The 72,089-nt window shown below is 39.2% G+C and overlaps 1 protein-coding gene across 1 annotated transcript; it reads left to right on the forward strand.

Annotated features, from left to right (window-relative positions):
* The first annotated feature begins 33,728 nt into the window (after positions 1-33,728).
* Positions 33,729-39,046, forward strand: LOC109218062. Its single transcript, XM_019382382.1, has 4 exons — positions 33,729-34,446; positions 36,091-36,240; positions 36,338-37,024; positions 37,625-39,046. Exons 1-4 carry the CDS (start codon positions 34,114-34,116, stop codon positions 38,741-38,743), a joined length of 2,289 nt encoding a protein of 762 aa, XP_019237927.1. The 5' UTR covers positions 33,729-34,113; the 3' UTR covers positions 38,744-39,046.
* Positions 39,047-72,089: the final 33,043 nt, after the last annotated feature.

A 72,089-nucleotide genomic window follows, 5' to 3' on the forward strand; every position in this document is an offset into this window, starting at 1 on the left:
TAAATTAAAAAAGCTAACACAAATATTACACACACAAATGAAATACGAAAATATAACACGTAAAGTAAACACAAAAATTAAGCACTAAAATGATACGCAAAAATTATATATTAAAATTAGGAGATGGAACGAGTGCACCGTGATTAAATATTGAAACTTGAAGAAATTGCCCGAAATATTGCTCCAAATACTTGACGAATTAATTTGAAGCTTGAAAGTTGCTCCAAAAAATTTGCCCAAATACTTGAAAGTTGAAAGATATCACTTGATAGTAACAATATTGAGAGAATAATATAGAATATTAGAATGTAAGAGATTTGAGAGAGAAGCTTGATTTTTTGTGGGAAAAAATGAAGAAGAATGGGGGGTATTTATAGTAGAAAATAGGGCCAAAGTGACAAATATTAAAGTTAGGGGTTATATTAAAAGTTTGGGGGGAGAGGGGGGGGGGTTGGGGTGTTTTGGGGGGTGTGGGGGCCTTTTGGACCGTTGGCAACGGCCATTTTAGCAATTTAAGCCGTTGGCCAACGGCTAGTTTTTAAATAAAAAAAAACCAGGCGGGACGGGACGGGACGGGACTAAACGGGACGAAACGGGACGGGACAAACGGGACGAAACGGGCGTCCCGTCCCGTCCCGTGTCCCGCGTAACATTGGCCCATCCCGTTGAATTTTTAGCGGGACGGGATGGGACGGGACGGGACCGGGACGGGTCGCGGGACGGGACGGGCCGTCCCGTCCCGTTGGACAGCCATATTTCAGTTTAACCAAAAGAAAAAAGGGAGCAAGGAAGAGGACAAGAGGTCGAATGAATTAATTAATTTAGTTACAGAATAGTTGAGAACGTAAAAGAGATAAACTGACTAGTTTAATTTTTATAACTTTTTAGATGCCTTGACTATTTATTTCAATCGTATAAATCTTTATTTTCAGGTCAAATTCAAAAAAAAAAAATTAACTAAAACTTTATTATTTTTAGCCAAATAAACAAATTTAGCATGAATAATGTAGTTCTATCCAATTTTTAATATAAATTGTATTCGAAAAAAATTATCTAAAAAAGTAACATACTTATAAAGGTAAAAATATATTTTATTTTTTCAAAAAAATGCCACATACACAGAAAAATCGACGTGACAGGCGAGTGCACCCACACTTTTTGCCACATCAACATCCAGGGGGGTAATGGCTCTCAAAAATTCAAGTTGAGGGGGGTAATTAAGACCACGAATAGTTTAAGGTTGTAACTAATAATCCGTGTCAAGTTTAGGGGGTGGTAAGGTATTTTGCCTTTTATCTTTTAATGTATTATTTCAAGCTTGGACTTGACATTCTTGAATGGTCCAATAAGTTTTATAGCCCATAAATGTAGTAACTCAAATAAATTTCAAATCAATACTAATGCTAACAAAATAAATTCAATTCAACACTAGAAATGACAAGAGTGTTGGATATCTATTTTTAGTTTTGTATTGGTTTATAATAAAAATGCATAACTTAGTTTATCTTTTATCTTTTTCTTTAGTGTAAACAGTCATGTAATTAATAGAACTTATTAGATTTACTTATTTTAACATGACTTATATAGTACTTTTAGATTATGTTCATTTTTATTATGGCTTATTAATTAGAAATATTTATTTTATGCGATTTTATTAACTTTGTTATTGAATGTTTTAGTATAATGCTATGACTCATCTCATATTATTGTGTTATTTTCTTGAAAAATATATTATATAATTGTATCGTACAAGGATTAAAGAAATATTTGAAGCACAAATTAGAAATTTTGTGCTATAAAGACTTTACCGGAGAAACCCCGAAAACCTGAAAAAAACAAACAAAAAAAACGAGATTGAAAATCCTGACTTTGTTAGTTTGATTTGGTTTATAGATTTAAAAACCCGACTCTATTTGTTTAGTTTGATAATTATAAAATTCGAACTGACCCAACCTATGTACCCCTAGTTGAAGCTGACAAGAAGGATACTATTCTTTCATTTTTGCCTGTCTAATTCGAGGATAATAACTTTTCATTCCAACTATCCAACTCTTTTCTCTCCGCTCCACATCTTTTCCTCTTACTACCACCAAACATAGTGGAGGAAAATAAAGAAGAAAAGAACATTAGGTAGACAGACTTAAATTAAGGACATATATAGTTTACCAAATAGTAACGTGTCATACTGTTTACCTCGAAAATACGAGTAACAATTAAATTTAATTTGTGTTTTTAAAGATATGTGATTTAGTTCAATACCAATTAATAATCAAGAAATATAAAGTATAGATGAGAGAAATGAATGAATCGAACCAGCGTTACCAAACAGTATCAGCCTTGAGCTTAGTGACCTCGAGATGAACCAAGAACAATCAAGTAAGACCAGTAAAGAGAAAAGACAAGTCTGATGAACAATGAGCCAGAAAAATAAGATAGTATATTCTTTGCCAATGAATGGATGATCTTTACAAATAATTGGGGTCCCCTTTATATAATAGGGAAACCCTAAATAAGGTACATTTCCATTTACAGTAAGGAATCTTATTGGGACAACTGTCTAACCGCCTATGGAATCGTACAATTCTATTCCGGGATTTGCGCCATGATTTTGGGGACGTGGCAGGAATCTCGCTCATTCTGTTAGAGATCCATAACGACATTATTTCGGGGTCGAGCATACTCGACTTCGGTATTCATCGTACTTCGATCCTCGGGCATTGCATCCTATCTTCGAGCTCGAGTCTGGTCCATCGGGCTCAAACTCAACCTTGCCTGAACTCAGTCTTAAGACGACCCCTCGAGCCTATAGATCGAAGGCATATGATTTTGACCGTATACAGATAGTCCCCGCGTTTCTTAGAGTAGGTCGATAAGAAACGATTTGATCTTCGATGCTCCGACGCCTTGATCCTGATGTCAATCTCGTGATGTCAGCGACTGAAGTAACTAAAAGGTCGCTTTCGTGCAGTTCCAAAGTCATTAATTGGGGTCGGCTGACGGTCGACTATTTGGCTTCCCCAATATGCTTAAGCGACTTCTATAAATAGGCTAACTTCATAATTTTGCAAACTTTACTTCTCAAAATCTCATTAGCTCCTTCAACTTCTCTGAGTTCACCATTCTCTCAATTTGTTCTTACTTCATCATCACCTTTTTCTCTTCTCTTGAATTTCCAAACCATAATGGCTAAAACATCTAAATCTGTTCCCCAAAAAGAGAAAGCCTCTTCATCATCGCAGCCGGCCAGAAGTAAAACGGTGGTGCCACCTCGTATCGAGGAGTGTATTCCCCCGCCGTGTGAAATAACATCCGATTTCAAAATCAAAAAACCTGCATCGACACCAGGCCGATGTGAGCCCATGTCCCGATACATCTGTTTGATAACCAAAGATGAGCTCGAGCAGGTGAAAAAGGACTGCAACTGGGAGAACAAAGATGTAGTGATCCCTTCCCCTGAAGAGAACATCACTAGTCATAAAGCAGGGTACTTAAGCGTGTATACCTACCCATTCATGTTGGGCCATGCCGATCCAGCTCTGGGTCCCATTGATCCAGTTATTCTTGATTTTTGCCAACAATACCAAGTGACGTTTGGCCAGATCTACCCTTCATTCTGGAGAATCGTCAATCTGATCAGATACTTCTCGAGCTAGATAGAGGGGATGCCTTTTACCCTCGACCATTTGATTAGGTTGTACAGCCCTCGCCTTTATCGAGGTAGCCTGATAAAGCTGCAACGCCGATCCTCAAAATCTCTCTTCTCTAGCATCGATGAAGACAAAAATCGATGATGGATGAGCCGGTTTGTCCGAGTCAGCACCTCCGACCTGATTCTTGCTGTGAGGATGCCGTTCCCCGAGGAATGGAACATGAAACGTAGGTACATGCTTATCGATAGTGACTTTATTCCCTGCTTTCCCTTCCCTTTCTCGACCTCATCTTTTTCTTGGTCTAACCCCTTTCCGATAGTGTAGCTGTTGCTTGGTTCCCTGGTGCGGTCCCAGACCTCGAAGGTTGGGTCCGGAAACTGGCCTCTACTTCTTCGTACGCGGAGCGCAGCTGGCGTGACCTGGCCAAAAGTCGATGGGAGGCTAAAAACCATGTGAGTTCTCTTTTTTGCTTATTTGTGTTTCTCAAAGAAATACTTACTTTGTCTTTATGCAGGCCTCGGAGGCGCTGTTGCTATACGACCATCCCCGCCCGGTGAAGAAGAGATCCCAAAGCCTTCCAAAGAAAAGAAAAGAAAGAGGGGGTCGCCTGCAAATTCCCCGAAGCCAAAGAAAAGCAAGGCTCGAAAGCCTAAGGCCGATATTGTGGCCCTATCTCCAGAAACGGCCCAACGCCTTTGGGACGAGGATGAAGAGGGGGAAGATGACGACTGCATGTTGGTGGTTCGAAAAAGAGGAAGCACTGACGCTTCGAAGTCTGCCGAACCGATGGTGGTTGATGCGGTTCACTCTAGGATCGAAGAAATCTCCGAGGGGAGTTCGAGCAAAGTCCCCTAGCCATCGGGCAGCAAAAGAGCACCTCGTCTTGGAGGTCATTTGGAGGGTGAGGCCGAGGGGCCCGGTCCCGACGCCCTTCAAAGAGAAGGGAATGCCCAGAGTGGATCACTTAGGGTAATTAACGTAGATGAATCGCCGCCTGGTCCTGAGTTCTCCGAGGGGCAATTCGAGATGCTCGAAACTTGAGAACTCCAGATATGGGGACGAGCCACGAAGGGCACGATATCTTTCGAGAGTGCCTTGCAGGGATCGACGATGGTCCCGACCCAGATGCTTCTTTTATTTTTGATGAGGCCCGGCGGCTCTTCAAACAAGTAAGTTTCTGCCCTTAAGATCATGCTTGTGTTTTATGCTTGTTGTTCTGAGTGTAACTTTTCCTTTTTGTGAAGGCTGTGACGCTCCATCGAGAAGCGTTTTCCAAGTCTCGAGCTGAGCTTGCTCGATGTGAGGCTGAGCTCAAGAAGCTCTCAGAAGAGAGGGACGACCTTAAGATCCTCTATGTCAAAAAGGAGGGGGAGATCAGCGATCTTTGAGCCGAACTTGTAAAGGCTCGTCAAGAACAGACCGAGCTTATCGAAAAGGTAATATACCTTTGAAGTTTTGTTATGCACTTGCCCGATCGGTCGGCTAACACTTCAACTTTTTAGGCTCAACAAAAGGGCGAGCTGGTGGAGCAGCTCTGAGAGGAGCTCAAGATGAAGGAGGCCGAGACAATGCCAAGCTCGGATCCTTTCACATTCGTGGCACCATTCGTAAAAAGGGTCCATACCCTCGATGATATACCCGACCTTAGCAGGAGTTCTTTCTTCACTTCGGGTACGAGGGTCGGCGTAAAATCGACCACGAAGTCAGCTAGGATTTGAGACTTGATGGCCGTTCGGGGTTGATATTCGATATGGTACCCGCTAAGTTCGACGGCCTATTTGGCCAGCCGGCCCGATAACTAGGGCTTATGCAAAACATTTCGAAGGGGGTAAGTGGTTAATACATATATGGGATGATAATGAAAATATGGCTTTAGCTTCCTAGATGTGCTTATCAATGCAAGTGCTAATTTTTCTAAATGAGGGTATCTAGTTTCAGCATCTCCTAGAGTTCGGCTTACATAATAAATAGGGAATTGCATACCTTGTTCTTCTCAAACTAGTACACCACTTACCGCTATTTCGGATACAGCCAAATATAAGTAAAGCTTTTCGTCTACCTTCGGGATGTGAAGCAAAGGTGGGCTCGATAAATATCGCTTCAATTATTCTAAGGCTTGCTGGCATTCCGGGGTCCATGCAAAATCCTTTTTCTTTTTGAGCAAAGAAAAGAACCTAGGATCTCGTGGACGACCGTGGCATCGATCATACAATCAATTTTGGGCAGTGGAAAAGAATCTTTCGGACATGCTTTGTTTAAATCCTTATAATCTACGCACATCCTAAGTTTATTTCCTTTTTTAGGCACTACAACTACGTTGTCTAACCATTCGGGGTATTTTACCTCTCGAATGGACCCTATTTTAAGAAGTTTGGTTACCTTGTCCTTTATGAACGCATGTTTCACCTCGGACTGGAGCCTCCTTGTTTGCTTTACCGGTTTGAACCTGAAATTGATGCTTAGCCGGTGGAATCCCTGTCATATCTAAATGGGACCAGGCAAAGCAATCCATATTTTCAATAAGAAATTGAATGAGTTTTTTCCTGAGCTCGGGGGTTAATCCCGTTCCCAGGTATACCTTTCTCTCGGGCATGTATTCGATCAGTATGACCTGCTCCAGTTCCTCGACAGTTGATTTGGTTGCATTGGACTCTTCGGGAACGACGAAGGTTTGAGAAGTAAGGAAATCCTCTTCTTCGTCTTCAATTACCTGTTGCTCCGGTTTCGTCGAGGCTGGGGGCGATGATTGCTATTTAGCCACCTGCTTACCTTTGGTGCTCGACTTCTCCGAGGTCGAAGGCTCTGGTATCGGCACCACTTCATCGACTGCAAACATTTCCTTTGCAGCATGTTGCTCTCCGTAGACCGTCTTCACACCATCCTCCATTGGGAACTTCATCATCTGATGGAGAGTTGAAGGTACCGCCCTCATGTTGTGTATCCATGGTCTCCCAAGGAGCGCATTATACCTCATGTCGCCTTCGATGACATGGAATTTTGTATCTTGTATGGTCCCGGCTACGTTTACTGGTAGGATTATCCCCCCATTTGTTGTTTCGCTTGCCATGTTGAAGCCATTTAGGACCCGGGATGCAGGTACAATCTGATCCCGTAGGCCGAGCTCTTCTACGACCCTCGATCTGATTATGTTCGCTGAGCTACCTGGATCCACTAGAACACGTTTAACTTGAATTTTATTTAAAAGAAAAGAAATTACCAGGGCGTCATTGTGCGGCTGAGATATGCCTTCTGCTTCCTCGTCATAGAATGAAAGGACGTCCTCGGGCACATAGCTCCGAGTCCGCTTTTCTCTGGTGATCGACCCCGTAGTGCACTTGAATACGGGTCCTTGTGAGACATCGACACCACCAATGATCATATGGATTACATGTTGTGGTTCTTCTTGCTTATTTTTTCTTGCATCTCTTTCCCTGAAGTGGTTTTTAGCCCGATCACTGAGAAATTCTCGAAGGTGACCCTCGTTAAACAGCCGAGCTACCTCCTCCCTTATTTGCCTACAGTCTTCGGTTCTATGGCCATGTGTGCCATGATACTTACACATTAAGTTTGGATTCCTTTGAGAAGGATCGGTTTGTATGGGTCTGGGCCACTTGGTGTCTTTGATTCTTCCAATAGCTGACACGATCCCTGATGCGTCTACACTGAAATTATACTCTGACAATCGAGGTGCCTCCGCGGGGTCGGTGTGTTTATAGAACCCGCTCTTACTCATGAGTCCCCGAGAGCTTTGACCTAGATCGTTTCTCCGATCATTCCGAGGAGCGTTACGGCCCGAACCATTGTTTCTCCGATCGACATACGGCTGATACCGTTCTTTGTTTAACCTCGATTCCCTGTTTGTATCCCTCGGGGGCTTAGCTGCCGACCTGTTAGGATGAACTGAACCCGAGGGGGATCCTAACTGGTCGCCCTTGATCCTAATCTTCGATTGGTAACGGTTATGTACGTCCGACCACGTCACAGCTGGATACTCGATCAGATTTTGCTTTAATTGTCGAGACGCAATCGAACTCCTTTCATTCAAACCTTGCATAAAAGCTTGTACTGCCCAGTCATCCGAGACCGGTGGCAATTCCATTCGCTCTATTTGAAACCTAGACACGAACTCCCTCAACATCTCGTCGTTCCTTTGTTTTATCTTGAAGACGTCTGATTTCCTCGTTGCCACCTTTATGGCCCCGGCGTGTGCTTTCACGAAGGCGTCTGCTAACATAGCAAACGAATCAATAGAGTTAGGAGGCAAGTTATGATACTAAATCATGGCTCCTTTCGACAATGTTTACCCAAACTTTTTTAACAATACTGATTCGATCTCATCGTCATTCAAGTTATTTCCTTTGATCCCGCAAGTGTATGAAGTAATATGCTCGTTAGGGTCAGTTGTCCCGTTATATTTGGGTATATCGGGCATGCAAAACTTCTTAGGAATGGGCATCGGAGCCTCGCTCTAAAGGAACGATTTTTGTATAAACTTTTTGGCGTCTAAACCCTTCAAGACTGGAGGTGCCCCCGGTATCTGGTCAACACGGGAGTTATAAGTTTCCACATTTTTGTCGTTGTATTCAACCTGCTTTTCCCCGGATTCGATCCTCTTGGTGAGCTCTTCGAGCATTCTCATAATGGTGGGATCAGTCCCGAGCCATTTTCGTTCGACCTCTCTAGCGCCGGTTCAGCACGTCGAGTGTTTTCGAGTTCAGCTATGCTCGGAGTTTTATTCTGACTCTAAAGTTGAGCGATACCTGGTGTTCCTTGGCCCCCAGTTCGGGCTTCCATGCGTACACTTCCTCCGGGTTCTGCGCCTAAATCTGCATTTAAAGCAATGTGCGAACTAACATTAACTGGTTCCATATTTGGCACTTCCCCAGGGGTTTATCGATGGTACACGACCTCTACATTGTTGTTTTCCCCATGAAATCCAAGATCTTCGTTGTCATGAATAGGTGCATTTTACGAGTTTGACATGTTTAATCCTGAGAATCAGAAAATCTTGACAAGAAAAGGTGTAACAATAACGTGTGTAATGAGAATCAATAATGAAATAATCACTTTTATCTTTAGCCCATGGTGGACGCCAAACTGTTTACCTCGAAAATACGAGTAACAATTAGATTTGATTTGTGGTTTTAAAGATATGTGATTTAGTTCAATACCAATTAATAATCAAGTAGTATAAAGTATAGATGAGAGAAATAAATGAATCAAACCAGTGTAACCAAACAGTATCGGCCTCGAGCTTAGTGACCTCGAGATGAACCAAGAACAATAAAGTAAGAACAGTAAAGAGAAAAGACAAGTCTGATGAACAATGAGCCAGAAAAATAAGATAGTATATTCTTTGCCAATGAATGGATGAACTTTACAAATGATTGGAGTCCCCTTTATATAATAGGGGAACCCTAAATAAGGTACATTTTCATTTACAGTAAGGAATCTTATTGGGACAGCTGTCTAACCGCCTAATATGGAATCGTACAATTCTGTTCCGGGATTTGCGCCATGATTTTGGGGACGTGGCAGGAATCTCGCTCATTCTGTTAGAGATCCATAACGGCATTATTTCGGGATCGAGCATACTCGGCTTCGGTATTTATCGTACTTCGATCCTCAGGCATTGCATCCTATCTTCAAGCTCAAGTCTGGTCCATCGGCTCGAACTCGACCTTGCCTAAACTCGATCTTAAGACGACCCCTCGAGCTTATAGATCGAAGGCATATGATTTTGATCGTATACACATACCATCAAAACTAAAAAAGTTTATTACTTAATTTTGACTGGTTAAATTACCAAATGTATATTGTTGTCATTTATGCTAGATAAATAAAGAACTCTGTCTTCTATCTAAAAACTTTAGTAAGAATGTCTTAAATACTTTCATGTTCTTCTTTCAGTCGATCTAACATGTGTATTTTTAAATAGTATGGCAATCTCATTAATAAACACTGCTCCCCCATTCCAAATTAGATAATATAGTTTGACTTGACATAAAGTTTAAAACGAAAAAGACGACTTTTAAAATATGTGGTCTTAAAACCTTAAGAGGCAAAAATTTTGTAGGGTCATGTCATTTGTGTAACTTTAAAATCTTTTCATCAAGGATAAAGAGGGTAAAATAAAAAATTTAAATTGAATTGTTTCCAAAGATAGAAATATATTATTCTTGTAAGCAAAGTGTGTCATTTAAATTGAAACGAAGAAAATATGTGGCTGACTAAGAAATGCTTGCCACGTGTCGTCTTATCCTGATATATCACATGTCATGTGCATATTTACCAACACACTTTTTTTTCGCTTTCTCCAACCTCCCCATAACCCCCCCACCCCCCCCCCCCCCAAAAATACAAAAAAAGAGTAAGGTGGGTTGGTGAAGAGTGGGGGTGCGGCAAATAAGAAAAGGAATTTGGTATTTAGTCAATTTTGTGATAAAAATTCCGGTTCCAAGGCCCACCAGCTCCTACTACAGTTTGTCATTTTCTAAACCCCTATATTTGATTTGGTTTTGGCATACATCTTTGTTTTATCTTGGTTTGGTGTTCTTTTCAATGTTTTTATTAAAATTTCTTTTAAAAAAAATCAATACTATAATACGAAATTAAGAAGAAAACGAGCGAGAGGAAAAGGAGACGATTAAGAAGTATACAAATTGGTAGGTAGGATCATTGTTATCTTATGATCAACCAAACAACACTATAGGTTATACACAACTAATTATGATTCTTGGACTAATCTTTAATCTTATGCTGATTGTTCATAGCGAGTAGGTAATTAGCTTATCTTTTCTTGAAAGTGAGTGGTCAAGGAACTATAACCCGTGACTTTGGCACAGTTCAAATATTTTTAATGAATTAAAAATTAAATGCATAATGGAATTATTTTTTTGATTTTTGACCAGTCACCCGGTATCCGACATCCAAATTACTCTATGCATGACATGTGTTTTGTATGTAAATATCTCTTACTTAATCATAGTTAATTCATATGTATTTTTACGTCATTAAGTCACTTATTCATTCATGATGAGTTGATATGATTTAGTAAAAATATTCAGTATGGATAATTTTTTATCGAAATCATACCCTTTGAGGTAGGGGTAAAATCTGTATACACATTATATTTTTTAATCCTCACTCGTGGAATTATAATGGATTTATTGTTGTTGTTCGTCAATCATACCCCTTGAGGTAAAAAAAATGGCGAATAACATTCCAAAGGTTTGGCCAATTTTATGCTCTTAGCCAAAAAAAATGTTCTGAGGCAAAGAGAATTAGACCTAAGAGTAAGTGTTCACTAAATTACAAAGAAAAAGGAAAAAACTGCAATTTCTGTCAACACTGGCGCAACATATAATGGAAACATATGGTAATGGCCAGCTGTTCATGACTTGGTATTTCATGATAACAGAGTAGCACAAAAATATTAAACAAATGAGATGCATTTCAATTTATGTATTATGAACAAAATCATTAATTTTCTAATCTGTTTGGCCTAAGATTCCATTAGAACCCAATGCAGAAACATGGATAGCGACATGCACACGGGTTCTTATTATACTAACCAATTGACTATTCATGTAGTTTGGTTGGTTCTGTATTCTTTTCTTTTATTTAATTTTATATATAATATGTAATTAATATAAAATTTATGAAATCTGTCCACAGTTGGTTGATTTGGGACTACGCCACTTCGCGGAACTTGCTTAGGCTACAATTATTGTAATAAATTTTTATACAGAAAACAGTAGAATGAGTAAATTTTTAGAAACACCAGAATTTCTGTAAGAGGTAATGAAATTTGGCAGGATGTATCTTCGTCAACATCACAGCCACCATTATTGAAATGAAACTTTCCAAAATTTAAGAATTTGGAAAGATATCTCGGAAAGAGAGTGACATCAAGGCTATAAATTTAATTAAAAATTCAAAGTTTATTTAAGAGAATAACAATTTTTAGAGCTATATTAAACGACAAAGCCGCTTTATTGATGATTTTAACAATTTGCTTCATCATTTGTTGCTTCCTTTTGTCTCTATTTTCCCAGCATCGACCTTGTAACATTGGATTTCCCCAACTGTGCAGGCAAAACTTGAATGTTTTGAAGCCGCAAAAAAAGAAGAAAAAAAAACTAGAAATTGATTTTCTTATGTTATTTATTTCCTTCTAGGTAGAATCTTATATTTGTTTTTCTTCTTTGTATATAGTACTATTTAGTATCCTAATTAGTTGATTCTTTGTATAGGACTGTTATTTTGTTTCCTTGTAGGTTCTTTTTTCCGAGTTTAGGCTAAAGTATGTGTATATATATAGACCTCCAAATTGGACTGCAAATACACCAAATCAAAATATTATTGAATACTATTATTTGACATAGTATCAAAGCAGTTCCAATTAATTCTGCAGAACTAAGCATCAAATTTCACATATTGAAGCATATACCTGAAGTTAGCAGTCACATATTTTCTTACATTTCAAACAAAATGCCAGATTCTTCTTCGATTTTTCCAAATTCACCACAAAATATTATTATCCAGCAAGATAATTCTGCTTTCCCTATAATTGTAATATTGAAAGAAACAAATTACCCGCTATGGTCCCAATTCATAAAGATACGTATTAGCGCTCGTAATAAGGCTAGATATCTTACTGCACAAGCGAAAAAACCCACAAATGAAGACACTAATCTTGCCACATTTACTTACCGAAAATTAAAAAGTATAAGTTGGCTCATTGATTCAATGAGTCCATCGCTTATACAAAGTTTTATTCGTTTTGCAACGATCCGATAGGTCGTGTTGAATTCTAGCTTTTTGTTGCGTGATTTGAGACACTGAATAGCTTCATTGATGATTTATGAGTTGTGTGCATGGTTCGTTTTGATTTTCGAAAGTTCAAATGTGTTTTGATAAAAAAAATTGAATTTAGAGCTTTGATATTGTTGGAGTTGACGACGGTCAACGTTCTTGGTAAACGACCTCGGATAGGTATTTTGACGATTCCTGTAGGTTTATAATAATTTTAAACTTGTACGTATATTTGGTTTAGGTCCCGGGTGACCCGAGGCCGTTTCAATGTTTATAGTTGAAAATTGAAAATTTGAGTTCATGAACATTGAAATTGTTGAGTTTTGATGCTTGATTGTAGATGTTGTTTTGATCTTTTTAGATTGCGAGCAAGTTTATATAATGTTTATATACTCGTATAGATGTTTGAAATGGGGCCTGAGGGGCTCGGGAGTATTTTAGATAGTTTCAAAAGTTTTAAGAGAGCTTTGCTATTGTTGGTGCTGCAGATATCACACCTGCGATAGTCAGGTGTGCAGGTGCGAGCTCGCTTCTGCGGAAGTTTTGCTCGCATCTGCGAGACTTAGGGATCTCAGGCATTTATGCTTCTGTGGAGAGTTGAGCGCAGGTACGGGACCGCATCTGCAGACGTTGGCTCGCGTCTGCGAGGGGATCAACTAAGGGGAAGGTCGCATCTGCGTTGCTTGGGCCACATATGCGATGGCCGCTTTTGTGGAGACGCGTCGCTTCTGCAATATTTTCACCTACTCCTGTCCGCATTTGCAAACTTCTTAGTCGCTTCTGCGGTACTTTTATGGCACCTGCGACATCTATAGCTGGTAAAGGAATAAGAGTTCGTGTTTTAGCTCACTTTCTTTCATTTTTGTAATCTAGACTTCGTATAAAGACATCTTTTGAAGAGATTTTCACCCTAACTTCTAAGATTAGTAACTTTTACTTAGTTTTGATTTAATTCCATGATTTTCATAGATTTTCACTCTTAAATTTAAGATTTCATAAAGTAGAATAGGGGTTTTGGGTAGCAACTTAAGATTTGAGTCTTAAAAATCAGACCTCGCTTTGAGGTGTGATCTCGAAATTAATCATATATTTGGACTCGGGGATGAATGTGTAATCGATATTTGGTCTTGATTTCAGATTTCGACCAATTGGGCCCGAGTTGACTTTTTCAAATATGTTAAAGATAAAACCTTTTAGTATTAGGAGGGTTTCTTAAGCTTTGATTTGTTTGAGCATTATTGACTAGATTCGAGTTGTTTGGAGACTTGTTCTAAAGGAAAAATTATTTTGAATTGTTGCTTTATTCAGAACGAGGTAAGTATCGTGGTTAACCTAGACTTGAGAGAATTAGAATGTAACTGAGTCTATTTTTATGTGCCTTATGTGTTGGGGGCAGGGTACATGCAGCCTAACGAGTGTATATGTATTGCCATGGGTTAAAGCATGCAGGTAGAACTAGTTTATTTTATGCCTTTACTTATTAAATGCTTTTACTTGTTACATGCCTTTATATAAAGAACCGGCCAATTGTTTTGAGTATTGTCACTTCCGTTCGGTGGTTTGAGATCTTGAGTAGCTTCATATGATGTATTACAAGTTGCGTGTATGGTTGGTTTTAATGTTTGAGAGGTTCAAGATTGATTTAGAAGAGAAATTTTTATTTTTGGAGGCTTAAAGTTGAGGAGTTGACCAATGTTGACTTTTGAGCGAACGACCTAAGATTCGTGTTTTTATGATTCTAATAGGTTTGTATGGTAATTTTGGACTTAGGCGTATGCACGAATTTGGATTTGGAGGTTCCTAGGTTGATTTGAATCTTTTTAGCGAAAGTTGGTAATTTGAATTTTGAAGGTTTAGAAATTTTATAAGTTTGACCTGAAGTTAACTTTGTTGATATCGAATTTGGATCTTTATTTCGGAAGTTGGAATATGTTCATTTTGTCATTTGGAAGTTGTGTGCAAAGATTGGTCATTCTGAGTTGATTTGGTAGGATTCTGACGCGTTCGACGAAGTTAGAGGGTTTGTAACTTAAGAGAATGATCTCGATCTTCGATTCTTAGTTTTGATATTTTTATTCATGTTTTGAGACTTTGGACAAGTTATAATAAGGTATTTGTACTTGTTTGTATAATTTGACGGGGTCCCGAGGGGCTCGGGTTTGTTTTGGGTCATTAGTTGAGAGACTAGCTAAGTTAAGAATTTGGAGTTTGACCATGGCGAAAATCGGGTCAAGACCATCTCTTTTCGGTATTTTAAGAGTGCGATCAGGTTCGTGGCGTGTTTTATGATTGAAATACATATATCATTTGGGTCCGGGGGGTTCCAGATGAGTTTCGAGGTAGTTTTGGATCATTTCGGTAGAGTTTGGGATTGTTGGTGCTAATACTTCGCAATTGCGAACTCCGCATTTGTGGACTTCTAGTCACAATTGCAAACATGTGGACGTAATTTCGAACTCTACAACTGTGAATTTATGGTCGCAAATGCGATATCTGCAACTGAGTTAAGAGTTGAAATTTCGGAATTTTACCTCATTTTTTCATATTTTGAACCCTAGACTTCGCGAGAAATGATTTTTCAGGGGGATTTTCGTGTAAGGCAAGTGGGTAAGTGATTTTCACCAATTTGTGATTATATTTCAAGAATCTACATGGATTTCTACATAAAAAAAATGGAATTTTAATGTGAAATTTGAAGTTTTTGACTACACTTTAAGAAAGTGTATTTTGAAGATTTGAGTACCGATTTGGACTCGGTTTTGGAATCTAATCATATATTTGAAATCAACAAATTATGGGTCATTGAATTTTGGTATTGGTTCCGGGTTTCGAGCGCACGATCCCGGAGTTGACTTTTGGGGGATTCTTCGAAGATCGAGGCTTTATTCATTGTGACTAATTCCTTTGTAATTGGTTGACTACCTTGATTGACGTTTGGTTAGAGTTGAGCTGGTTAGAGTCGTTTTCTCAAGGAGATACGATTTTGGAACTTTGGACTAACCCGAATGAGGTAAGTGCCTTGCGTAGCGTTGATATTGATATTAATTGTTACATGCGGAGGTAATATATATATGAGGTGACAATCATATATACACGTGCCAGGGGTATTCATGCTCGGGGTAGACTCTAGCTCACTCTATGCCATATTTGGTTCTGTGCTTTATCTTATTCCATGTATTATATAACTAATCGACTTCGTGAGTACAATACACCATGCTAGAGGAATGTTGAAGCTATTGGTACCTTATGTCAAACATGATTAAATCTTGAGACTTATGCTATATTTGCCTCGGAGATAGATACACGTAGGTTATGAGCACACAACCAGACTCGTTCTTGTAATGTGCCTTGATCGGGACGTGTGCTCTCTGTGATACATATGCGGTCTTTTGTATGACTACTTGACTTGGTTGCTATAACTGATTTAGTCATAGTCGTGCTTTACCCACATTTTTATTGTTATCATTTCCTGGTGCGCTTTGTTTATGGGTTATGAGAATATGCCTTTTGATGATAAAGTGTCATCTTGCATTATTGTGATAATTGTGGTGCGGGTTGATTGTTGATACGCATGTGGCGACATAAGGGAGACATTTCATTTATGATGTGCATGCGGCGAGATAAGGTGGCTTTTGCGCATGCGGCGACATAAGGGAGGTATTTCATCGCGATGTGCATGCGGCGAAACGAGGGTGGCATTGTGGGGATGTTATGTGATGGTCTGGGGAGGGGGGGGGGCGGGCAATTTTCATTGCGTATGTTTATGTGGTGGTATGATGGTGACATCCTTGAATATGCATGTGATTTCCTTATGTGTGTCATGCATTTTTACATGTTTTATTGCGTTCATTTAACATGCTAAGCTATGCCACTGCTATTACTTGATGGTTTGGTTGCCAAGGCGGCTTTACCTATGCGGAGTTGTTATCTCATATTTTGTCGAGTTGTTGGTAGCATATCAGATTGAAGAGATGATGAAATTTTCCTCATGCATTAATATATTTGATTCTTGAAAAGACCTCTTGAACGTATTATTTGGCAATTGATACATAATCGGATTTATATTGTGTCACAAGATCTTTGCCGTATGGGTGTGACTTATGTTGTGACAAGTGGTCTGTGTCGTGCGAGGGTCATTGACAATGTGGCAAGGTGTCATATGTGTGCATTTCTGTTTGATGACTTGTTGTTGAAGCTGAGCCTTTACTTGTATTAAATTATTATCACCTGTTTTGATGAGATTATAGTTATTATTTTTCTGCTATACTTCATGTTGCCAATCTTTGATATATTGCATAGGTTATTTGACTAGTGAGTATCTTTTGACATAAAAACCTCGTCATTACGTACTTCTCTGAGATTAGTCAAGATACTTGCTAAGTACATGAGGTCGCTTGTACTCATACTACACTTCTACACCATGCAAATTCTGGAGCTGAGTAGCTGCGAAGAGGGAGCTTTGTATTGGAGACGTACCCGCATGCGGGATTCATGCTACCTTTTGTTCATGGTAGCTTAAGATTTCATTTCTGTTATGTAACTTTCAAACAGATGTTGTATTTATTCATTTTACAATCTTTGTAAATCTAAATCATAGTAGCTTATGACATGTACTACCATTCATCTGGATCGTTATTATGAATTTTTATGAAATTTTATTAATATATTGATGACTTCTCATTGTAGTAGTATCCTCTACTATTTGGCTTACTTAGCAGGTTGGTTTAAGGGCCATCACGATTTGGTGGGATTTGGGTCGTGACAAGTTGGTATCAGAGCTCTAGGTTCATAGGTTTTACGAGTCATGATCAAGTGTCTAGTAGAGCCTTGCGGATCGGTATAATAACGTCCATACTTATCTTCGAGAGGCTACTAGGCATTTAGGAAACTTCCTATCTTTCTTTCCTTGTAGTGCGGCCTTGTTTCAGCTTGAAGCCTGTATATTTGATTTCTTCCTACTCAGTCGTATGTGATGTTGTGCACTCGGTAACAACTAATCGCCGAAGACTTGTGATGCTGCAGAGGGACTACATGGGTCTATCGATGCTTGATCATCGTCTTGACGTGTTGTCTATGTGTAGATGTGGATTTCTTAGTAGATCTTTCAATTGTTCATTTGTGGGATGAAGCCGATTCTTGTATCTGGTTGATGAGTACGGACTCGGAAGTATTAATTGGTTGCCTAGTTATTGTGATCGTGGCAGTGTCATGGGAAGATGTCAATTCGAGGCTAGAAGGCGGGTTATCTCCTGCAAGAATATTTGAGGTTGTATGATTCGTATGAGGCTTCTATTAAGCGAAATGCATATACTACCATTTCGGAGGGCCTGAGGAAGTTTGTGCGACTGTCACAAGGACGAGTATACACTTGGCAGAGTCCTTTAAGTTTTTTATGACTAGAGTCACTTGAGTTTATGAAATATTTAACTGACTAACAGTGCGAGATCGGGGAAACAACGAAGGAAGGTGCTATGGGTTACAGATGATGTGTTCTATGCCTTCGAGCCAAGTAGGGAGTCTGCTAGTGACGATCAGATTGCATGGTCATGTGTTATATCAGTCTCTGGACTAAGCAACACTTATGGATTAGCTATGACTTGAAAATGATGACTTCGAGCGAGGGATCGGTTGGATGTATGATTTACTACACCTTATGGGTATACAGAGGTCTTGGGATGATTCAGGTTGTGATACTCGTTTTGGAAGTAGTGTGTAAGGAAAAGGAATCACTTGGATGCTTCTTCTGGATATTTATGTGCTGGTGGAGCACGGGTTATTCGGTGAATATTGGCTACATATTAGGGATTAGAGCAAGGTGAATGACCTTCGAGAGGTTCCAACGGGCTCAAGACTTATATGTGGTATTTAGGGATTTTTGGATTTATATATGAATAAGACTTGGGATTCCATTGGATGGTGCCGAGACTTGCGGTGTTTATGAGTGATATGTCAGTCATTTGAGGGGTGGAGTTGGGATCGGATATGGAAGTTCATATATTCTTGATGTTTAGAGACTAGATGTTCTCAGAGGCAGGCTATTCCTTGGATGTGGATTGTGAAGATTTTTTAAGAGCTAGACGACTAATTGTTTATGTTACTATAGACTTGTGAAAGGTTATTTACCTATTCTATGATGATCGAAATTGTTTTGGGGCTCTGTTATTAGGCATATTGGGAATGTGTACTCTATATCGGATTAGGTTTGTTTACTCGGCACAACATTTGTTGGGGTGAGTCATCGCCTAGAGTTGATCTTATTCATGTCCTGATATGTCTCATGTGTTACTCTCTTATGCTACGATGGGCTGTGAGACTACTTGACTATTGGCACACTTGATGTGGTTTTAATCAGGCCTTGTGGCGAGATTCAAGCGAGATGGCTCTTGGGGTGGTTGCTTATTGCGCCTTGGTTATGGTTTCCTGTTTGTGGTATATTGTGCTATGCGCTTCTCCATGGTTATGGTCATGTACTTCGCGGGTTTGCTGTTGATATGCATGTGGTTGTTGGTGGTGACCATTAAGGCTCGATCGATATTCCATGTTGATCAGTATGTTTGGATCAGGGTACGTGCTGAAGCGGGGTCATGGTAGGATGAGATTCTTTGTGGTTATTTCGTGTGTTTTGCTTCTCCCTTTTGGGGTGGATTCATAGTATGGTGTCGTTGGGGTTGTACCTGTTGGACTTGCCGGATAGTTCTCTCATTTGGTTCTTCTTCCATCTTTGGTAATATTCAAGTTGTTGCTTGTTGGGTAAGGTGATGGTAGGCTATAGTATTTTGTTTTAGTCGCTTATTGCACACTAATTTACTATACTTTAGTTGAGTTTGAGCTTTAACCGCCAGTGTTTTGCACTAATTGTGTGTTTTATGCTTTTTAGAAGTGATTCTGATCTATGTAGATATTATGGAATGAATTCAAGCTATTCTGGAGCTTTGAAGTCTGAGTAAAAGCCCAAGGATTAAGTTGGGATCATGTTCGAGGATAAATGGATGATAGTGCACTTTAAGAATGAAACGAAGAATCGAACAGGCATACTGCGCATTGTCCAGTAAAACGCACATAACTTTTTGCTCAAAAAGTCTTTTGGGCTCCACAATATATTGTTGTAAAGATATTTAAAAAGGGCTAGTTCTTACATGGTTTACATTTTCCCAAGTTCCTAACAGAACGCCACCCAGGTGCGCGATCGCACACTGGTCGCGCACTGGAGGCAGAACAGGGTAAAAAATGCGTGACCAAGTGCGCGAGCACACTCCCAGGTGCGCAGCCGCACTCGTCCAGTTCCGAAAAAGTTTCCTATTTCGCGTAGGAGAAGGTGTTTTCGTTTGGGCCCGACCCTACTTGGTATATATACATGTAAAAACGGTATTTTTAGGACTTTTGACATATCTTAGACCTAAGGAAGCCAATGAGGAGGTGGAGAAGCAAAAGCTCAAGGATTTCATCATTCAATCCTCACTCGAGACAAGGGTTTAGATTGTTTTATGTTTTCCTTTAACTTAAACATTGTTATGATGAATTACTCCATATCCATGTAGTAGTTATCTTTAGGGTTTGATGGATTTGGTGTCTTGATACTTTTTTGTGGATAATTAACTCTAGTTTTTATGTATTGACTCATTTTGGATATTTTAATCGTTGCATCTATATTCACTAGGTCATGTAATCGAGAGAGGCATAACTTGTGATAATTTTGCATTATAGTTTGTTGGTTGAATTCATTAATTCTTCTTAGTAATCGAAAGAGGCTAGTTGAGTTGTTGATTAGACTAAGTTAGGAGGATAATCGAAAGAGGTTCTCATAAAGACAAATCCACTACGAATTCGTGCATATCTTCACATGCTTAAAATTGGTTCATCTTGTGATGTTGAGACTTAATCGAGAGAGGAGTTTCTACTAATCAATTAAACTAATAAATAAGTGAATTCGAGAGACTCGCTTGAACATTAGAAGTAAATTATCTAGAGTTAAATCCCAAACATTTGTCTTGCACCTATCCTATCAACCCTTATTTTCTCCCAATTAATAATCTTCTTTGCTCGTTACTTGCATCAATTGTCATCAGCCAATAGTTTATATTCTTAGTTAATTTTAGTATTAAACACAAAACTCCAAATTGTTGATCACCTTGGATAGCAATCGAGCTGCAAACTACGATAATATTGTTTAACTCCAATCCCTATGGATACAATATTATAACTTACTATATTTGACTAGTGAGCATATTTTTGTGTGATGTTCTGAGCTCGTCAAATTTGGCGCCGTTACCGGAAATTGGCAAGCAATAGTGTTTGAAATAGTTTGTAGTGCTAATTCAAGAATTTTTCTTTTTCTTTTTCTCTTTTTATGTTTTTGGTGTTCTTTGACCGTGCGCAGGATACATGTTAGATTGGTGAATGACTCGATCTTCTGGGAAAGAAGTGCAACCATACGAACTAGAAATCGAGAAACAACTGCGACAATTGAGGAAGGAAAGAAATATCCCTGAGAATATCAAGAAGGTTGTGCAATCCTCAACCAAATAAATTATGGCTGGAGATGATAATATTGTTGATTTGGCTGCGAAAGAGGAATCCCAGATAAGAGAAAAAGCTGCTCGGGATGCTAAGGAAGCAGCTATTAGAGATGCAAAAATTGCATATGAAGAAGAGAGGGCTCGAAGGATGGCTCAGAATCAGCCCTCAGTTCCAGACCAGTTCGAAAACATAACTCCCGGCCAAGGGAGACCACTTGGAGATTATGCTAGACCGGTCTACAACCAAGGTTTATTAAGTGTGAGACCCCCTCCTGTTGCAGCCAACAATTTTGAATTAAAGCAAGGGTTGCTCCAAACTCTCCAAAACAGTTGTGTCTTTAGAGGAAAGATGAACGAATATCCAAACAATCATTTGATGGGCTTCGAGGAGATTACGATCATCTTTCAATATAATGATGTGTCACAAGATGTAGTTTATCTAAGGGCATTCCCCTACACTCTTAAAGATGAGGCAAAACACTGGCTTAGAAGCTTGCCCAGGGATCAATTAGAACATGGGAGGAGATGACCAGAAAATTTCTTGCTAAATATTTCTCCTAAGCTAAACGGGCAAGTATAGAAGAGAAATCCATAACTTCTGCCAGAACGAGAATGAAACTGTGTTTGAAGCATGGGAGAGGTTTAAAGAGATTGTCAGAAAGTGTCAACACAGCGGAATTGAACTCTGGATGCAACTTCAGAACTTTTGGGATGGTTTGACACCAGCCTCATACAGAACATTGATTAATGCAGCTGGAGGCCCGTTGATGAAGAAAACTCCAGAGGAGATAGTCACTATTCTAGATGAGTTATCTGAAGATGCAAATCAGTGGCCCTCGGAGATCGCTGAAAGAAGAAGATCAACTGGTTTTCACTAAGTTGATACTAATACATCTGTGCAGGTACATCTTGATGCAATGGTCAAGGAAATAAGGAAGCTGACCTTAGCCTCGATACATAATGATCCTCATGCAACCTGTGATATATGTGGAAGAGGACACCCTACTCATGAGTGTCAAGCCTCAATTGAGGAAGTTAATGTTGTGGGTAATTATAACTTCAATGAAATGGGTCGGAAGCACCCTGACTTTTTATGGAGTTCATTTGCTGGTACATCAAATGCATGGCAACAAAATAACTCCAGATTTCAAGGAGCTCCCAATTTTGTGAATCAGCCGAGGCTGCAGTTTCAGCCTCATTAATAAAATCAGTCTGGGTTAGAAGACCTGATGAAGTCGTTCATTGTCAAGACAGATGAGAGATTAGATTCTCATGGCGCAACTATCAAAGAACTTAGGATAGGATTGCGTAACTTGGAGAGACAAGTAGGACAAATTGCAATTAGATTATTTGAGAGAATCCCAGGTACTCTGCCAGCTGATACTGAAAAGAATACCAAAGAAATGGTAAATATTGTGACCTTGAGAAGCGGACAAGTGTTGAAATATCCCACTCCAATTCAAAAAGAAGTTGCGCCTGAAAAAAGAAAGTGGGAAGGAGCTAAAAATTGAAGATGATAAAAACACTACGAAGAAGAAAGGCAAGAAGGGAGCTGAGAAAAAGAAGAAGGAGGAAACTTCGAGAAGAAAAATGAAGAGAGCAACCACATGCCTGCTCTACCTTTTCCCTAAGAGCTCTATAGAGAAATGTTGGACAAGCAGTTTGAGAGATTTCTAGATATGCTGAGACAAGTTAATGTAAATCTGCCATTCACAGAAGTTCTCTCACAGATTCCAGCTTATGCCAAGTTATTGAAGGAGATTCTTACAAAGTAGAGGAAGATAGAGGAAACATCAGTGGTCAAGCTAACAGAGCACTGTTGTGCAATATTGCGAAATAAACTCCCACAAAAGTTTGGAGATCCAGGGAGTTTTACCATACCTTGCTCTTTGGGCACACTTAATTTTGATAAATATTTATGTGATTTTGGTGCCTCAATTAATCTAATAGTGTCTATTTATAGGAAACTAGAGAAGGAGATTGGAGAGATAAGGTCGGTGCCAATATCTTTGTAGCTGGTAGACCAAACGACTATAACTCGAGGGGATAGTAGAAGATGTTTTGGTGCGGGTGGATAAGTTCGTATTTCATGTAGATTTCATAGTGGTGAATATGGAAGAGAACAAGGAGGTCCCCCTCATCCTAGGAAGATCATTTTTAGCAACGGGTAGAGCTATACTGGATATACATGATAGGAAACTCATGTTTAGAGTGGCTGAGGAGACTGTGACTTTTGAGATAAAGGTAGCAACTGGAGTGAAAAAGGAGAAGCCAGCTGCAAGTGTTGAGTGGAAGGTGAAGGGCGTGAAAGAGAAGGCGGCTGTTAGTAAAAAAGATAAGTGTGATGTGTACCCCAAGAAGGCTGAGAAGAAGCTGTCTTCGTGGATGTGTGAACTAGTTCGGGCGCGTGGGATGGAGCCCGACTTTGATTCTGACCTCGACTAGAGATTCAGGGAAGTTTCCTCTATCTTATGCGTTTTAATTGTGTGTCATGGGAACATGCCACAACTAAAGTGTGGGGTGGGGGATAATTGTATGTTGTATGTATATGTGTTAGTTTTTGCTTTTTAGTAGTTAGAATTTTTTTTTTTTGAAAAAACCATAAAATTTTTAAAATTTTTGAATTTTCCTGACGATGGATATCATTCGACGAGTTTATTGAGGGATCAAAGTCGAAACAAAAAAACAAAAAAGATTTTCTTCTGTTAGGTAGTGTAATAATTCCCCCTTGATTTTTTTTGTGCCGCGGTTCTTTTCCAAGGGTTTTTGTTTGAGCCGGGTGTAGCTAGTTTTTATTTTGTTAGGTGTAGGAAACCTTGTGCTGTGATTTGAATTGAAGCAATATCTCTTGACTTTATTATGCCTTGGGAATAGTGAGTGCTCTAGGTGTGACGCTTAGGCTCAAGTTTTGACTCGTGGATAAGTACCTTAAATTGTATGATCTTAACTTTGCTTAACTACTTTGACTAGAGTGTCTTGATGAGTCCAATCCTGAGTGTGTCATGTGTGGGTGAGGTTTTGTGTTATTCTGTGCATTGCATCTGATGTCTAGAACTTGCCATGTGTGTTTGCAAAGCGAAATAGTAGTTTTATTCAGTCTTGGAAGTAATATAGGCATTTCTTTGTTGAAGTAGTTATATGCCTTATCCACCTAATTGTTATGTATCTTAGTTAATACCTTTGATCCCGTAATCTTGTTTCTTTGGCTACCACATTACAAGTCTTACCCATTTGTTTGAATTGACTCTCTATTTGAACCTTGTACCTCTCGTGAGCACTCGAAATTGTTACGAACTATGTAAGAGTTGAAGTATGGGGTGTTTGGTTTGGCTTTTGAGTGGAACCAATGAAATAAAGAGGCAGGCGCACTAGTTTGAAAAAACATGAGCCACTTGGTTTTAAAGTTGTATTATTATGCAAAATATTCTTGGATAATAGTGACTCGTGATGTAATTTTGCTTAAAGAAATAGGGAGTTATTATGTATTGATGCGAAGGTGGAGTATGGTTTGATACAAGTGTCGGGTTTAATGGTTAAGTATATGTGTTAAAGTGCTTAGGGAGGTGTAGTCACTCTTATATCTAAATGTATCCTACCTGCCTCGCAACCTACATTACAACCAATTAAAGTCCTACTTGATCCTTGACTGAATGAGCTTAATTAGTAGAGTAGTACACTACGGGCAAGCCTATGGTTCATCTTTTGTGGCATATGAATGTTGTTCCTGAGCGTGAGTGAATTCTTCCTATTTTGAGTTCCTAATTATCTTTAACTTTTATTGTGTGTGGAACTATTCTCTATTGTTGTGTGAGGGCGGGCACATGACTCATGAAGGAAATGTAATGTTGTTGGGACGTGTGCTCTCTGTGATACATATGCGATCCTTTGTATGACTACTTAACTTGGTTGCTATAACTTATTTAGTCATAGTTACGCTTTACCCGCATTTTATTGTTATCATGTTCTGGTGCGCTTTGTTGATGGGTTATGAGAATATGCATTTTGATGACAAATTGCTATCTTGCGTTGTTGTGATAATTGTAACTCATGTGGACATGTTGTGCGGGTTGATTATTGATGCACATGAGGTGACATAAGAGAGGCATTTTATTGTGATGTGCACGCAGCGAAATAATGGTGGCATTGTAGATATGTTATGTGATGGACTAAGGGCGATTTTCATTGTGTATGTTTATGTGGTGGTACGATGGTGACATCCTTGAATATGCATGTGATTTCCTTATGTGTGTCATGCATTTTTACATGTTTACGGATTTACCTACGTGGAGTTGATATCTCTTATTTTGTTGAGTTGTTTGTAGTATATCGGATTGACGATATGAGGATGTTGTCATCATGAATTAATATACATGATTCTTGAAAATACCTTTTGAACGTATTATTTGGTAATTAATATGGTCGGACTTATATTGTGGCACTATGTCTTTGCCCTGCAGGTGTGACTTATGTTGTGACACGTGATCTTTGACGTGCGAGGGTGATTGATAATGTGGAGAGGTGCCATATGTGTGTATTTCTATATGATGACTTGTTGTTGAAGCTGAGCCTTTACTTGTATTGAATTGTTATCACATGTTTTGTTGAGATTATAGTTATAATTTTTCTACTATATTTAATGACTCGACTAGTTGTTTTGTGTATTTGAGCCCCGTTTCCCCTTTAGATTCTCCCCACAGGTGTATTCGTGATTATAGGAATTGCGGGGATGGTTGGTTGGGTTTCAGAGAGGTTTTGGTTTGATTTGGAACACTTGATTCTTAGTTTGGGAGCTTAGGTTGTAAGAGTGACCAAGGTTTGAATTTTGTGAAAATCCTAGAACAGTGTTTTGATGGTCCCAATAGGTTTGTATGGTGATTTTGGACTTAGGCATATGCTCGAAATTGAATTCGGAGATTCCTAGGATGAATTAGCTCTTTTTTGCCGAAAGTTGGCAACTTGAAGGTTTAGAAATTTTCTAAGTTTAACCATTGGTTGACTTTGTGGCTATCGGGAATATTTTTTTTTTGGGACTTGGAATAGGTCTATTTTATCATTAGGAACTTGTGTGCAAGGGTTGGTGTCAATTCGAGTTAGTTTGATAGAAATCAGACACTTGGTTGTGATTTTAGAAGTTCTTGAGTTTTATTGTGATTTCTATGTTTTTGTCGCATTTGCAGAGGTCACATTTGCAACCTTTTGTAGCTAGGTTAATAAGTGAAATATCGGGACTTAGACTCATTATTTCATATTTTGAGATTGGGAGCTCGGTTTGAGGCTATTTTTGAGGAATTTTCACCCACTTGGATTGGGTAAGTATTTTTTTTACTCGGAATTAATTATTTTTCATTAATTACATCTTTGATTCAGCATTTAATTGATGAATCCACGAGTGAAATTGGGGTTTTTGACAAAATCTTTCTAAAAATTAAAAATGTGAGATTTGAGAGTCGATTTGGACTCGGTTTGAAAAACCAATCACATATTTGTTAGACTCGTGGGGTTATGGGTAGTCGAGATGTACCTCTTGACTCGGGTTTTGACCAGGTGGCCCCGGGGTTGACTTTTGTTGATGTTTTGGAAATTTGGTAAAGATCGCAACTTTATTAATCGAAATTGATTTCCTTTGCATTATTTGATATTAGTGAGTCATTTTTGGCTAGATTTGAGCCGAACAGAGGTTAATTTGAAAGAAAAAGCCTTTTTAGAGTATTGATTGGGGCTAAGGGATATTTTGAGGTAAGTATCTTGCCTAACCTTGTATGGAGAATTATCCCTTAAGATTTGGTGTAATTTGCATATTTGTGTTACCTGAAACAACGTGTACACGAGGTGATGGGTGTGTACGCAGGCGTATGTGTGGTTTAAGTCGAATTAGACCTTAGGCTATTAATGTGCCTTGAATTGGGTTTGTTTGCTTTATTGTTGGAAACTCCCCGCACTTTTAGGTTATTGTCTTGTTCTTGTGCACCTTGTTGTTGAGCCGTGGGCCTATATCTTAAAGTAACTTTGGGTATTATTGTTTTTGTGATATTGTGGCACATGTGAACATGTTGTGCGGGTTTATTGTTGTTGTGTGAAGTATAAGGGTGGAGAGATGCACATGCGACGCCATAAGGGAGACATTTCATTATGATGTGCATGCGGTGAGGTAAATGTGGCTATATATGTGTATGCAATGATATAAGGGAGGCATTTCATTGACTATGTGCATGCGACGACATATTGGCGGCTTTGGTGGTGATGTTATGTTGCATTTCTGGGTGTTCCTTTGATGTTGTTCATGATTGGAACGAGGTTAATATGTTGATCACATACTTGTTTTTTAAATGTTTTAGCCTTGTGTTTTTATGCGATGTTGGTTGATTTTGATATGATATCACATGTCCCATTCCCATTTGGTATTTTACTGGCCAAGACAATATTTTCTACATTGAGTTATTGTTATACGCTCTACGAGGTTGATGATATTTGTTCCGTTATGCACCTTATTGTCAATTTTCTTTTGATATCTTGCACAGTTTTTGACTAGTAAGCGTCCTGAATTGAACCTCGTCACTACTCCTCCGAGATTAGTCTTGATACTTACTAGGTAGCAACTGTGGTGTGTTCATACAATGCTTATGCATATTCTTTGTACAGATCCAGGTACTTCGGATCGAGCTGATCGTTAAGAGGCGTGCTAGAGTTTGCTGAAGACTTCAAGGTATCCCTGTTATTTCATTCGCCGGCCTTAAAGTCACCCTCTTTACTTCATTTTCTACTGTTTATGTATTCCAAACAGCATTGTACGCTTTGCTGGAGGCGTTCTAGAGTTTATTGCTGACTTCAAGGTATCCGTGTTATTCTGTTCGCAGGCCTGAGAGTCCCCCTCTTTACTTTATGTTTTACTGTTTATGTATTCCAAACAGTATTGTACACTTTGAGACTTGTTATGTATTCTTTGTAGAGTTTATGACTCAGTATTACCGGGTTTTAGGATGTTGCTTTTTGTATCCATGTTTGGCAGTTTAATCATATTTTGTAGTTTCATTAAAATTTTAAGTTGTTATATTCTAATTGATATCGTTATGTGATAGGCTTACCTAGTATTAGGAATTAGGTGACATCATGACCCCTATGGTTGGAATTTGGATCGTGACAAGTTGGTATCAGAGTTCTAGGTTCATAGGTTCTACGAGTCATAAGCAAGTGTAGTCGGATTGAGGCACGCAGTTCACATCGCATTTTTGTATAGCCGTGCAGCACGAGTTGGGCACATAGGTCGAGATAAGTATGACATTTCATCCCTAGACGGACAAACAGTCCATACGCACTATTCAGATCTTGAAGGATATGTTAAGGGCCCGTGTCATGACTTTTGGGGGTTAGTGGCATCAGTTTTTACCGCTGGCAGAGTTCGCCTACAATAACAGCTATTAGTCGAGCATCCACATGTCTCCGTACGAGGCCTTATATAGGAGTCAATGTCGTTCTCCAATTAGTTGGTCTGAGCCTGGGGAGGCTAGGTTGTTGGGCACTGATTTGGTTCGAGACGCCTTGGAGAAGGTGAAGTTTATTCAGGAGCGACTTCGTACAGTGCAGTCCTGTCATGACCCCCACCTAAAGGATCGTGATGGCACCTAGTCTCTAAAACTAGGTAAGCCGGTCACTTACAACAGTTAAATAAATTAAACATGATATTATGAAGAAGACTTAAATATAAATGCATAAATAAAGGTGGCACAAGCCTACAAGGAGATAGTCACAACAAATCCCCAAGACTAGGTAGTACAGAGTCACGAACTATAACTAAATACATGGACAATATCTCAACATACAGTACTGTTCGGATAGAGAATTAACAGTATAATTGTAAGGAAAGGACTCCAAGGGATTGCGATATCCAAAGCAGCTCAACCTTGAATCCTCACAAACAAAGAAGCTCTCACTGCCTGGATCTACTACCTCCATCACCTATATCTGCATAGAAATATGTAGAAGTGTAGTATGAGTACAGCACGATCGGTACCCAGTAAGTATCAAGACATAAGCTCGATGGAGTAGTGACGAGGTTCATGTCAAAACACCCACTAAACAATAATCTTTCTTAGGGGTATTACCCGATACACCCTCAAAGGCCTCTTCAGCCCGAGGTAGGACAACAACAGAATTAAGCTCCGATTGAGAAGCCACCGGCTCAGCAGTATGTGGGACGGCCAGGTTCCCTCCCCCCTCGGGTGCTACCGAGGAATCATCTTTCTTCTCGCCTTCAACTCGGGGACTCCCCGGCACTTCTGGAGTTAAGGTTGCTGAATCAGCCTTAGGTTCTTCCACTTTGGCCTTCTTGGATTTCGGAGAACGAGTCGACGACCTCCTTCGCTTTTTCTTCTCTTCTTCAGGTTTCAATGTATCCGTTTCACCAAGCGGTACTTCTCTCATTAAGAAGGCCTCCCCCAGACCCGCGCAAATGCAAAATACAAACACAGAAAATGAGGACGCAATTGGTGATAGTTCTTTTGGGAGATTCGATAACAGCGGAAGTAAAGGCTCACCGTGGTCTTTGGCTTGTCATCGAGCCCTAGACAGATAGCGCCACACGCACTCGATGTAGGGGAAAATCGAATCTAGCTAGCTAACCCTGCCTGAGAGGTCCTTAACCGCGCTAGGGTACACTGCGACAGCTGCATCAGCGGAGGAAGTCAGTTCGTAGGAAGATTTATCCAAAAGAAAAGGAGAACATTTAATTAGCGTATCCACTTATGCTTCATGTTCCACCTTCCAGGGAACGACATCCTCTCTACTGGAATCAGGTACGACGTCCTAACTCGGACGAAACGACTCATCCACCCCCCGTTTCTAACCTTGTCAATACAAGCAAAAAAGGCTCTCGAGGCCCGACATTGGAGCTTAATCAGGCCCCGACGAAAGAGTCGGGGACTGTACATTCTGATCAGGTGGTCGAGGGTGAAGGGCATCCCCTTAATCATGTTCGCATAATATCTGATCATGTAGACAATATGCCAGAACGACGGATGAATTTGGCCGAGATTTACACGATATCGTTCATAGAAGTCGAGGATCATGTGGTCTATTGAAGGTGAGGATGACTCCACCTGGCCAAGAGTAAATGGATAGGTATACACACTCAGGAAGCCGGCCTTATATGTCGTTATGTCCTCCCCCCGAGAAGGAATCTCCACTTGCACCGCGTCCCCCCAGCGGCAGTCGGTCTTCACCTTTTCGGCGTCTGCTATTAAACTAATATATCGGGACATGGGTTCACATCGTCCCAGCTTCGAAGAAGGTTTGTCGGTCTTGAAATCGGAGGTCGTTTCAAAGGCTCCTGGGATGCGTTCCCCGACATGAGGGGGTACTGTCGCTTTTCCCTTAGACAAGCGTGAGGAAGAGGAAGGCACATCTTCCTTAGGGATATAGGTGGAAGCTTTCGACATTCTTGTTAAAAGATTTCAAAGGAGAAATGAAATTATAATCAGGAGAGAGCACAAGAGAGAAGTAAGAAGAACTCTTTTGAAGGTTTGATGATGTAGTGGAAAATAAGGGGCGAAGGCAGAAGTATTTATAGAAGCCAAACACGTACGTTGGAGCGGGCCAAAGATAGCCAACCGCTGCAATTAATTCGAAGGCTTTTCAAGGGTTGTACGGACGCGACCTTCAGACACCCTACTTGTCACGTCAATCGCTTGATAGGGCATAACTAACGTCGTGATGGAAGTATCGAAGAGGCAAGAATTCAAGACCGTTTCTTATCATTTTACTCTAAGAAACCGGGGACTATCTGTATTCGGCTAAAATCGAAGAGTCCGATTTTGTGATCATTGTGACATTCCGTAGCTTCACCTGAGAGGCCCGAGGCACAACTTGAGGTTCAGCCCCGAGGGTTCCTTAGCTCGACCTCGAGGCAGCACAAATCGGTGGCTACCATGGACAAGCGGGAGGTTCCCAAGGCACGTGACCAAAGCTGACAATACCTGCAAGAGTAGTACTAGTCTGTACTAGTAATAGCTGTACCAGCTATGTTTCTTTGTAATAATTACATATGTACCATGTTGAGATTCCCCCTCCTATATAAAGGGGACCCTTATCATTTTGTAGGATATATGACATTCAATACAAGAACAAAAACATTCTCTGCTCTCCAACTTAAACACATTCTCTCTTGATTTTAATGCTTACATTTATTACATTGCTTGCATTTATCGTCTTTTATTGATTGTTCTTTATTTATTACTCATCATTGATCATATAGAGCCATCGTCAAGGCTTTTAGAACTGTTAGTCCTTCATTGGCTATACACAGTCCAACGCTTTATAGCTCGACCTCGAGGCCCCGTATAGGCTAGCTCGAGGCCCCGACTCTCGGCCACTCGGTTTGTTTGTCACGCTATCTTCAAGCTCTTATCTTATATTCTAGTCTCACGCTTAGCATCTACTGCCTAACAACTAGCATAAAAATAAATCACGTATTTTTAGAATCACAAAATCAAATCTAATTGTAATTACCATTTTCAAGGTAAACAATTTACTGTTATTAACAAACCTAGAATATATATATATATATATATATATATATATATATATATATATATATATAGATAAACCGAAATGAATGAAGTAAAGTTTACTGAAGATATGTTGACAAATAGTGGAGCAATTAACTAGTATCCTATAGGAATTATTAAAAATGGAGCTATTAACTTTAAATAATAACTAAACCGAAGAGAATAAATTACTATGGTTAGTAATGATGATTATGTTTATGTAGTGTTCTACTTTTGTTTGTTACTCAGCTTAGGAAATATACTCAATGCATAATGTTGATCTCGTGATCATCTCCTACTCTTTGGATTTTGGAATGTAAATAACCTATGCTACACTATGCTGCCATGTTGGACCGGGTAAACCTTTCTTTTGGTCGAACAATACATTATGCATATATATATATATATATAGACAAATCCCCTAAATTTTTCAAGATATATTTTTTTATATAGAAATCTTATCAAATGATCTGAATTAATTGAAAACTCAATCTCTATTCACGTCTGGTATCGCTTTTCAGCAGTGTATATGTATTGAATAAGATTTGTACACGTCCAATGCATGCCAATGGTGTAATCAAGTATATTAGTATGTGTTTGTGTCTATCCTTCAGTTATTATAAATGAAATATTACCTGACGTATATTTTACGACCAAAGATTATTAAAGATTTAGAAGTAGACTTTCCATGATAACGTGCAGATTCTCCTTTCAACAATTATTATAGTTTGATAAAATTACTAATTAAAGGGTGTTGCATGCATTTCGTATGGTGACATACCAAATGCATGTTCATCTTTGAATTCGTCATCCTCATCTTAAATTTTATTTAAGCAAATTAAAAATGAGTAATAAGGAGCTAAATATAATTATACGAGTGTAAAATATATGTGGTCTAGAAACTAATTAACTTTTGAAGTAATTAGTTGCGATAATATGAGAACTAAAAAAAGACTTTGAAGTTTCAACCCTTCCATCTCGAAAAAGCTAGCTTTCAGAAGGACGTTGAAACTTTATAAATAATAATTCATTAATTATTATTTGTACTCATAGAGAAAAATCTATGTAATAATAATAATAATAATAATAATAATAATAATAATAATAATAATAATAATATTATGTTTCAAAAGTCATAGTGTTACTTCTAATCTATTTCCCCAATAGCCTAACAAATATTTATTTTGTTATATTATCTCAAATGACATTGATGAACATAAATTCACAACTTCACTTTTTATATTTTGGAGAAATATAACATAATTGTGTACAACCAATTAAGCAACTTCACAACATGCCAACAATCACGGAAAGTACTTACTCCCATGCGATATTTACTTGGATTAAATATGTAAGTAAGCGTTTTTCCCTACAACTATATTTTGCTATTTTCAAAAAATAAAACAATATGGTACGCAAGAAAATAGTTACTCTTTTGCATGTACCTAACAGCTAACGATCATCAAAAAGTAAGCTTTAATTTTCTATTTAAACACTAAACGAGTAAATTGTTTTCCCTACAACTGTTAGTTTCTAAACAGTAGCAAACTAAATGTACACATTGATTTTTGCATACCATATCGAAAATAGTTATTTCTTTGCATGTACGTAACAAAACTTAATGAGTAAGGCCTAATTTTTCTCTTTATGCACATTAACTTCTAGATTGCAAATTTGTCATTTAAACCACTTAATCAATATGCCACATTTAGTTACAACTTTGTCTTCACATAAGTTTTATCACCAAACAGTATGACTTTATCCTCTTATTTTCTGATATATGACCTGGAAACAATCATGGTAAGTATCATCTTAATGTAGCAAAACTTATGAAGTAAGAAAATAATAAATTCATCATCAATTCTGGTAGGATGGATAAAATCTTTTTATCTTTAATCAGAGAGTATTTTTGTTTAATAGGTCTTATATCGCACAAATTTAAAATACCAAAAATTGAATAGGAAACCATAAAATAAGAAGTGAATACTATAAAAAGAAACTAAAAAAATAAGAAAAGGAAATATGAGACAAAGCACCAAAAATTTCTAAGTTTTGAACCAACCTAATCTTTGATTATCTTGACCATCAAAAAAGGTAGAATGCAAGTCAACTTGCTTGTTCCCACGCCGTTATATTCGGCAAATCACAATCAACACTTTCACCGACCCACTAACCCCCTCTTCTAACCACCCACCCCCACGACCACATCCGGGGTTGTTTTATCCTCACAACATAAGAAACCAAAACACAAATCACACACTTTGAAAACCTCGGTTTAACCTCCCCTAGTCTTTGTTCTCTCTCTCTCTCACACACACACACACACACCAACAAAGACACACACATATATTTGTATATTTGTTGAGGTACCCTGAAAAACTTAACGGCATATTCTTCTCTCTCTAGCTATATTTTCTTGGAAAATCCTCAGAGAAAATTTGAAAAAATTCAATCATTTCCTATCTAAGGCCAAACCCATTTTCAATTTTCCCCCAAAAAATAAAACCCATGTAGTCCTCACGGATCTTTCAACAAAATCCAAGACTTTCTTGAAAAGGGTGTTTGAATAACCAAATCTTTTTGCCATTTGAAATGGTGGTGAAGATGATGAAGTGGCGTCCATGGCCGCCTCTTATATCCAAGAAATTTGAGGTGAAGCTTCTTGTAAGCAGGCTTGAAAATTTGGTGGCTTCCTCCGCCGTGGGCGGCGGCGTGGCGGTGGAGATCAGGTGGAAAGGACCACCAAAGATAGCTGCTTTTAGAAAGACAGTGAAGAGGAACTGCACTAAAGAAGAAGAGGTGAAAGATGGAGCAGACGGTGCCGTTTTGGTGGAATGGGATGAAGAGTTTGAGGGGCTCTGTAATCTTTCTGGCTACAAGGACAATGTGTTTCATCCCTGGGAAATCGCCTTCACTGTGCTCAATGTGAGACTCTCTCTTTCTTTTCTGTTCTTGCAATTATCATATTCAATGTCTTCCCTTATGTATTAATTTCTTGAAAATGTTACTATTTCTTAGATTCTTTAATTAGTAAGTATTTTTTTTTTCTTGTTCTCTTTATCTTTTAGATTATGACTGGTAGAATTTATGTGTGGAGTTGGTGTTTGGTGTTATATTGTAATCAAAGGAGAAGAGGAAAATGATATGTTCTATTGCAAATGAGTGTTCATTGTCATTTCTTGCCATATTGTTTATTATTTGTTTTTCAGTATTCATGGTATGATTTTAGATGGATTGACAACCCTGTAGAAATAAATGTCTATGCGATATAACCAATGTTGGACTAATTGTTTGTAGAAAACTGTGCCTATGTCTGATATTTTATTTTAAAATTGTTTCGAAGGCTCTACCACACGATATCCAGATAATTTCTTGGGAAATATCATGTTCTGCATTCCACTTTGAATCGAGTTCCGTGGTTATTGTGTATGTTTTCTGTCAAAAAGATAGATCGTGGTTGTTATGCTTACATTACCTGAGATGGAAACCAGCAAGTTGAGGAATATTTATATAGAATTTGTGGCTTATGAAGCCACCATGTATTGAGATTTATGGTGTTGTTTCCAATTAGGCAGTATGCTGCGGATCTCATTTTTGTTGTGTTGCACCCACTGCTTAAGCTAAAATTTCCTTTTCCCTTCAGTTATCTTAATGATTCGTTCGGTGGATTTGTCGCTTTGCATCTGCTGGTTGCCTTTTTTTTTCCAGTGCTGAACATATCTGCCTCTTTTGGTTACCTTCTTATTGGGTGGGTCTTGCACAGAGTAGATTTTGTTTGCTTGGATTCTGTAGTGCCTTCTTTTAAACATGATAGTAAGGTTATGTCGGAAGGCTGGAAACACGTTATGTAGTTCTTTCTGTCCTTTTTATTGGTCTAGTCTAATAGATAGTTTGTCTTCTATTAATGGTTAAAAGAAAATCTAAAAAACTTTGTCAGTGCATTTGTTTGGAGCGAGGTTTGTTTTGTCAAGTAGATCTCCTAATGTGATCTATAAAACACTTGCAGAATTATACAGTAATCCATTTAATGAAACTTGTGGGATTTTGGAGATTGAACTAAGATGAAGATAAAGGACAGCTTTTGTTTCTTCTGGATCGTTTGCTACTTATAAGTGAAAGTATGATACCAATATAGACACTAACCAGCAGTTATGTTTATTTATATTGAACTATATGGTGTCTCACATCGGATACTAGATGCATCTGGCATTATAAATATATTGGAACTACCCCACCTAATGCGGTTTTTTCTGTTCGTTTCAATGAAAACGAGTTTTAACTCTTAAGGAGGATATGGTTTGGATACTCAAACTTCTTTCAAATTTATGTAAGTATCTCATTTTCTTAATCCGTGAACCGATTTATGGTTCAATTTTTGGGGTTTAGTTTGTCGTAAGGTTCACATTCCTTATCATGTTCGCAATTTATGTTATTTGATTTCACAGGTAGTTTGCTGGTTAAAGATGGAGATTTTTTTTGTTTAGATTCTTATGGCTAGCATAACCATCTTTTTCTTTAGTTATTTGCTGATGCCTTCATCGCGATGTGCTGATTCTTTTTCTGCTCCAGGGTATGAATGCTAAGAATAAGGCACCTGTTCTTGGTACAGCTGTCTTAAATGTTGCTGAATTTGCTGCCAAGACAGAGGAGAAAGAATTTAAACTAAACATTCCTCTGGCAGTTCCAGGGGGTGCTTCTGAGACTCGGCCCACACTTTGTGTATGTTCCTCTGAGTTAATTTAACATGTTATTCCTACTGCTACCGTCCTCAAAGACCTATTGCCCATACTTGACTCGATCTCTACATGTCATGCAGATATCGCTTAGCTTGTTCGAACTAAGAGCTGCGCAAGAGTCGACAGAGTTGGTTCAGAGGCCACTAGCTCCTGTTCAATCTCCAACACGGTCTGGAGAAAATCCACCGACAGAAAAAGATGAGCTTTCTGCACTTAAAGCTGGCCTCAGAAAGGTTAAAATATTTACAGAATATGTATCAACCCGGAGAGCAAAGAAAGCCTGTCGAGAAGAAGAGGGTAGTGAAGGGAGATGCTCAGCTAGGAGCGAAGAGGGGGAGTATGCTTATCCTTTTGATTCCGACTCCCATGATGAATATGAAGGAGGAGAGTCGGATGAGGGAAAAGAGGGTCCTACTGTTAGGAAGTCATTTAGTTATGGTCCATTGGCTTACGCGAATTGTGCTGGAGTTTCTTTTCATTCTACTACAAGCGACAATACTGGGGGTGAGGATTGGGTTTACTTTAGCAACCGCAGATCAGATGTGGGCTGCTCGCAAATGGATGACCAGATCACTTGTGCTTCTGATCCTGTAGTTCTGCAGAATTCAAAGCGTAGTATCTTGCCTTGGAGGAAGAGGAAGCTGAGCTTTAGATCTCCTAAATCCAAGGGGGAACCGTTGTTGAAGAAGGATTATGGAGAAGAAGGTGGAGATGATATTGACTTTGATCGTCGGCAGCTCAGTTCTGATGAATCTTTGTCATTTGGGGTAAGATCCTTAGCCTCTTTTTTGCCAAAGGCTCCACCTCGTAATTTTGTGCTGTTCTTGGAACCCAAAACCCTCATTTTGGATTCAGATTATGCTTTAATTGTGTTGCCCATACTACTTGGACTTTTGCATAAAGCATCCTTGCTTGATAATGACATGTAGAAAGGTAGGCATAATGCTTTTTTCTAGTAATATATCTAATTAAAGTTGAAGCTGAAGCACTAATTCATGAAGAACTCTTTAGCATATCTGGTTAGCACAAACTACATTGTTGTTTCAAATAAATTAGAGTATTTAGTATTCAAAACCTATTACTTAGACAGTAATTTTCTTACCTTATACATCTAATGAGTCAATGTCGATGCTCGACACTGTCTTAAATTATCTAATATATTCCTGTTGGCCATTTCATTATTTTTTTGTAAGTACCAATTTGCCATTTTGTTATTTGCAAATCTTTTAATGTGTCATTCATTATACAACAGTTATTCACTTGTTCATTGATATGCATGAAGCTTAATACTTTGACATACTCTTTTCGTTCTTTTGACGTCACTGTAATTATTCTGGAGATAAGTAAATTTTGATATTGTCTTGCAGTGGCACAAGGCAGAGGAAGACTCAACTGCAAATCGATCTTCAGTATCTGAGTTTGGTGATGATAGTTTTGCTGTTGGTTCTTGGGAACAGAGAGAGATAGTAAGTCGAGATGGACACATGAAGCTTCAAACTCAGGTATTCTTTGCGTCCATTGACCAACGAAGTGAGCGAGCTGCTGGAGAAAGTGCATGCACAGCCCTTGTTGCTGTGCTTGCTGATTGGTTGCAAAACAACCGTGATCTCATGCCCATTAAGTCACAGTTTGATAGCTTAATTAGAGAAGGTTCATTAGAGTGGAGGAAACTTTGTGAGAATGAAACATTCAGGGAGCGGTTCCCTGACAAGCACTTTGATCTGGAGACGGTCCTTCAAGCCAAAATTCGCTCGATATCTGTTGTGCCAGGGAAGTCGTTTGTTGGATTTTTCCACCCTGATGGAATGGATGAGGGAGGATTTGATTTTTTGCATGGTGCTATGTCCTTTGACAATATTTGGGATGAAATTAGTCGTGCTGGATTAGAGTATGCTTCTGTTGGTGAACCACAAATCTATATTGTTAGTTGGAACGACCATTTTTTTGTCCTGAAGGTTGAAGCAGAAGCTTATTACATCATTGACACCTTAGGTGAGAGACTCTATGAGGGCTGCAATCAAGCTTATATACTGAAGTTTGACAAGGATACAACCATATATAAACAGCCAAGCACTACTCATTCAACAGAAGAAAAGCCAGCTGCCGATCAGCAAATCATTGCTACAACAGTGGAGCCAAAACCTTGCGATGCTCCTCATACAAACTCCAAAGCTGGTTCTCCAGACAGTGAAGCAGTGAACAAATCAGATGAAGCAGTGAAGGCTGGAAGCGCAGAAGAAATTCTTTGTCAAGGTAAAGAGTCGTGCAAAGAATACATCAAGAGTTTTTTGGCTGCGATACCAATCAGGGAACTGCAGGCCGATATCAAGAAAGGTTTGATAACATCAACCCCTCTTCACCATCGGCTTCAGATTGAACTTCACTTCACCCATTTACAACAACAAGCACCCATAACTCTGGCACTAGAGATGTCGACGGCTGCACAAGAGCTGCCTGCAGTTGCAATGACTGAGATTTCGACATAGAGACACTTAACTGTAAATTTAGGAAGTATGATAATTCCTAACGAGTTTTTTTTCTGTTAGTGATGGGATGGATGGCTTTAAGAAGCAAGCCGATGTCATCTCTTCAAGTGGTTTAAGAGGATCTTTGTGTTTCCCCTTGCCATATCTTTGGTTGCATTACAGTAAGATAGGTTTAGTTTTCTTACTTTGTATGACACCTTGCCCCTTTGTTTCTATCCAAGCAAAAGTTTGTAAATCGCTTATCAATCTTCTGTATTTGGAATTATAATAGATGGTATCTAACTTGTGATCTTTATACTATCAGTGCATACTCTATTTTGAATCTTGTAAAACATACTTGGCAAACATTAATTGCATAGATGATCTGTGACTTTCCTTTTAGTTCCATAGATGTTAAGAAAGTTAAATAGAATGTTCAAACATTGATTATGTGATTTATGTTGTATGAGAAAAAATTTCTTTTTAGTCAGTTATGAAATGTGGTGGCGAACTAAATGAAAATTTTTCTGCATCTTGTGACTGGATTGGATATTGCCTGGTCATTGATTAGCTGGGGTCAGAATCAGGAAAAGGCAAGTGTTTCAGTTTCTAGTTTTGCAATGCATGTGGTGTTCATGTTCCTTTGTTAGCTGTAAAGGTGATCCTTTCTACCGAATTTGGTCCTCGTGCACATGAACAGATTCTTTCTTCCGTGTTCAATTTTTAAAGAATAAATCCTCCTCCCTTAGCCCCTCAACGCACGCACAACCACCCACTGAATTTCCCCACCCTATAATTTCATTAAAGGTCACTCAATTTTTATTTTAGGCATCTAAGTTATGAAATTATTTTTTGTAACAGAAAAGTTATTTAACTTTACCTTAATTGATCATAAAGTCTCTAAACAATTTTTATAATCAAAATGTCATTCAATTTTGTCCTAATTTCATAGAAAAGTCTCATTCGTTTCCTTCTAGTGACTTTCCGTTATATTTAGACAAAGATGAGTGACTTTTTATCGTAACGAGTAATTTAGTGACATTCATCCTTCATACGTAAAGTTAATGGATGTTTTCATCGCAAAAAAATTTATATACTTTTTCGAAACCGGAACTAAAATGCGGTTCTTCTTGACTCAAGTGACCGAAATGTGTGGAAAAAAAAGAGTTACCAAAATATATAGAGCGTCTTTTTAAAAGACGCTATACTTTAACGGACGTTTGGCCAGTTAAGTATAGCTTCTTTTAAAAAGACGCTATATATAGCGTTTTTTACTAAAACGCTGTACATATTAAGTGGAACCACAAATAATTTATCTGTGGTTAACTGACATAACAACAATTCAACTACGTATAGCGTTTTTACAAAAAATGCTATATCTCTAATAATTGCACCCCGGGGCTGGTTTCTGCCTTATTTAAAGAGGTGAAGGATTTTGTAAAAATCCATTCATAAAAATCTTCAAGTGTCTGAAATTTTTCAAGTGTTCTGAAATTTTTCTTTGATAAGTTGTTTTGCATTTCGTCATAATGTTTGAAGAGCGAAAAATTAGAATTTCATTATAAGGGGAGGGGGGGGGGGGGGGAGGGGGGGGTAGGGTTGTGGTGGCGAATAACTCAGTAAGCTATAGTATATCTCCACAGTGTCATGTTAAGTTGCCACTTACAATGGAGTACGATAGATTGCTATCGTTGTTATGTAATAAAATGAGTGTGAGCAAACCTTCGGTGAATCTTAAAATAACCGGAAGATATTCGTATTCTGTGACTCCGCAATGGGTTGCTTGTTATGTTGAGTTATCGAAGACGATGAAACTCTAAGAGATTTTTTGGGGACTCCGGATGAATACACGGAATTTATTGTGATAAAATTATTGCAAATGTACGTCAAGGTTGAAGACGTTCACAATAATGAGGTTGCGCAAAGTAGGGAAATCCCTCAATCATCAGGTGGTTATTTTGGAGCTGTTTTAGCCGAACAGGTTCCGGCTGAAAGAGTTTGGCCGGATCTAAACTTATCTCCACGGGCGAATGACGAGCGAGGAAATAATTTATCCCCTAGTATACATAATCCCCAAGCCGAGTGGTAAGCTTCAATTCACCGTTACTGTTACAATGTATATTTTTGTGTATTCCACAGGGGGTATTGACCAGATATGAATTTTTCAAGTTATGAACCAACAACCAATTGGAATATGCCTAGTTTTGGTGTGTTGGATCATAGTGGTTCATCCGGGAGCCAGCATCAATAAGATAATGTGCATCATGGGATATCAACACATTATGATTTGTAAGTAAATATAAAAAGTTGTATGTATTGTTTGGACCAATTTCAGTAACTCATTATTTCTTTGGTTGTGAAAAAGAGCAACTTGATGACAACTGTCCTCACTCAATTCCCCGTAGACGATGTATTTACTCGAATTTGGCAGATGCGCAGAGTTAGGAAGATAATAGTGATTATGACAACACTGCCGATGAGTCTGGAGATGACACACCCTTCGTGACGAGGGTGATGATGGGGAGGAAGAGAATGCCGAACCTGATTTGACGAGGGAGCATGCTCCACCTCCCGTTAGACCAAGAGTGTACGAGTCCCACGTGCCGTTTCATTCAAGGCATATTCCCTACCTTGATCATTTGCCAAGTACGTCGGATGTAGATGCCCTCACAAGGGATACTGACGAAACTCGGACAGCAATGTGGGATGAATCTAGACCAACGGTGCTGTCAAAGGGCATGCTTTTTTCTGATAAGGCGCGCCTAAGCAGGGCGGTGAAAATGTACAACGTAAAAGAGTGTCGTAAGATGATTGTATGGGAGTCATCTCCGGATATATACAAGGTTGTTTGCCGTGGATGGTTTACGAGTTGTAACTAGATGTTGCGTGCGATAAAAAAGAAAACAAATATGTGGAAAGTGGGTAAATACATTAGCACCCACAATTGTGAAATGGACACATTCAGTGGGAATCACTTCAACTTGGATGTTGACTTGATTTTCCTTCTCTTGATTCCACACATTGAAGCGTCCATAAGGTACAAGATCAAAGAGTGTATTACATCCGTCCACCAGGAATATGGGTGTACTATTACCAAAAGAAAGGCATATCTCGGGCGCAAACGCGCATTTGAAATTGTTTATGGTGACTGGGATAAGTCATTTGCATCTCTACCCAAGTACATGGCCGCATTGCAACACTTTAACCTCGGGACTGTTGTTGAATAGAAGCTTGAGCGGAGTGCAGGAATACCAGAATATATATATTCAGATACGTGATCTGGGCATTTAAACCAGCAATTGATGGTTTTGTGCATTGCCGTCCGGTAATATGCATAGATGGTATTCATGTCTATGGAAAGTATGATATTAACCTGTTGATCGTCGTTGCAGTAGATGCCAATGGACAAATATTTCCCCTAGCTTTTGCCATCTGTGCCAATGAAAGCCAAGAGATGTGGACGTTATTTTGAACCACTTGAAGAAGCACGTTATCAAACAACGTTCAGGTATTTGTCTAATATCTGATCGGCATGAGGGTATATTATCTGTAGAGCATTTGCTTGAATGGCAGAAACCGTATACATACCACCGTTACTGTGTGAGGCACCAGAAGGCCAATTTCAAGAAGAAATATCCCAACAAGGACTTGCATGATTTAATGTGAATGGCTGCAACTGATCACCAGAAGTGCAAATTCAGGAGGCGCATGGAGCGATCATCCCGCTGGTAATGAATCCTAACCCAAGCAGGCGATGGAGGTACATGCTGCGGTCGACCAAACTGGCGAAGGACTCGTTCGGTGGCATATACTCAACAATATCGAGACATACCAACGGGACGGAAGAGCTCCACATAAGTCGCCCGGTCGAGCAATAATCGGGCAAACTAGCTATAAGCGCATCGCTGTAGAGCGTCCAAATGAACTATCACGTAAAAACAGGAATCGTGAGTATACGCAACATATATAAATCCAGGCCAAGTGAACTTAAGTATAGAATTACCTGCGCATCCTCCAGCAAATCTAACAAATCTCTGCAATACGGGAGATTATGTCGAGCCTCGTACTCGTGTGCGTATCCCCGCCTCTCAGCCCGCCTCCTAGCCAAAGGGAGTTCTTGAGATATGGGTGGTAGAGGTGGCTGTAACTATAGGAACCGCTCCCAGGCCCAAACCTAATATACAATTTGGACGTAAAATTTAAGGTATATTTATATGATGTACGTGATAATGAAGAGAGTATTTGTCTATGTTTTCACCTGCAGCAACGGCATAAATCCTGCAACGTTTCGCTGGGTGCCCATGCATACTTGGCACATCTGCCGGTACAAGTAGCCAAGAACAGTAGCACCCCAGCTGTACTGACGTAAATCATCTAGCAGCTCAAGATGATGAAGAAATCTCAAGCTAACTAGGTTTTCCGAAGCGTTCGGGAACAATACGCCTCCAAACATAAGCAGCAACAGCTACCTCGTGTACCACCTAATATGAAGCTCCGGTGTATCATGATCAATGTCATCATGGTTGGCCTCCAAATACTGCCGGATGGGCGTCAACGAATTACGACTAGCCCCAACCAATACACCCTCATCCTCTGGCCGGAAATCGGTGAGCCGCTGCAAAGTCTCTAGGTACTGAGCTCCCGTATAATCTCACATGGCTCCCGGCAAAGCAACAGCAAGTCCATCAACTGGCAGCCCATAAAGAACCTCCACGTCCTGCAGCGTGATAGTGGCATCGCCAACGGACAAATGGAAAGTGTGCGTCTCTGGTCGCCACCGCTCTATCAAAGCCGTGAGCAATTACCAATCCAGCTGCAGCCGGCCGATCTCAATGATCCTATAAAAGCCTGTATCCTGCAGGAGTCTGACTATACGGGAATGGAGCTGGCGTTCTTTAACATATGTAGGAAGACCTATGCTCGGCCTGTAGCTGTAGTAGCTCTAGGGACTGCGGTCCCGGATGCAAAGGCGGAACTTCCATGGCGACTACTGTAAATTGAACAAAATTAATTATATCATTTTTCTTTTCCACTGCTTAAATATATTGCAATACCTTAAATATTAAATTTTATTCGATATTTTTACCATATTGTTAATTAGGTTGATACATTTTCAATATTGTACTTTTATTTTCTATACGTTACTTTAATATGTTAGTTTTATTATTTTATATGTTAGTTTTATTATTTTATATGTTTGTTAGTTATTCACCTATTTTTTACTACACATAATTTAATTATTAAATATTTACATTTTTGTTCCGAACAGAATATTTAAGGCCTAGTAGCACCATGTATCCTGAATTCTTATGTTCATGACAAGAAATTTTTTCCGATTATTGACTCAACAGGTTTGTTATTTTATATGTTAGTTTATTATTGTATATGCTAGTTTATTAGTGTATATCTTAGTTTTACTATTTAATATGTTAGTTTTATTATTTAATATGTTAGTTTATTATTGTATATGTTAATTTATTATTGTATATGTTAGTTTATTATTGTATATGTTAGTTTTATTATTAATATGTTAGTTTTATTGTTTAATATGTTAGTTTTATTATTTTATATGTTAGTTTTATTATTTAATATGTTAAATTTTTATTGTATATGTTTGTTTGTTTAATATTGACTTATTTTTTACTATACTAAAATTAAATAATTAATTTTTATAACTAAACAAGATTTAATTATTAAATAATTACATTTTTTTATCGGGCACAATATTTGAAGCCCAGTAGCACCAATGTATCTTGAATTCTTATGTTCTTACGTCTGTTGACTATAATTAAAGATAATTTGTGTTTGAATATCAGTTTTTTGACGTTTTTTTTGGGAATAAGAGATATTTAAATGATTCATTTCTATAACTACAAGGATATTACGCTAAAGGGCACTACGTTTTACTACGCTAAAAGGTCACTACATTACAAATACNCCGCCAACTCTAGATCGTGCACAGGGTAATTCTTCTCATGAACCTTCAGCTGACGTGAAGCATATGCAATAACTTGCCCCTCCTGCATCAATACACATCCCAAGCCAACGCGAGAAGCGTCACAATACACTGTATACATCCCTGAACCGGAAGGCAATACAAGAACTGGTGCCGTAGTCAAAGCCGTCTTGAGCTTCTGGAAGCTCTCCTCACAATCATCGGACCAACAGAACGGGGCACCCTTTTGGGTCAATCTGGTCAGAGGTGATGCAATAGATGAAAAGCCCTGCACAAATCGCCGGTAATAACCTGCTAACCCCAAGAAACTCCTGATCTCGGTCACTGAAGTAGGACGTGGCCAACTCTGAACTGCCTCAATCTTCTTGGGATCCACCTTAATACCCTCCCCTGACACTACATGCCCCAAGAATGCTACTGACTCCAGCCAAAACTCACACTTAGAGAACTTAGCATAAAGTTGCTGCTCTCGCAAGGTCTGAAGCACTACTCTCAAATGCTGCTCGTGCTCCCCCAGGCTACGTGAGTATATCAGGATGTCGTCAATGAAGACGATGACAAAAGAATCAATATAAGGCCTGAACACCCTGTTCATCAGATCCATAAATGTCGCTGGAGCATTAGTCAAGCCAAAGGACATCACCAGAAACTCATAGTGGCCATATCTAGTCCTGAATGCGGTCTTCAGAACATCTGAATCCCGAATCTTCAACTGATGATACCCTGACCTCAGGTCGATCTTAGAGAACACCCAAGCACCCTGCAGCTGGTCAAACAAATCATCAATACGGGGTAATGGATACTTGTTTTTGATGGTGAATTTTTTCAACTGGCGGTAATCAATGCATATCCGCATAGGCCCATCCTTCTTCTTCACAAATAGCACTGGTGCACCCCAAGGCGATACACTTGGCCTAACAAACCCTTTAGCTAACAACTCCTCTAACTGCTCCTTCAGCTCCTTCAGCTCCTTAGGAGCCATACGGTACGGCGGGATAGATATAGGCTGAGTGCCTGGAGCCAAGTCAATACAAAAATCAATATCACGGTTCGGAGGCATGCCAGGAAGATCAGAAGGAAAAACATCGACGAACTCTCGGACTACTGGCACTGAATCAATCGTCGGAGACTCTGCGATGGTGTCTCGAACATAAGCTAAGTAGGCCAAACACCCCTTCTCGACCATGCGTTGGGCCTTCAAGGAAGGAAATGACCCTGCTAGGTGTATCCACAGTGGAACCCCTCCACTCCAATCTCGGCAACCCTGGCATCGCTAGAGAAACAGTCTTGGCATGGCAATCTAGAACGACGTGATATGGAGATAACCAATCCATGCCCAGAATAACCTCAAAATCGATCATATCGAGCAACAGGAGATCTGCTCTAGTCTCAAGACCACAGAAAGTAACCACACAAGACCGGTAGACCCGGTTCACATCCACAGAATCACCCACAGGAGTGGACACATGAACAGGAGCACCCAAGGGCTCAGGTGAAATAGCCAGGAAACGAGCAAACAGAGATGATACATAAGAATAAGTGGACCCTGGATCAAATAATACCGATGCATCTCTACCGCTGACGGAGATAATACCTGTGATGACGACATCTGAGGCCAATGCATCTGGCCTGGCTGGGAGAGCATAGAATCTAGCTGGAGCACCGGCTGTCTGGCCTCCAACTGACTGAGTGGCAGCTGGCTGACCTCTCCCTGTCTGGCCTCTACCCTTGGAACGACCTCTACCAGTCTGCTCTCCACCTCTAGGCGGCTGGACCGCTGGCGCTGGAGTCATGGGCTGCTGCCCCTGCTGTACTGCATTGCTCCTAAGCCTGGGGCAGTATCTCCTCATGTGGCCTGTGTCCCCGCACTCAAAACAACATGGTGCGGCAGCCTGCTGTCCGGATGGCTGACCCTGAATGCCAGAAGGCCCACTAGAAGAAGCTTGAGTAGCTGGCGGGCGGTAAGAACTCTCCGGCATAGCATTGAAATAAGGACCGGAAGACTCCGGAAGACCTGAATACCCACTGGATGAACCCTGAATAGCTGGCGGGCGATAAGAACTCTCTGGCATGGCGCTGAAATAGGAGCACGCTGGAGCACCTCGAGCCGGTGGTGGTGCTGAAATTGGGGGCCTACTGGGCTGACCCCTCCCAAAGTGACCTCTGCCCCTTGCTGGGGCGCCTCTGAACTCTCCTGAGAATCTGGCCCTCTTATCCTGCTGCATCTGCTCTCTACCCCTCAAACGGTAACCCTCAATCCTGCGGGCAATCTCAAGTACTAGCTGATATCCAGTGTCCATCTCTACCTCACGAGCCATACCCGACCGGATAGTGGGATGTAACCCGCAACAAACCTTCGTACTCTCTCTGCCTCTGTGGGGAGTATCATGAGTGCATGGCGAGACAACTCAGAGAACCTCGCCTCATAGTCGGTCACTGACATATGACCCTGCTCCGGATACTCAAACTGATGATGCAACTCTTCCCTCTCAGAGGGTGGAATGTACCGATCAAGGAACAACTAAGTGAACTGACCCCAAGTGAGGGGAGGAGCACCTGCTGGCCTGCTAAGTAAATAAGACTGCTACCATCTACGGGCCCTGCCCTCCAGCTGAAAAGTAGTGAAGTCGACTCCATGTGACTCCAAGATCCTCATGTTGTGCAGTCTATCCCCGCACCTCGTCAACTGAAATCCTGGGCATCCTCATGACGCTCGCCCCCGAAGACTGGAGGTGCNTAGCTACGCACGGGCTCTCGTCACCTAACGCGTGCGTAGTCCCCGCATTTAGCAACAAACACTCAAACATTAATCCTAAGGGGACAATTCCCTCTTACGAGGTTAAAAAGGAGACTCACCTCGCTCCAAAGTGCACTTCCAATGTCCAAGAACGAGCCCAAGTCCTTAATTCGAAGCCGGACAATCCCAAACTAATCAAACGAAGTAAGAACTAGTAAATAAAGGCTTACAAGGTTTAATTCTAGCTATTTAAACAATTTCCTAACCATTTACACAAGTTTCCTAAATTCCGACCCCGGGCCCACGTGCCCGGACTCCGAGATTTTTCGAAGGAAGTTGTTCCCTATCACCTAAGGATCACAAATATATGATTTCTAGTTCACTACATGGCAAATTATGTGATAAAACCTTAGTTTTCATTAAACCCTAGGTCTAGCTCAAATCCCTTGATTTTACCTAATTTTTAGTGTTAAATCTACCTAATGTTTATGTATTGGAACTAAAAATGAGTGGGGATTACTTACCTTGCAATGTTATGTTGAAACCTCCTTTTTGGAATCACCAAAATCGCCTAAGTGTTGAGAGTAATGTGGAAGAAATGAGTTTGGGTTCGTATTAATGAACCCTTCTGCCCCCAGTTATTTTCGCATCTGCGGAAGTATTTCCGCTTCTGCGAGATCCGCTTCTGCGGAATTTGGCCGCTTCTGCGGCTTTTGGGATTTGGGGCTCGACCGCTTCTGCGGTCTGGGGGCCGCATGGGTGGAACCGCTTCTGCGGTCCCTGGGCCGCTTTTGCGGTTTCCCCTGGCCTGCCCCTTCTCCGTTTCTGCGAACTATTGACCGCATCTGCGGTCCCGCTTCTGCGGTCCAATAACCGCAGATGCGGTTATGACAGAAGCAGCAAGCTTCAGTCATTTTCCAAATTCTAACTCACTCGAGCCCCGCTCGTTTGACGCTCGAGGCTCCCGTGCCCCGCCCGAACATACCGACAAGTCTGAAATCACGAGGCGGACCTACTCGAACCCTCGAAACACTCAAAACAATGCTAAATCGGGGAATCAACCCCAAAACCAAATGAATCAAATCATTGAACTTCAAGTTCTTAATTCTCCTCCAACGGGTCAAAATGCCCTTAAACTACTCGGATTGACACCAAATTTTACGGGTAAGTCTTAACTGATATTTCGGACTTGTACCAAGTTTCGGAATCGAGATCCGAACACGATACCTAGGAAAACAATGATTTCTTAGTTTATTTAAACCTTTGAAACTTTAATATAACAATTTCACATAAAAATTCATTACTCGGACTAGGGACCTCGGAATTCGATTCTAGGCATACGCCCAGGTCCCATATTTTCCCACGGACCCTCAGAAATTGCCAAATCACGGTTCTGGGTCCGTTTTCTCAAAATGTTGACCGAAGTCAAACTTGGCTTTTTTTAAAGAAACTTAAAGAAGCAACTAGACTTATTCTTGCTCAAAACTCTTCTAACTTCCGAACCACCCATCCCCGCAAGTCATAAATTAGCATAAGCAAGTGCGGGAAGTCTTATTTAAGGGAACGGGGTTCAAAAATGCAAAACGACCGGTCGGGTCGTTACAGAACTCGATACACACGTGCAACGCACGTGCCGAGAAACTAGTATATATATATATATACGTGTAAAGTTAAAAGATGAAAATATCATTAAAAATTAAGTGACATTTTTGCCCTTCATTTAAATATCACTCTTATGACATTTTTGTACCAAAAGATAAAAATCTCTCCTAATAAATTGAGTCTTTAATTCTCTACTATATTTTATATGAAAATATAAAATACAATGTAACATATAAAGTACGTTTTAAAACTTGTGAAACATTTTGTAGTCCCAACAAAAAATTCATCTAATATCCATTTGAAACTCTTTCAATCATTTTCATTTTCATATTCTTTTTTATTAATTTTAATTTGATAACTACATAATGTATTTGGTACTTTTTGTATTCCGAATTAAATTCATAGAATCTTTGCTTTGAGAATATTTCAGATAAAAATATTATTAATAATATTTGATAGACATATTGTTCTATAAACATGCTAAAATGTTATAGTACTAATTTATTGGCTAGCGCTTCCTGGATAATAAGGAAGTCAAAGATTGTCATTATTTTCGACAATGGTAATATAGCAAAATAACTTTGCAATTTTGGATCATCTTACGAGCCCAACAAACCATTTGCCTATATGGATGACATATCTAATAAGTTCTTAGATGTGGTGGTATCGTTGGACAATCATTGGTGTTACAGCAAGTTAGAGGAGGTTGTGCCAATGAGAGTTTAATGACGTCTGCTATAAAGACGGAGAGTCTACGCGGCTAAGCACTTTTTTTTGTGTTCAGGCAAATTGTAACGACCCGACCGATCATTTTGAGCATTTACACTTCGCTCGGTTGTTTGAGGGCATGAGTAGCTCCGTATGAAGTATTATGACTTATGTGAATTGTCGATTTTGGTTTTCAGGTTATTTGGAATTGATTTGGAAGAATAATTCTCAACTGGAAGCTTTAAGTTTGAAGGGTTTGACCAAGTTTGACTTTTAGTATTTGACCTCAGATTGGATTTCTGATGGTTCCGTTGGGTGATTTTTGACTTAGGAGCGCGTCCGGATTGTGATTTGGAGGTCCGTGGTAGAATTTGGCTTGAAATGGCGAGAGTTGGAATTTTTGGAAAGTTTGATGGGGAGTGAACTTTTAATATCGGGGTCGGATTTCGATTCCGGAAGTTGGAGCAGGTCCGTAATGTCAAATGTGACTTGTGTGCTAAATTTGAGGTGAATCGGACGTGATTTGATAGGTTTCAGCATCGGTTGTGGAGGTTTGAAGCTTTAAGTTCATTGATTTCGAATTGAGGTGTGATCCGTCGTTTCGATGTCGTTATGTGTTTTTGAGGCCTCAAGTAGGTCCGTGTGATGTTATCAGACTTGTTGGTATGTTTGGATGCGGTCCCAAGGGGCTCGGGTGAGTTTCAGATTGATTCCGGAGCATTTTGGAAATCTTGGCTAAGGTGTATCATTGCTGGTTCTGGTGTTTTCGCATATGCGGAAGTATGGGCGCAGATGCGGGTTCACAGATACGGACAGTTGATCGCAGAAGTGAGGTTTTGCGCAGATGTGTGTTTGGGCTTCGCACCTGCGTGTGCACAAGAGCGGAAATGGTTCCTCAGGTGCGAGGGGTCGCCTGGTGAGTGTAGGTCGCAAAAGCGAAGTGGTGACCGCAGATGCGGTGGTCGCAGACGCTACATGACCGCAAATGCGGAATTTCTGGCAGAAGCTATAAAATCGAGGTTTTGGTTATTTCTTCATATTTTGAGATGTGAGACTCGGATTAAGGCGATTTTTGGAGCAATTTTCATCACAATGATTGGGGTAAGTGTTCTCCACTCAGCTTTGATTGTATTTCATGAATCTATCTTCATTTTTGGCAATTGGTTAATGAATTTTAAAGAGGAAATTGGGAGTTTTGGCTTAAAGTTTCATAATATGAATTTTTGAGTTTTGAACACCAATTTGGGGCCGCATTTGAGTGAAACTAGTATGGTTGACTCGTAATTGAATGGGTTGTCGGATTTTGTGAGTTTTGTCGAGTTTCGAGGCGTGGCCCCAGGTGTGATTTTTTTGGCTGGATTTGGGATTTGATGTATAATTCGATCTTTATCATTTGTAATTGCTTCTTTGGGCTTTATCTGATGTATTTGAGTTGCTTTTCGCTAGTTTTGAGCTGGTCGTAGGTCGCTACACGCGTGATGGCATTCTTGGAGCATCGCTTGGCTTCCTGGGTGTCGGGATTGCCTTGTTTAAGATAAGTAACTCTTCTAAACTTAGTGCTGAGGGTATGAAACCACGTATTACGTGCTATGTGTTTGTTGTTGAGGTGACGCACATGCTAGGTGACAGGCGTGTGGGGGTGTACCCTGTGAATGGTGGCTTCGTTGCCTTCATGGCACTATATAGTGGCCCTACTTCGTTAATATCTGTGTTTTCACCCTGTGATTAATTAATTGAGCTGTCAATCATGCTAGATACCATATTTAGGCTTTATGTTGATATTGTTGGGACCCAAAGTAGCCGTTTCTTGCTGTCACCTCACTGATTTCATTGATATTTCGTACTCAGTCATTTTGATGCATTCATATCATATCTCAATCTTAGTTGTTATTTATTGATACATCACGTCATTGTTGTCGGGCTAGTTTCATGACATTGAGAGCCCGAGAAACTGGAGAGATTGATGACTAAGTGACGCCGAGGGCCTGATTGTGAGGATATTTATGGGATCGGGCTGCACGCCGTAGCATATTTTATTGATTTATGACCGAGAGAGACCGAAAGCCTGATTGTGAGGATTTTTGTGGGATCGGGCTGCACGCCGCAGCATGTTTTATTGATTTATGACTGAGCGAGGCCAAGGGCTTGATTGATTTATGCCATGATTGGCTTGCCCCTCCGGAGTCTGCACACCCCTAGTGAGCGCATGTACCTACTGAGTGCGAGTGTCGCGAGTGCTAAGTGGCTGTGAGGACTGAGTGGCTGTGAGGACTATATAAGTATATAAGATGTACATATAAAATTTTACTAAGTATATAGTATATAAGCTATATAAGATGTACATATAAAGTTTTCGACCGAATTCCGTCGGAAATTTCGAATGAAATCTCCAGATTTTTGAAATTTCCGACCGAATTCGGTTGGAAATTATGAGTTTAAATTTATTTATTTAAATAAATTAACAATTTATTACTATTTACAAATAATTACATATTTAAATAAAATTATTATTTATTTAAAATTCTGACCGATTTCGGTTGGTATTTGAAAATTAAATAATTTTTTTTTATTAATACCGACCGGAAATTTTTGACTAATTTCGGTCACAACATGTTAGCGACCATTATTTTTCCGACTAATTAAAAGCGGTCGGAAATCGGTCGCTTCTTTACAATTTTCGATCGATTTCGGTCGGTTTTCTTGGACGAATTTAAGCAATTTTTAGTAGTGTCTAACTAGTACTCCCTTTGTCTCATATTATCTGTTAAGAAACATTAATTATGAAAGATATTAGACTATTATACCCTTATTTATGTCTTAAGATAAAATTTCTCTTCATTGAATTTTTATTTTATTTATGTATTATCTCCATCTTAATGAATAATTATTATCAAGGGCAAAAAAGGAAAAGAAAAATTAATTTTGTCTTGAACTTCTAAAATGATAAATAATTTAAGACAATTATTTTAGTAACCACGAACTGCTACTATGAGACGGAGAGAGTATAAGATTGTGAGTTCGAATTATCAAGAGATCAAACTAAAAAGATGTTGGAAATATATTGGGTTCCGAAACCAAAATGTGGTTCTTTTTGACTCAAGTGATCGAAATGTGTGGAAAAAAAAGAGTTACAAATATATATAGCGTATTTTTGAAAGACGTTATACTTTAACGACCGTTTGTCCAGTTAAGTATAGCGTCTTTTAAAAAGACGCTATATATATAATTTTTTTACTGAAACACTATGCATATTAAGTGGGCCACAAATAATTCTTCTGTGGTTAACTGACATAACAATAGTTCAACTGGGTATAGCATTTTTTTAAAAATGCTATACCTCTAATAATTGCACCCCCGGGCTGGTTTTTGCCTTATTTAAAGAGGTGAAGGATTTTGTAAAAATCCATTCATAAACATATTCAAGTGTTATGTAATTTTTCTTTGTTAAGTAGTTTTGCATTTTGTCATAATGTCTGGACGCATTGACCAACCAATGTGCTATTGTGGCAAACGCTGTATGATAGATTTATGTTGGTCCGATGATCATATTGGGCGTAGATACTGGATGTGTGTAAACAGGGTGGGAGGCAATGACGGAAATTATTGCGATTTTGAGGAATGGTATGATGAACCCGTTGTGCAGGAATGCTACAAAAAATCTTTGCAGTATATTTACAATATGAACTGTGAATACCGACGCCGTGAGTCTGAAACGAAACGAGAAATTACGAAACTGCAAGAGAAACTAAAAGAGGCTAAAGAAAACAAAAAATAAGCTGGAAGAGAAATTTAAGTGGTTGGAGCACAGAATGCTAGGCGGTAGTGACTAACCAATGACATGTATATGTTGATTGTAGTATTTTATCTTTATATTTTCAGTGTCTTGTATTTTTATTGGTTGTATTGAATTTAAATTATGTTAAGTTGCTATGTTTGTGTTTGTGTTGTAGTATTAAAATAATGAAGAACCGGAGAAATAAGAGCATAATGCATATATAATGTAAACAATAAAAATAGTTTTCATTATTTACTGATTGTCATATGTACATAAAATAAAAAAAATCAATGTGTCCCACATCCTTTATGCTTTAAAGCAGCCGCTGGCCTCAGGAGCATCCCACTCCACCCGGAAACACTATCAGGATCATCCCTCATCACGACGCCTCTTTATCGGAGGATGATCTACAGCATGATCGTCAGTAAGGCTGGCAGGCTCGGTAGAAGGGGCCGTCAGTGCAGCAGTAACCTACAAAATAATGACATATATTAGTATATGAAATATATAATAGTAAAGTAAGGGTTGATTGCATAAAAATAATTAAAATGTCTTACCACGGTCGCAGCGGGCTCCTGAATATACTCATTCGTCTCAGGTATGTGAGTGTCGCACCTAGTGGCCTCTGTGACGGGAGAGGATGATGGCTTCAAAAAAAATGCTTTAGATACTTATGATTAATCAATGAGATAAACACAAAAATTAAGTAATAGTTATACAAACTAACCAAATTATGTGGAAGATCCTCCACATCCCTCGGTGGTGAGCCATAACTAAGTCGGCGCCCACTATCCACATCTCGTACCGGACGAGCATCAGCAACTGTCGATGCCTCTGGAAGGTCAGGAAAATACGCACCCCAGTCCTGTGAGGTAAAAGACGGTGCCGTGATCAACAATGGAGCTGACGGGGTCACCTGCGAAGTCCCTGGAGTAAGCCCCAGGCTAAATGACGGGATATCGCTAGGATCAGGGTGGTCACCCGGCTGATCAACTCCAACATCCTCAACAGGTGCCTCAACGCCCCCTTGTTGGGGACCACCTCCTCGCCGACCCCCACCTCCTCGCCGACCACCACGACCTCGTGGGACAGCCCTACCTCGTGGCACACCCTCACCTCGTGGCACACCCCTGCCACGTCGACCACGCTCAGGCTGCACTACTGGCCCCCGATGGTACTGCTTTGGCGCCATATAATCAGCCTCGTGTGCTAAGCGCTCACTATCCCGGGCTCGCTGCTATGTCCGGGAAACCAAATTTGTAACCTGCCGGCCATAGTCATGCAAAGCGGCCGCTCCCTTGTCGGCATGCTGCTGCATCTGCAGTTCCAACCGGTGGAACATATGCAGTCCAATAAACATGTAAAATATTAATTGCGAAACGGTAATGTTAACGTTATAACTAAGTATTCATTAAACGGTAATGTTACCAAATAACATACCAGTGCCTCATGCTTCCCGACGTATGGAAGGAACCGACTGCCAGCGAGATGAACGGGATTCCAGACGATAAGTCGGGTCCTACTGTGGTACCAGCCGATATACGCATCCTCATCATCCATAAGATGGGCTAGAGGGGGTGGTGGAATCAGGTCATGCCCCTGGTCCCAACTCTCGATCTGCGCCTCTAGCCATGTCTTATATGCCTGGTCAACCTTCGAACGATCATCCTGTTGGTAATGAGTCCTAACCTAAACGGGCGGTGGAGGTACATGCTGCGGTCGACCAAACTGGCGAAGGAATTGCTCGCTGGCATGATGCTCGACAATATCGAGACATACCAACGGACGGAAGAGCTCCACATAAGTCGCCTGGTCGAGCAATAATCGAGCAAACTAGCTATAAGCGCGTCGCTGTAGGGCGTCCAAATGAACTATCACGTAAAAACAGGAACCGTAAGTATACGCAACACATATAAATCCAGGCCAAATAAACTTAAGCATAGAATTACCTGCGTGTCCTCCAGCAAATCTAACAAATCTTTGCAATACTGGAGATTATATCGAGCCTCGTACTCGCGTGCGTATCCCCGCCTCTCAACCCACCTCCTAGCGAGAGGGAGAAACGATGGAGGTGGTGCATCCTGAGCTATGGGTGGTAGAGGTGGCTGCAACTGCAGGAAACGCTCCCAGGCCCAAACCTAATATACAATTTGGACGTAAAATTTAAGGTATATTTATGTGATGTATGTGATAATGAAGTGAGTATTTGTCTATGTTTTCACCTGCAGCATAAATCCTGCAACGTCTAGTTGGGTGCCCATGCATGCCCGCCATATCTGCCGGTACAAGTAACCAAGAACAGCAGCACCCCAGCTGTACTGAGGTAAATCATCTAGCAACTCAAGATGATGAAGAAATCTCAAGCTGACTAGGTTTCCCGAAGTGTTCGGGAACAATACGCCTCCAAACATAAGCAGCAGCAGCAACCTCGTATACCACCTAATATGAAGCTCCAGTGTATCATGATCAATGTCATCATGGATAACCTCCAAATACTGCCGGATGGGCGTCAACGAAATAAGACTAGCCCCAACCAATACATCCTCATCCTCTGGCCGGAAATCGGTCTGCAAAGTCTCCAGGTACTGAGCTCCCGTATAATCTCTCATGGCTCGCGGCAAAGCAACAGCAAGTCCAACTGACAGCCCATAAAGGACCTCCACGTCCTGCAGCGTGATAGTGGCCTCGCCAATGGGCAAATGGAATGTGTGCATCTCTTCTCACCACCGCTCTATCAAAGCCGTGAGCAATGACCAATCCAGCTGCAGCCGGCCGATCTCAATGATCCTATAAAAGCCCGTATCCTGCAGGAGTCTGACTACACGAGGATGGAGCTGGCGTTCCTTAAGAAAGTCCCAGACATCGTATATCCTCCTAGAACGTAAAGCCTGGGCCAATAACTCCCCCTACCATATGTAGGAAGACCTATGCTCGACCTGTACCTGAGTAGCTCTAGGGACTGAGGTCCCGGATGCAAAGGCGGAACCTCCATGACGACTACTGTAAATTAAACAAAATTAGTTACATTATTTTTCTTTTCCACTACTTAAATATATTGCAATATCTTGAATATTAAATTTTGTTCGATATTTTCACTATATTGTTAATTAGGTTGATACATTTTCAATATTATACTTTTATTTTTTATACGTTACTTTAATATGTTGGTTTTATTATTTCATATGTTTGTTAGTTATTCACCCATTTTTTACTACACATGTTTTAATTATTGAATATTCACATTTTGGTTCCAGACACAATATTTGAGGCCCAGTAGCACCAATGTATCCTGAATTCTTATGTTCATGACGAGAAATTTTTTTCGATTATTGACTCAACAGGTCTATTATTTTATATGTTAGTTTATTATTGTATATGTTAGTTTTATTATTTAATATATTAGTTTATTAGTGTATATCTTAGTTTTATTATTTAATATGTTAGTTTTATTATATAATATGTTAGTTTATTATTGTATATGCTAGTTTTATTATTTAATATGTTAGTTTATTATTGTATATGTTTGTTTTTTTATTATTGACTTATTTTTTACTATACTAAAATTAAATAATTAATTTTCATAACTAAACAAGATTTAATTATTAAATAATTATATTTTTTTATCGGGCACAATATTTGAAGCCCAGTAGCACCAATGTATCTTGAATTCTTATGTTCTTACGTCTGTTGACTATAATTAAAGATAATTTGTGTTTGAATATCAGTTTTTTGACGTTTTTTTTGGGAATAAGAGATACTTAAATGATTCATTTCTATAACTACAAGGATACTACGCTAAAGGGCACTACGTTTTACTACGCTAAAAGGTCACTACATTACAAATACGAATACTACATTAGGCCACAAGATACCACTACAGGGTACTAAAGTAACAATTTATCTAGTTTACTAGTCTTTTAGCAAATTAATAATCTAAAACGGATAAAAACAACAAGTCAATTTAATCACAAAATAATCACGAAATTACATAAACCACAGTAAAAAGTACAACTAATTAATATTTTTTTAACAACTAATAACAATTTTTGTATTTTATAAATTATTTTAGCACACTAATACTATAGTCCGGATAAAAAATAGCAAATTAGTTAAATCGCAAAAGAATCACAAAATACCATAGAGCACATAAAAAATAACTAATATGTATTTTTTATACTACTTTTATCAAAACTAAATCAGAATACCTCAATTTAAGATTTTAGGAAAGTCGAAGAATTTGTGATTTTGAGCCGAAACAACCAACAACGTCCGAAATTACACCTTAACTAGCACGTGGGACCGAGAATTTATACTTTATGTGGGACGAGTGGGGTCCACTCAAGCTTTTAGTATTTAAAAATGGAGGGGGGAGGAGGGGTGGGTGCAGATGGTTTTTTTAATTTGGGAGGGAGGGGGGGGGGTAGGAGACCGTTCTGATTAAACGACCGTTAAAGTATAGCGTCTTTTATTTATTTCGATAACTTAAGTCAAAATAAATCATATTTTGGTCCCGGATTCTGAAAAACGTCAATTCATGTGCATGACGTACATTACGTGTTAAGGATTTTGCAACTTGGCAATTTCTGCGTTCACTGCGTCATACCCATATGTTTTTTAGGTAGTGTCGAACATTGGGTTAATCATTTTATTAGTTTTCAGGCATTCCTTCTGCATGCGTATCTCTGTCTCTCCGTCCTCTGCCAAAACCCAGAAATAATATATATATTAATTTAATTATATTAAATTTTTTATTTATTAAATTATTTAATCATTGATAAATTAATATAATCTAATATAATATTCGATGTAAATAGATTATTATCTCTAATATATCTCGTGTTGTTTAATTAGTTGGTATAATCAAGAGCGCATCAATAGCATTGATGATTATCTCAAAATAAAATTTTAATAAGAGGTCTTAATTATCTCAGAAAATTGGTTCATGAAAAAAAGAAGGGATAAACAAGAGGACGTTGAATTATTAGATATACTCAAAAGATTAAATGAATTGGGAAAAATAAAATAGGTGAACGGTAGACAAGACTAGCAGAAGAGAAAAAATAGGTTGTTACTAATTACGGAGAGACTGAAAGAAGTTAGATTAGTTAAATAGTAATATGAAAATAAATTGCAAAGTTTATTAATGATAAAAATAACTATACTATTTTCTTTTTCTATATAGTAATAATACCAATTTTCGAGGCCTCCAGCATTTCGGAGCCAAAAGCTAGCTCTTGACTTGCTTGGGGACTTAGATGTGTCTGTTGCTTTGCTTCATAAAGTGAAGGGAGGGTAATTTTGCAAGACAGGAAGCTATATTTTTGGTTAAATTCAAATCAATGAAATTCAGGAGTGAGGGAGTGTTTGTTTAGTCTTATAGTACGTAAAGTTCAATTATTATAATGTGTTAAAATGTGATTTCGCGACTATAGCACGTAAAATTTAACAACTTTATTGAAATTGCTTTAACTGTCATTTTACTGTTATTCGCTGACCATACGTATATAATTATATTTCGAATTGACTTATATGTCTCACCTATTCAATTGTGGCGAAAAGATTTTTCTATGCACCTCTTTGGATAGCTTTCATATGGTTTTTGGCCTAGAGTAGTTACCTAGCTTGGCTGAGATTACCTTGAATTAATAGACGAAAGATGGATATTCCAAATGAAAGTTGACCAAAATCAGGATTTCTCCTTTCAAATTTCTTCTAATTTTACTGTAGAAATCATCAAAGTTTGGGAATCTTAACCAGAATACCTCACTACCGATTATGAGCCACATTCAACGAAGAGTTTCTAATCTTTGGCCCCTCAATTTCTGGACGAGTTGGTTATATCAAGGTAAGAACTTGAATTACTTTTATGGGTGCCTATATACGGAAGGGGTAATTAAAGATTTTGGGATACTTTATCCATTGTCATAACTCATAAGATCCTGTTTGTAAGTATGTACTTAGCTTCAAGACTAAACTCCAAAAAGTTGGTGAACTTTTTCGAATACCCCACCTAAGGGTCGATCATACATGCAAGAGAGTGTTTGAAATAATAATATCTCACACGGTGTAATGCCATCATCTAAAAGAGTTTATTACACCTAAGGCTACTCCCGACTCATTGCCTCCAATTGTTGGATTAAATACTCTTCAATATTAATTTATATGACACATTTTGCTTATTGAAAGTTAATTTGACTTATTTTTAAAATTAAATCGAATTAATTCAACTTAATATTTTTTAAAAATGTATTTAAAAAATTGGTCAAACTTCATATTATTTGAATATTGAGAAGCGAAATGTATCTCATGAACGACTACTTAGACTATATCAGTTCATTTTTCCTAAGTTGATATGATACTTTTTCACTCTAATATTTTGGATCGACATTTTTAACTTGTAAATAAAACCACGTGATTCTTTTTATTTTTATTTTTTTATTTTTAACAAATCTGTACTTGCAATTTGGATATTACGAATATATTCATCTAAATTTAGTATGACCAACAAATCGCAAATTGGATAACTGCTTAGGTTGGATAGACAAAACTATGTAGCGAACTAATTAAGAACGTTGTCATGAAGCTTTATTGACATGCAACTATTTTAATTGTAAGGTCAAACATAAATACTACTCCCTCAGTTTCAAATCAGACGAGGTTGTGATGACCCGATAGATCATCTTACGTATTACAATCTAATTTTGTGCTTTGAAGCCTTAAATGCCTCATCTCAACCCTCCTCGATTTGTGTGCGCAGTCCGGGTGTTTTTTCGTAAAGCTTTTATGTTAAAAACTGAGAAAATATGAAGTTTTGCCTTAAAATCCATTGAGTTTACTTTGGTCAACGTTTTGAGCAAACGGACCCGGATTCGTGTTTTGACGGTCTCGGTGGGTCCGTATCGTGATTTGGGACTTGGGCCTATGCCCGAAATCGAATTCGGAAGTCCCTAGCCCGAGTTATCGGACTTTGTTGAAATTTGAAACTTTGAAAGCTTAATGACTTTGAAAGTTTGACTAATGTTTGACTTTATTGATATCGGGTCCGTATTTTGGTTTCGGAACCCGGTATAGGTCCAATACTACATTTATGACTTATCTGTCAAATTTGGTATGAAAGGAGTTGGTTTGACGTGATTCGCACGTCCGGTTGTTATTTTAGCAATTCTAATGTTTCTTGAAAATTTCATTTTGATTTTGGTGTCCGACTCATAGTTCTAGGTGTTATTTTGGCGATTTGATCGCGCGAGCAGGTTCGTATAATATTTTGGACTTGTGTGCATGTTTGGTTGGAGCCCCGAGGGCTCGGGTGAGTTTCGGATAGGCTACGGAGTGGTTTGGACTTAGAAAACTGAGCTGATGTTCTTCAGTTTCTGGTGCAGGTCACAGACCTCGCATTTGCGATATGGCGCATACCTTTCAGGTTCACATTTGCGATCAGATCCTTCACATTTGCGAGGAGACCCAGTTGTGCAATTGCGACCAGGTCTTCGCTTTTGCGATGAGGACTGGGGGGGGGGGGGGGAGTTACTTCGCATTTGCGATCAAAAGGGTCGCATTTGTGATCAGGCCCAGTTCGCATTTGCGAACGAATCATCGCAAATGCGTTGTCATCAGAGATGGGGGAACCTTCGCATTTGCGACAACTGCGCCTGAACTTAAGATGGGAAAAACGGAATATTTGTTCATTCTTCAAATTTGTAAAACAAGAAAACCTTAGAGGCGATTTTCCCAAGCACCCCTTTTCCCCAAATCATTGGTAAGTGATTCTAATCCATTTTCTTTCAATCTTTCACTGCATTTCCTAGATTTCAACCTAAAATCTTGTGTTTTCATGGTGAAAATTGGGGGTTTGGGCAGAATTAATTTTTGTGAAGTGGGGATTTAGACCTCAAATTAAGGTCGGATTCCAAAACAAATTACATAACCGGACTCGGGGGTGAATGGGTAATCAGGTTTTGGTTCGAATTTCGGGTTTGGACCAAGCGGGCCCGGGAGTTGACTTTTGTTGACTTTTTCAATAATGACCTAAATTGAATCCTTTGCAATAGTGGGTAGTTCCTAAAGCTTAATTTGAATCGTTTGGTTGGTAATTTACTAGATTCTATTGGTTCGGAGGCTTGTTTGAAAGGCAAAGCTATGGTTGAGCTTTGAACGGATCTTTGGAGCGAGGTAAGTGTCGTGATTAACCTTGACTTGAGGGATTAGGACTTGTTTGGCTATTTGCTACATGTTTAGATGTTGGGTACAACGTATATGTGAGGTGACGAGTACTTATGCTTTGTTGTCGGGTTGAAGCATGAGGGTGGGACTTGTTCCTCGTAATTATTGCTTACTTTGATTATGTTATCCATGCTTAGACTAGTTACTTGTCAAACGATCGTTCTTACCGTGTTTATGGGCTTTTGTGATAATTGAGTATTGTTTCTAAAGTTGAGATTGGTATTGTGGAACCATTATTGAAGTAAGGCTTGTTCTTGTTGATCTTATCTCCCTGTTATTACTTGTTCATTGTTTTATGGTAAGGGAGAGTGTTAATGCACGAAGGGTGATGTCGTGCTATATTGTGAGTGTTAATGCATGAAGGGTGATGCCGTGTCATATTATGAGAGTTAATGTACGAAGGGTGATGCCGTGCCATGTCTATTGATTTATACTGAAAGTGAGAGTAAAAGTACGAAGGGTGATGCCGTGCAATATCGTTGTTCCATTGTGAGGTTGAGAGTAAAAGCACGAAGCGTGATGCTGTGTAAATTTTCTTCACGGTGCTTATTTGTTTTTACTGGTTAAAAGCATATTGACTGTTCTAGTTATGATTTCCGCTGTATTCTCGTATCTTGTACCCCTTTAGCATGTTTCCCCCTCCCAATAGTACATGTTTAGCTTTTATTTGTCGTTATCTTGTACGTATAATGTTATCTGCACAGGTTTATTATGTGGGTGTCTTGTCATAGCCTCGTCAGTACTTCGTCGAGGTTAGGCTCGACACTTACAAGTACATGGGGTCGGTTGTACTCATACTATACTCTGCACTTCTTGTGCATACTTTGGTACCGGCCCTAGCTGTTCATGAGGCATAGCAACTTGGATTTGCTCATTAGAGACTCGAGGTAGATCTGCTAGCGTCCGCAGACCTCGAAGTCCCCTTCTATTTTCCCTAATGTACTGTTTCTTTTCGTTCAAAACAGTTGTATTTCTTTCAGACTCTGGTTGTAGAAATTCTAGGAGCTCGTGAGTTATGACTCCAGATCCGGATTGTATTAGACATTATAATCTTTATATTATTCCGCACTCAATTTTAGCTTCTGCTTGTCTTAATTGATTCTGTTATTGAAATTGACTAAAATTGGATTAATGAATCCTCTAATGTTGGTTTGCCTAGCAAGTGAAATGTTAGGAGCCATCACGGTCCCGAAGGTGGGAATACAGGATCGTGACAGAGGTATTTTCCTTTTTAGTACTCCATCCGTGCACTTTTACTTGTCCACTATGGGCTTCGCACACCCCTTACGAAATAATAAATAAATTGCATAATTTACCATGATACCCATATTAATTGATGTATATTTTCAGTTGATTCAAGAAAATGATTTGAAATGAGTAATTAAGTATAATAGGAAAATAAAATTGTCTTCTCTTGATATGCTAAAGTGACAAGTAAAAGTGAAAATCTATTTTTAGAATACTGGATAAGTAAAAGTGAACGGAGGGAGTATGTTCCAAAATAAATGACACATTTCTAAATTTGACAATAATTCAATTTTAAACTCTTCATTTTACCCATTTTACCCTTAATGAGAAGCTTTTATAATCACACAAATGTCATGGCCCCACAAAGCTTTTACCTAGGGGCGTTCAAACCGAACCGAAAAATCGCACCAAACCAAAAAATCAAACCAAACCGATTAAAACACCCGACTAGGTTTGGTTTGATTTGGTTTGGTATTTAGTAAAAAAAATCCGGACCGAACTGATATATAAATATATAATTTTTTATATACACTATTAAGACTTTATGTAAAATTTTATTTAAAAGATGTCTAGAAATATTTGAGATCCTATCATGAGATGTAATATTTAATAGAACTATAAAGTGCAATCATTTATATTTACTTTAAATTATGGATTGTATCACTTTCTTATTACATGTTATTAAAATGTGTCAATCATCTCTTTGTTCTATCATATTCATATGTCAAAATTCTTATATCTTTTTTGAGATTGAAGTGGTATTTCTATAGTCTAGAACTACATAGAACATATCATTATTTAGGTGTCATATTATTTTTTTATGTTTAATTATTAAATTCGGTTAACCTTGAAAGCGTACATCAACCAAAAATTATTGCTAGACGACTAAGAAAATAAACTTTTGTATGTTACTAAAACTAATTCTCCCATAAGAATACTTTAATAGTGTTACGACCAAAAACCACAAGTCGTGATAGCACCTAACTCAACCCGCTAGGTAAGTCAACTAACAAAAAATACAACTTAACTGAGATTATAAGAAAATAGAGAATAGATAACTGAACATTTACAAATTTACACAAGACCCGATAGTACGACTCATGAGCTTTTAAGACTTGGAATTTACAAAGATGGTACAAATAAATCCACGTTTTGTTTGAAAGATACATAAACAGAATAGTAAAACCAAAGCTACCAAGGACAAGAGGCAGCTATATCCAGAATACGCGAACATCTTCAGAATCAACACCGACATCACTAGCAACTCTGCTCTAGAAATCTGTACAAATCGTACAGAAGTATAGTATCAGTACAACCGACACCATATACTGGTAAGTATTTTGACTAACCTCGTCGAAGTAGTGACGAGGCTTTTAGTTAAAATATGCTTATTGTTATAACCTGTACATTAGACTAACAGTGTAGGCAATTCAAAACATAGCAGATAAAAGTATCGTATACAACTCTGCGAGACAGTCAACAATTACTAGAAGGAATCGCAATAGAAATTTACAATCTTTCCTGGCATGAGGAGTATATCCAAAATATCAAGTCAAATGGCACGGTAACACCCTTCGTGCTTCTATCTGCCTTACCATATATATACATCATTTTTGTAACAAATCAATTAGCACGGCAACACCCTTCGTGCGTTCAACTCATCCTCCCAAATGTACGAGTAACAGAACCAACCAGATGACAGAAATATCGATAACAGGAATTACAAAGTAAGAAATACGCACGTAACAACAATGGACAAAGATACACATGTGGGCAACAGTAAAAGAGTAAGCAGAAAGCACGTGAGTAATAACAACAATTGGAAAACAAGGAATATCAACTTCAATTAACTAGCATATTGGAGGCCTAAGTACAAATATAATAAATAAGACATAAATACATGATCTTTACAAGTTGACAAGTAAGGGCATGAATGGTTAACATGGTGGAAGGCTTTTACTAAGTGCTACAGAATAGATACAACATGAGTATATTTATAACAGCAGGAAATAGGCATGGTATTTTCAAGTTAAGCAAGTAGAAGGTATGAGCAACACAACAACAATTGAAATAGAGATCAATGACAAAATAATAGCAACAAGTCACATCAGGTCTATAATTATGACAATAACAGTTCAAGGTAAAGACATAAACGTATACACAGAAAACTGATATCAAACATAATGCATGTCCCTCATCCTCGCCTACACGGAAACACCCATCGTGCAATGACCTCACGATAACACAATTATAACAATATAAATGAAATGGTACGGCATCACCTTTCGTGCTTTTACTCTCAATAACATGGCACGGCATCACCCTTCGTGCTTTACACTCTTCCTCATATGATAATGAATATAAAATGGCACGGCATCACCCTTCGTGCTTTACACTCTTCCTCACATGATAATGAATATAAAATGGCACGGCATCACCCTTCGTGCTTTACACTCTTCCTTACCAAGCATATGAATATCAATAAAATGGCAAGGCAGTAAGTATAAATAACATCGAGGAGAGTGTTCAGATGAATATTCCAAACAAATTCTCAATCACTGCTTTTCAAGCCAACAATGATTCAATGAACCCTCAAGGGCCATATAATTCAAGTACTTCCACAAAAACCACAATTTATCAATGACACAAGTATGGAATCTAGCATCTCAAAATATTGGCCGTAGCAACGTATTAATGATTATGCATAGAGATGACCGAATTTGACACATCAATGTATTCTCAGAATTTCATCAAATTTGATCAAGTTATATTAGGCTAAGTCTCGATTCTAACATTTAATACTACGTTCTTAATATCTAGAAGTCAAGTGAGGCATAAAGCAAGAAAGTTATGAAATTCTACAAGACACAATTATAACATAACCTACCCCCGAGCATGATTAACCTTGGCAAATACATATACGCTCGTCACCTCATATATGTATCACCCCCGCATGTAGCAAATAGTGTCAAATAGGAGGAAAAATTCCCTCAGCAAAGTTAGGCAAGTCACTTACCTCAATTCGGCTAACTCAACACTCAATCTACCCTTTTCCTCTACCAATTCGCCTCCGCTCGACTCAATCTAGCCAATGGTGACTTGAATACATCACACAATGCAAGAGAAAATAATTTCAATTAATGAAGTTGTGATTTTAATTTAATTTTTAAAAAGTCAACAAAAGTCATACCCCGGGTCCGCCCGGTCAAAACCTGGGTCCAAGGGTAGGTCTTCACTACCCATAGCCTCACGTGTCCAAATATGTGTTTTGTTTTCAAATCCGAGTCTTATTCGACTCTCAAATCCTAAAATTTTCATTTTTCAAATCTTTGAAAAAATCCCCAAATTTGTCCATATATTTCTCATGAATTTGATGTTAAATCTTGTATAAAATCATGAAATATAGTTGGAAGTTGATTAAAGATACTTACCTAATGATTTGGTATGAAAACCCCTTCACAAAATCGCCTCCCTCGAAGCTAGGGTTCAATATATATGAAAAATGAAGCTAAAACTCGGAATTTTCAGCACTTAACAGGTTGTAGATGTCGCATTTGCGACAAGGAGTTTGCAAATGCGAACCCCGCAAATGCGAAAAACTTATCGCAATAGCGAACCTGGAGGATTTATGCTAAGGTCGCATTTGCGACAAAAACTTCGCAAATGCGAAGACCAGCTTTCGCAAATGTGGCAGACTCATCGCAAATGCGGAAAACTGCCCAGCCGCCCAGGCTTCGCAAATGCGAGGATTCTTCGCAAATGCGAAGAAACCAGAACCAGCACTCAAAATTCATGAAAATCATTCGAAAACCAATTCGAAACTTACCCGTGCCCTCTGGGCTCCAAACCAAACATGACAAGTCTAAAAACACAACACGGACTCACACTCGCGCTTAAATCATCGAAATAACTTCGAAAACCACGAATCGGGCGCCAAAACGCATGAAGATCAAACTAAACTTCAAGAACTTCTAGAATCGCATCCGAGCGTCTGAACCATATCAAATCAACTCTGAATGGCGCCAAATTTTGCAGACAAGTTCTATATGACAAAATGAACCTACTCAAAGCTTCAAATCACGCATAACACCCTCAAAATGATGAATCACACCTCAAGTCAAAATCAATGAACCTTGAAACTTCAACTTCTACAACCGATGCCGAAACCTATCAAATCACTTCCGATTGACCTCAAATTTTGCACACAAGTCACATTTGCCATTACGGGCCTATTCCAACTTCCGGAATCGGATTCCGACCCCGATATCAAAAAGTCCACTCCCGATCAAACTTCTAAAAAATCCAACTTTCGCCATTTCAAGACTAATTTAACTACGGACCTCCAAATTACAATCTGGACGCGCTCCTAAGTCCAAAATCACCCAACGGAGCTAAAGGAACTGAAAAAACTCCATTCCGAGGTCAAATAATAAAAAGTCAAACTTGGTCAATTCGTCCAACTTAGAACTTAAATCTTGAAGTTCATTCTTCCAAATTGATTTCGGATAACTTGAAAACCAATACCGACGATTTATGCAGGTCATAATACATCATGCGGAGATACTCGAGCCCTCAAGATACCGAGCAAAGTGCAGATTCCCAAATCGACCAGTCGGGTCGTTACATCCTCCACCACTTAAACATACGTTCGTCCTCGAACGTGCCAGGAGTCGTTCCAAAGCAATCAAATCACGGTGTAACCTTACTAAGCATAAACCCGGGGGTGATCCCATGTCACCCTAATCCACATAAGCTCGCAATATATTAATTCACATAATATCTTGAATGCCAACACAACACATCTAGAGATCCTTGTTTCGACCTTGGTCCTTAAACCTTAGAACTCAATCTCTATCATTCAGAATTCATTACAAGACCCGAATCCCACGTCTACACACTGTATAAGTCTGAACAAGCTGTATCAAGTCGCAACCGTAACCCAATATGTAATCACATGATATACCCCATCACTTTGACACTCACAATAGGAACTGCTGACCACCATTACTGCCCAAAAACAAATCCGATGCCGGTAGCAAACCTCATATCGATTAGAACCTCGTTCGAAACCTTCATACCCTACCAATGATGAAAGAAACACGCACAACCGCTTAACCACCCTTCTGATCAATAAGTCGAGAACTCACTCGTCCGACTAGGGCCATTGTCCAAATCCCTAACAAAATATAGTGTTCTTCTTCCAAACCTTCCTCATCCCAATACAATAGCGCAAGTCTCAGGTTTAGAAACCTCATCTCTGCCAATACAAGCAGCCACACCGACAAGTACCAATAATGGTCATATATAGCCCAACACAACCCGATTCCGAACACTAACAAGTAATAATTCAGACATGACAGATAACAGTAAGAAAACTAAATAAGAAGACTACTAAGCAAGTTAAGCAGGAAGGAAATTTTAACATTTTACTATGAACTATTCTCAACAAAGTGAAAACAAAATACACGAAATAGAAATAAGGAGCCACATTTCATCAGTGTACCATTGCGACGTGCAACCTGATCCCATCATATCAATCCACATAGGGTACCTATCGAGCCATAATACTCGGGCTCACTGATCAGATGTGCGTCATATCAAGCACAACCGAGTGCACAAAAATATAACTGTAGGAAAAATTATTAGGAACAAAAAATTCTGAGAAGGACAAGCACAACTATGGTGCGATAAGCAAATCAACATCACAAAGGCCATCTCGCCCATAGTGCCATAAGGCCTAAACTGAATCACAATATGGATGTGAAGAATCATGTAACCCTCACAACCCGCCATAGTATAAGAGAGAAACATATAGCATAAAGCAATGCACGAATGACATCCATTTCACCCGATGATATACATATGGCAACAACTGCGCAAAAACAAACAGGTCCGATCCGATACAGAATACACATTCTCATTAGGCTCAAAATAATCCCCAAACCAAATTCCGATCTTCCTCAAACATCTAATAAACCTTCTAAAAGTATATAATAACCTTTCCATAACACCTACCGTCAATCATCCAATCCTCTACATTCCTTCACAACTCGCAATCAAGGAATAGTCTGCCAACAAGAACATTCAGTCTCCGAGCCCCACGAATACCAGAATCTTCATACCCAATCTCAACACCGCTACTCAAATAGCTGACACATAATTCATACTCCATCATCTCACGGAGAAACACCCATAAGTCGAAACACAATGTACCTGCGAACAGGCGAACTCTACTCCAAATGGAACACATAGTGCCAACAAAACCTTAACCACCCGAAATCGTCCGTTCCATCAATAACTCATATCCTTCCCTCCGAAACTATCTGCAACCTTGTACCTGCAACTTTCAACCCCACACGGTGCATCGCCTCTAACATGCTAACTCGTATTACTACAAAAATCTCATAGTCAACTCTGAACCATAAGCAAATTGAACACCTCATCAACCGAGAATCTTTCATTTATCTCAATCCAGGAGAACACCACCACACACAATATAGCTTCTATACTTGTAGAAAACATCAACTTCGTCCGTGGTCATAACTATGATGAATCCTTCGGAACTCGTAAACACATAATCGAGTAATCAGAACCAATCGCCTCCAACTCAACCGAGTCATGCAGACCGCCAATCCGATAGTAACTCAATCCGATATGAACGCCCTGAGGGAACTTCCTGGGAACCCGAAGCCATTTCTTGCATGACTCTAACATTGACATGTAGACCTTTCTTGACAGGGAAATACCGCCGATCCGATTACCACTCGCTACAATTTTCAAGCCTGCCCGTAGACAAATTCAAAAGTCCTTAAAGGCTACAAAGACCCGGAACTCGCTAGAACCTTCTCGATAACCACTCATCTTACTCTGATATTCAATACACAGCTAATACACGTCAAGCAACCCGGGCCTTACCAGCATATGACCATCCGAAGAAATAACCAAGCAATCCCTCGTCCCTGAAACTGATATGGCCCATGATCCTACAATACGATCGTTATTAGCAGACACCACCACTTAGATCGAAGCCATAGATCACCTCATTAGCACCCCAAAGTACTATATATTCACAGCATGCCCTGATCCGCACGGCTATTTGATCGGCTCCAACCCTACACCACAATATAATGGCAAGAGTGGTCGATGCAGCTTTTACCCGAGGGGTCGGGATCGATTTTCACAGAGAGCTAATATTGGTTTGGAATTGGGTTTCTATCTAATCTAGCTATGTGCGATGTTCTTAATTGCACTTCTAATCATGCTTTGTCAGGTTACTATTCTACTTTTAACACTAATGAAGAATGAAAATAAGCTAAGTACCATATTTTTGTGAGGGTTTTCTCAATTGGTAAAAAGGCACTAGGAAAGTGACTTACACCTAGGTGAGTATCTAACGGGGTCTAAAACTTAGGGAAGACTTGTTATAATTGGGAAACATGATATAACCATTGCACATAGTTACTCACTCTATACCTCTCGGTAGTTTGAGTGACTTTGCCCTAATTGGCTTTCTCAAGCCCAACTGGCTGTTCAAGCAATGCAAGCAAAATTGGCTCAAGTCGGGTATTACTATCTCTATATTTAAGCCTTTAATTGGGGCTATCAATCTCTTGAATGCACCCCAATTCCTTGTTAGCCTTAATTTCCTAGACTTAGTCTCTCTTTCTCAAGAAGAGCCTAAGTCAAATAGGCACAAATCAGTATTTGCAACCACCAATTTAACAATTAAATCATGAATCAAGCTAAATATCATTAACCCATAAACATTTAAGCCCCAAAATTGAAGACCCATTAAATACCCACACTAGGGTTGGGTCACAACCCTAGCTAATGGGATTAGCTACTCATAATCAAGGAAGAAATTAAAGATTGAGATGAAATAGAAGCCATAAGAAGTAATTATAAGAGTAAAATATAAGAATAATAGTTAACAATGCTCTAAAATTACTCTAAAAAGCAAAAAGCGGTTGTTCACGTGCTCCACAAAACAACAGATGCCCTAAAAATCTGAAAAGAACTATTTATACACAGCTAACTTTTTCGGACAAAATTGCCCCTACGGAGATTTCGCTGGCAGCGTAAAAGTGAGCGCCTCAGTGCTGGGACTTCCGTGGCCGTGCAAAAGCAAGCGCGAACCGTGTACTTTCTCTCCTGAGGTTGATCTGGACTTGATTCCGCTGGGAGCGGAAAAGCAACCGCCTCAGCGCTATCTTCGACCGCGGCCGCGAAATATGTTCGCGGACCACGCTTTTCAATTGAGCTCCAATCTCTAGTCCTCTGATTCTCAATTCCACTGATGGAGAAATTTGGACCGTGGCCGCGTCAGGTAATTCCGCTGCCGCGTAATTTCACCGCGGGCAGCGGTGTCTGTTGAGCCAAAATGTGTCTTCTCTGAACCTCAATCCGCTGAGAGCGTGAATAGGGTCTCCTCAGCGGTTTAGCTTCCACGACGCACTATTTCTTTGCTGTCAGCACTTTTTAGCTCAGCTTTGAACTTGTGCAGGTTTCACTCCTTTATGAGCTGGTTATGACTTTCTTGCTAGTTTTGACCAAACACTGCAAATAAGCACAATAAGTTAGTTTTCGGGAATACTTCTACACATTTTTGATCCAAAACCTAAGCAAAAAGGAGTATAAAATAGGCTAGAATCCCTAGTTATCACTATTTAGCTGAATACTTCAAAAAAGATTCATGCAATACTGATCATAGAACGCCCCGAAGATTCTGGCAAACGCTCGCCCATCATTGCAATAGTCAAACAACTTCCCCAAATGCTGAAATAATGACATATGCACTCCATAGAGTGGAAACCTCATACGAGACACACGATCCAAACTCATCATGCAGGAGATGGCCCACTGGTTATACTCAAATCGATACCTTGCCATGAACCCACCTTAATCATAATAGCCTGGCCACCAGCCAATCTTCCCAAATTCGTGCTTACCAACCAGACATAGGAACCCACCTCATACCACAAATGAACGACTAGAAGATTTAACGCTGCATCTGCTAATGAGGCTAGACAACAAATCACGATGATAGTCAAGCATCCATAGCCCATCATAATCTATCAGCAGCATCACCGATCGTCGGCCCATAGTGAACACTGAGCGCACA

Source organism: Nicotiana attenuata, unplaced genomic scaffold (genome assembly GCF_001879085.1).
Source record: "Nicotiana attenuata strain UT unplaced genomic scaffold, NIATTr2, whole genome shotgun sequence".
NCBI classification, from domain to species: domain Eukaryota; kingdom Viridiplantae; phylum Streptophyta; class Magnoliopsida; order Solanales; family Solanaceae; genus Nicotiana; species Nicotiana attenuata.

Excerpts from the sequence above, each read along its gene's own strand:
- LOC109218062 (XM_019382382.1), top strand. The coding sequence starts at position 34,114 with ATGGTGGTGAAGATGATGAAGTGGCGTCCATGGCCGCCTCTTATATCC. Across the intron at positions 36,241-36,337 it reads AGACTCGGCCCACACTTTGT|ATATCGCTTAGCTTGTTCGA; the intron begins GTATGTTCCTCT and ends CATGTCATGCAG. Across the intron at positions 37,025-37,624 it reads ATGAATCTTTGTCATTTGGG|TGGCACAAGGCAGAGGAAGA; the intron begins GTAAGATCCTTA and ends ATTGTCTTGCAG.